The sequence below is a fragment of the Hemicordylus capensis genome, chromosome 3 (genome assembly GCF_027244095.1).
Source record: "Hemicordylus capensis ecotype Gifberg chromosome 3, rHemCap1.1.pri, whole genome shotgun sequence".
NCBI classification, from domain to species: Eukaryota; Metazoa; Chordata; class Lepidosauria; order Squamata; family Cordylidae; genus Hemicordylus; species Hemicordylus capensis.
The window spans coordinates 51,579,627-51,651,715 of NC_069659.1; the positions used below are offsets into that span (position 1 = coordinate 51,579,627).

Genomic DNA, 72,089 nt, shown 5'->3' on the forward strand with positions numbered 1-72,089 from the left:
TTTTCGACTTACGAACTTTTCGACCTACGAATGTGCATTCGGAACGGATTAAGTTCGTAAGTCGAGGGACCACTGTACATTAAATTCCTAACTGGATGAGGAACTGTGTACTGTACTATGGGGTTCCTCCAGTTGCTGATGTTGTTGTTGTTGTTATTTTACATTTACATGTTATGTACAGAGCCCTGTTTTGTTTTGTTTTTAAAGTATACCAGTAATTGCACCAATGAGCTGTTCAGGCGGGGGAGCTAGACATATGCCCCTACTCCCTATCTTGCACTGGGCAGCTGATTTTCTGAGCAGGCTACATGCATGCCATGCTGCAACTGCAGCTGCAGGTCCCCATTGTTAAATCAGGACCTGTATACTTTATCCTATCCAGGAAGATTTGTTCCCAATAAAGATAGCAAAAGAATGTTCTTTCTCTTTCAAATGTTGCAACCTGAAATTATTTCTGTGTGATTCCTGGAATTCCAGTGGCTTCACTAAATTACAGTTGCCTGCAGCGAACAGTACTTTAAAATTTAAAAAAAAAGAAAAAAGGTTTTTCTCCCTCCCCCTGCCCCAACTTTAGCTACTGTGTACACATCTGGGATGTATGTGCACCTCTTTTATATAAGAAAACTTGGGATTAGAAATAGTTTATAGTTTTAGGAAATCCCCATTCTGACAATGTGAAGAGTGACCGTGGTTGTAAAATTCCACCTTAAAACGAACTGAATGTGTCTGCAAGTAGTTCTGTAGTACAGAGGCGTTTTGCTAAACAGTGACACATCACATTTGGAGCTCGATGTTCCACATCTGGAATCCAAATGTTAGACATGATATAAAAAAGCCAGCACAACAACCCAGTGGGGCGTTTTACTGCCAGAAACACAGGCAAGATGGACCTTGTTCTTCTCTGCATGTTCCTGCCACTGCTAACAGTGGCTTGGGGCCAATATGGGGACTATTACTACTCCCACGGTGACTACAGGGGCGATGATGGATGGGTCAATGTGTATCGGCAGGGCTTCAACTTCCAGTGCCCTCATGGGCAAGTGATAGTAGCAGTGAGGAGCACCTACAGCAAAAAAGAAGGCTCTGACAGACTATGGAATTATGCCTGCATGCCTACGCCACAGACCCTGGGTGAGCCAACAGAGTGCTGGTGGGAAGAGATCAACAGAGCCGGATTGGAATGGTAGGACACTTAAACTATATTTAGGAGCTGCCATGGGAAAAACCCATGTTATGCAGTGTCAGGTTGATATAATGCTTAATAATAGCCATGCATGTAGTAATAATAGAAATGCAGGTTGATGATATCATGGTCTGCTGAAGCCCGTATAAAGCTACAAATTGTAATAACAATACAGCAATCAATTCACATTCATGGGGAAATCATAACATCATCCCATTCCTTCAGTGGGCTTCCTCCACACTGCAGGAATGCATTCATTTATTTTCGCCTCTGACCCAAGTGCTCAAACTTTTCCTAACCAGCTCCACAACACTGACTGGAGATGGATATTAACAGAGTATAAGATGGTAGGATAAAGATTTCATTTCTTGTTGTGTATTGCTTCTGCCCTTTTAATTGGTTCTGGCCAAGCAATTCTGTAGGTTTTCTAAGAACTATCAAAACCAGCAAAATCTGTTTGAACAGAGAAAAATATTAAGGCAGAAAATATTTATGTATATAAGCAAATGTAGTTCTATCGTATCACTTTCAACTTTCTGGAGAATTTATTGTTGATCTCCAGCCATTTCAACAGTTGGAGAGGTTTGCCCAGTGCAAGATAAGTTCCTGAATGAAGGGCACTTGTTTCTAATCAGATAGGAATTTTAATCATCCTAATCCACTGCCTCAAAGGCCAAAAGCAGATATTCTTTTACAGGTTCTCAATTCCCAGCTTCTCTTCATATTATGCATACAGAACACTCGGTCATATATACTTACTGTACTTCTTATGTTTTGGGGTCTTGACTCTTTTCTTTGCTTATGATTTAAAGAATGTTTATTGTATTGGATAAGGAATTCATTTGTATTTGACTCACTGTCAAAGAAATTCCTCCACCGTCTCTCCTACTTAGAGAGATCTAATTCTTATTGATCAGCTGCGGTGACAATCAGCTGTGGTGGTGCAGCGGGGAAGCAGCTTACCTAGGGAGCAAGAGACTGTTAGTTTGAATCCCCACCAGTGTGCTTCTCAGATGGTGCCTAGCAAATATATATTTGTAGTCACCTATATCGGGCAACAGCGAGATAGGGAGGTGTTGGAGGTGGATGCCCACTTGGCTGAAAAGAAAGTGACTTGCCCAGCATGGCTGCAAAATGAGTTTCATGGCAAAACAGGGGATTTGAACCCGAGGCCTCCCACTTGCCAGCCAGCCTAACATTCTCTCTTCCCCACCATACTTGCTCAGTGAATTGCTGTCTATGGGCCTACCTGTACTGTAATTATCTGGATTTTGTTTGTGGTGCTGCAGAAACCTGCAAACCCTGTTTAATCTTCAGTCCCTGCTTGTGAGCTTTCTTGGGGAGTCTGGTTGGCCTCTGTGGGAAGCAGGATGCTGAACTATGTGGTTTGTTACAGCAAGACTTTTCTCAGGGCAGTTCCAGATCTCAGGGAACCCTTGCAAACTGCCCTCCAAGGACCCCCCTCCTACTCTAGTGGGCCTCGAGAGAGTTGCTCTGCCACCAGCAGACTCTGGGCACAGAAGTGGTCTCAATAACAACTTTGTTTATTGGCCACGCCAGAACAATTGTTCTCTGGGCAGCTCACAAAGTAAAACAATAAAACAACTGAATAAAAACATACACTTAAAAGCACATTAAAAAAGAAAGAAAGCTACAATAAATAATGTAAGAACATTTCTTTCTATAGCCTGGGTGAACAGCAAGGAGGCTATTCACACACACGTGCAAAACTGGGCTAAGGAAGCCCAGCCCGATTTTGCACGTGCACATGGACTGCCAGGATCGGGCCTGATTCTGGCAGCAACACGGCGGTAAACCCACCTGGGAAGCTGCCCCTCAAAATGGGGTTAGGAGAATGAGTGGTCTCCTAACCCCGCTTTGGCAGTCGTCTGTCAGCCGCGGCTGCTTGCAGCCACGACTGGCAGACTTGGTGGGGGTCCCAATAAATATAAGGGGACAAGTACATGTGTGGATTGCTAACTGGTTGAAGGACAGGAAAAAGAGGGTAGGGATAAATGGAGAGTTTTCACAATGGAGGGAAGTAAGAAGTGGGGTCCCCCAGGGATCTGTAATGGGACCGGTGCTTTTGAATTTATTCATAAATGATCTAGAAGCAGGGGTAAGCAGTGAGGTGGCCAAATTTTCAGATGATACCAAACTCTTTCGGGTAGTGAAATCCAAAACAGAGTGTGAGGAGCTCCAAAAGGATCTCTCCATACTGGGTGAGTGGGCAACAAAATGGCAAATGTGGTCAGGACCATAGGAAGCTGCCATATACTGAGTTAGATCATTGGTCCATCTAGCTCAGTATTGTCAATATCTACCCAGACTGGCAGCAGCTTCTCCAAGGTTGCAGGCAGAGTGTCTCTCAGCCGTATCTTGGAGATACCAGGGAGGGAACTTGGAACCTTCTGCTCTTCCCAAAGCAGTTCCATCCCCTGAGGGGAAGATCTCATAGTGCTCACATGGAGTCTCCCATTCAAATGCAACCAGGATGGACCTTGCTTAGTTAAGGGGACAAGTTATGCTTGGTACCACAAGACCAGCTCTCCTCACCTACGTTTAATGTTGGCAAGTGCAAAGTGATGCACATTGGGACGAAAAACCCCAACTTAACATATATGCTGATGGGACCTGAGCTGTTGGTGACTGACCAGGAGAGGGATCTTGGGGTTGTGGTGGACAGCTCATTGAAAGTGTCAACTCAATTAGTGGCAGCTGTGAAAAGGGCCAATTCCATGCTAGGGATTATTAGGAAGGGGATTGAAAACTAAACTGCTAATATTATAATAAGCCACCTAATGGTGCAGAGGTTTTCCCCTCTCACATAACACTAGAACCAGGGGTCATCCCATGAAATTGATTGCCAAGAAATTTAGGGCCAATAAAGGGAAGTACCTTTTCACACAACACATAATCAACTTGTGGAATTCTCTGCCACAAGATGTGGTGATAGCCAACAAGGGGTTTCTGGATAACTTCATGGAGAAGAGATCTATCAATGGCTACTAGTCGGAGAGCTATAGGCCACTTCCAGCCTCAGAGGCATTATGCCTCTGAATACCAGTTGTAGGGGAGTAACAGCAGAAGAGAGGGCATGCCCACAACTCCTGCCTGTAGGCTTCCAGTGGCATCTGGTGGGCCACTGTGTGAAACAGGATGCTGGACTAGATGGGCCTTGGGCCTGATTCAGCAGGGCTGTTCTTATGTTCAATAATGTACCATGCACTCACACAGTGCATTATTTGAGCTCCAGGGGGTGGTGTGGCACAGGGCAGCGAGTCCCGGTACTCCGACCCTCAGAGCTACCGGCAGAGCCGGTGCTCATCTGGGTGGGCAATCCACCCACCTAAGGAGGCAGCACTGCTTGTCTGCAGGGAGGGTAAATGTAACCCACTCTCCTCACAGACCACCCTGGAACCCTTATGTATCATGAGAAGTGGCTCAAGGTCTTCATCTGGCATCTAAAAGAACAAAGTGATGGTGCCAAGTGAGCTTCACTGTGGGGCTATTCCAAAAAGGGGTTGCCACCACCAAAAAGGATCAGCAGCATGAGCCCTAGATGCCCAATGATATTGACCCAGATGGCTCTTATATTCTTAGAAAGTCTCCAGCTGTACAGTTGATGAGATGTGAAGACTGCCCAATACTCCATCACAAAATTAGACAATCAATTTAGTTTGGGCAATTTGGTTCAGAACATCGATCAAAATCCACACTCAAAAGACAGCAGCCACCTTTCTTCATTCCTTTTCCTTTTTGCTGACAAGATGGAAAGTGAGTGTATGATGAGAATGGCTGGTGAGCAATCAGAGGCATCTGGCATGATTTTTTGTTGGAACATAATCTGGGTTTAGCGCTACAAATCAAAACTGAAATCCTCATGCAAAAGCATCAGCCTAGTTTTACAGCATTCTCCCTGCTCCTCACCTTTGTACCGTTTTAAGATAACAACTTCCTTGATTGAGGTACTAAGTGGTAGATCAGTTAATTAATCCCAACCGTTATTTTGTGACTACTTTATCCAGCAAGCATATCATTGCTTGAGAAAGGAAAAGCAAATGAAATAATCTGTTCCAAAGCATCTGAAGACTTTCAATCTCATGGCTTTACAGCTGCATAAAGGAGCACTCGTATATCTGCTTTGTTTTGAAAGACAAAGTACAGGGGCATTCTGTTTGCTGAGTGAAATGGTTCCAAGGCTCTTGCAGCTAAATAGCGGCCACAATAGTAGCTCTTTGATAAGTACTAAAAGATTTGGTTTCCATGACAGGCTGCTAAAAACACTAGTTCCTAATCTACAGGAGCACATTAGTAATGGAAGCATTTGCACCATTGCTTGTGGCACTGGAGTACTGCTAATTTTCTTAGTGCACACACATTTGTTAAGCTGTCACAAGGGAGGGGGAAGCAACAAGGAACAAGATTTTTTTTTAAGAAGTTGGCAGTAGACTCTAAGAACAGTCACCATGGTGGTATAGCTTTAGAATAGAAGATCAAAGGGGTTGTATCCCAGGATGAAACAGAATTTGAAACTGGAAAATGTAATAGAGGGGTTGGAACACAGAAATAATTCTGAGGTTCCCCCAGCTGCTCAGGTTAAGAAAGTCATTGGACCAATAACATACTGTGACTCACAACAACAGTAGTTTGTGGGACTGTCAGACAGCCTAAATTATGATAGATGGGGTCAACCCCACTTCTCAGGTTATGGCCAAGAACAGGACAGAACAGCACAACTGGACCCAAGCCAGGGGTAATTTCTATTGGAGCAGTTGAGGTTGATAGAGGCAAAGAAAGATTAACGCAGGAGGATACATGAAGCCAGAGCCTTCATGCTGGGCATTGGCTAGCAAGGACAGGAGGAGGTGGTGGATGAAGTGGCAGCTGCTGCCACCATGGCCTCCCAGATTTTGTTATAGGTAAGAATAGGGCATCAATACCACAAAGCAGCAGAGACAGTTGCCCCACATTGGTGCAGCAATTGAGGACAAATACACTCGGGAGCCCACAGATGATCTGAGAGATTTTACCCTTTCTTTTCTCTCATGCAGCTTCTTAAAGGGCCAGAAATGGAGCCACCATTATTGCATTCTGCTGCCTTTTGGCGCTGCTGTGCTTTGATCTGGCAAAGGAGGTACACTGCAGTCTCTTTAGATAGGCGCAGTGGTCCACTTAGGATCACCAGAGACCCCCGAGTGTCAACAGAGTACCGGTACTCTTCCATGGTGGTTGGGGGGGAACCATAATCCTTGGCTGCTGAGGAGATTGTGGGTTTGGAGAAGTCCTGAAGGGGCTCTCCTTCTGGCTAATCTTGACCATAAGGCTCTCCTTGTGGAATTTGTAGGACCCCATATACTCCAGCTGTCCCTATTTACCAGGGATTGTCCCTATTTTGTGACTCTTTTTGCCTTTTGAGGAGGCCTCTTTAGTGTGAGCTGCTAGATGTTAAACCTCTGACCAGGGAATGAATATATCTTATCTGTAGTTATCTCCTCCTCCTCCTGATGTTTCCTGAAGCCCCTTTTGTTACACGCTTGAATCCATGGCTTAAGAGTTCTTCCGAGGGAGAAGGGAAGTTCCTTCACCTTAACCCCCTTCTCCCTCATCCTTGGCATCCTCGAGCTGACTCACTGGGCTCTGGCTGGTCCCATCAGCCCTCATCAGCTGCCAGCCCATCATCACAAGCTTCCAGTCTTTTATATAGCCCGGCACACTCCTCACAAGTCAGCAAGAACCAGAATCCCAGACAAGATTGCTGGTATAGTCTTGCAAGAGCCACGAGCCCTGCTGCCTTCCTGGGCAGCCCCCTTTCCCTTTCCAGGGCTGGTGAGGGATGGGGCCCTCAGCAGTGGCCAGTGCATGCCCGGCATGTCATCAGTGGGTTATGCACAAGGCTGTGGCCAAGCTCAGCCTGACTGGGAGGCGCAGCTCACTACCATATTGCTGCTCCCGCCGCCTGCTTCCTGACAGTAGCATGCTTGGAGCTGCATGCCCTTGAACACTGGCATCATGTGCACAGCCTGCTACTTCATATACTACAGCTGTTGAGGTATTTTTGAACCGTTGATCATTGGAGGGCAACTGTGTTTTCTAATATATCCTTAATCAAAAGAGCAAAGTCTCTCCTGATTTTTAAACTGTTGGAAGCCTGATGACAGCAGAGTAAATGAATATAGATTACAGGGGATGGGGGGAGCAGACCATTCAACAATGTTTGTGGCGGGTGGGGGGGCGTGCTCAGGCAGAGATGTTTGGTATGAGATGTTACAAGCATGAACCTATTTTTGTCTGGGAAATGCTGGAGGCTCAGAAAGCCTTGTCCTGATGCCCAGCCTGTGGGGCCTGGCAGAAAGGCAATATTGTCTGACAGTCGATTCATAACACCTCAACTCTGTGTAGCTAAGCTTCCCTTTTATCTTCTTCTGTTTGGGTCTTTATCTTCCTGCTTATCTGACTGAAAGCAGAAGGCAGAGGCCCAAGACTATAACCATAAAGACAAAATGTAATTATCAGAAGCTTCTTTTCTTCCCAATAATTTTGTGCTGCTCAAAGTGATATAAGTATGTTTTCCAAAACTTTAATGCTTTTGTTCCGATGTTAATTACACTTCCTTCATTTCTATTATTTGTTACTGTCATAGGTAATGAAAACAATCTTAATAAATTAGTGATGGGGTTGGGGGAGTTAAAGCAAAAGGAGACAGTTGTTCTCAGGTGAAAGGGCAAAGAAAGAAGGGAGAGAGCAGGGCTATGTGGGCATACAAAGAAAGGAGCAGCAGAAAAGGCTGCAAATCTGACCTACGGGAATTAGCAAGGTTGGAGTGGATGGACACTGGGACAAAATGTGAAGATGTGCTCCTGCCCCCTCCTCCTTCTTCAGAGAGGCAGGAGAGGGAGAGCAAGGAGCAAGTTGTCACCCAGCTGGAAGTTCCCCTCCCTAAGGGGCCCAGGAACATTTGTTCAATCACAGCTATACCCCTACTCTCTCCCTCAGAGCAGACACTCAGTGCAAGTGGTGAAACAAAAGCTTAAACATTGTACTGACTGGAAAGAGGAGGAAGGTGGTTGGCACTCTGCTTCCTAGAAAAATCAAGTCACAGTCTTAGAGAAGAGGAACAGCTGCAGAAAGGAGGTTGTTGTGCCTCCTGCACAACATCCTATGGCTGCTTCTTCCTAAGAGATCACCACATTGTCAGAACTCTCATTAGCAGATCACTTCTTGAGAGTGGGAGTGACAGAAAGCTAAGCCCCTCACTATGGATATGCAAGCACATGATAGAAGATGAGGACAGTATGGTGGCTGGTAAGTTGGCTAGCCAGTAGCTCCCATCTGAGGTCCCACAGTGGCCTGAGAGGGTTGCCAGTTTCCAACAACCTGCAAGAAGGTGCTTGCAGCAATGGTATGTTAAAACAAAATTTATGTTTTTCAGGTAGATTCTGTCTTCTCTCTCTTTTCTCAGGTATCAGACATGTTCAAATAATGGGTTGGTGGCAGGATTCCAGAGCCAATATTTTCCATCTGTGCTTGATCGAGAATGGCAATTTTATTGCTGTCGCTACAGTCAGAGATGTCCATATTCATGTTGGTGAGTTAACAAAAATGTACTGGACTTCTACACATATTAAGAATTCACTCCATAGCTTGTTTGCCATATCTGTGAAGTCTAGTGCAGAAGTACACATCAGGAAAGACAATACTATAGGAAACACAAATGAGGTGCTTGCAAGTTATATACAAATTAGGGACAGGAGAACGTCAGTATTCACAGGGGTTCTGTTCTCCGCTACTACTGTGGGTATGGAAACCACAAATATTGGATTATTGGGGCAATGAAAATCTGGGGGTTAGGTTCCCGGAGATTGGAAAAATGGGTAAAATGGCCATAAAAATGTGCAGGGGTATATGTGGCCTACTGTGCTCTGCAGATCCCCAGCGGTCCTGCACTGACCCCCGAGAGTCAAAAACTGCAGGTGTTGTGCCTTTTGGGGGGGGGGGGAGAATGAGTCATAAAATGGCTCCCGATCTCAACCCAATATTGAAATGGCAGCTGGAAATGACCTCTGAGGTCATTTCCAGCCACTCCTTACCTGCAGACACATGAGTTTAGCTCTTTTTATTATTTGTTTGTTTATTCAGTTTATATACCGCCCTTCCAAAATGGCTCGGGGCGGTTTACAACAGGATCAAAACAATTAAAACCAGTTAGTAATTAAAATCAAAACTATAAAAATAGAATAAAACCAATTTAAACACTCAAACAGCTAAAAACCCTGGAAAACCTGGGCAACCATTTAAAACAATTTAAATTTAAAACAGTTTACAGTAGTTTTTGCCAGATTTTTACTGAATATACTGAGGTCGGGTGTGCATTATTCGACCGTGGACACACGAATTTGCAGATGCAGGATCCACGAATATTGAGGTTGTCCTGTACTTTATCACTGTGTGTAACAAAGGCATATACAGAGTGCTCTCCCTTCATCACTGAACCTCTGTAGCCTACCCCAACACCTTGAGAATTAAAGAGCAGCACTTTCTCCAGTGGCTGAGCTCCTCTGTGAGCCTGGCCTCTTGAATATTTCCTTTTCAAAATTCATCACTGCACCCATCTCCTGACCCCATTTTGAGAACTCAGGCCAAAATGTGTTCTTTAAGGGGCAAAAGGTGAAACAGCCATGGCTTCTACACTAGTTCAGCCTCATGTCTTTATATTTGCCCCCTCCCTCAAATGCTGTGGCACACCTGAAATACGGCTTGATATAGCAGGCAGGGGATGGGTGACGAAAAACACCAGGAGTGGAATCAATGGAAGAACCTGAAGCTAGCTCATCTCCTATTCCAGTGTGGAACTGAAAGCTGCAGCAGCAATCTCTGGGTTACAACCTGGCACGTCTATCTTATAATTTATTTATTTATTTATTATTTTTTACATTTTATATCCCGCTCTTCCTCCAAGGAGCCCGGAGCAGTGTACTACATACTTAGGTTTCTCCTCACAACAACCCTGTGAAGTAGGTTAGGCTGAGAGAGAAGTGACTTGCCCAGAGTCACCCAGCTAGTTTCATGGCTGAATGGGGATTTGAACTCGGGTCTCCCCGGTCCTAGTCCAGCACTCTAACCACTATTAAATATTATATTAAAATAATAATAATAATAATAATAATAATAATAATAATAATGATGCTTATGCTATTTACACGCAGTCTACCAGATGTTATTGGCTGGATTTGGTACTTTAATTATGGGGCCCTTTCCAAGGTTCTAGGATAACTAAAGGAAAATTAAAGATAGCGTTGTAGTATTCGTGCTGTCCCGAGTAGTGTGGCCTTCTGTAGCTGATGTGTTGTAATTTTATCGATGACCAAGGTGTCAAGATGCTGTTCAAGTTCTTTTGGTACTGTACCAAGGGCACCAACAACTATTGCCACCACTACTGTTTCTTTTTCCAGAGCCGCTCAATTTCAATCTGAAGGTCCTTGTATTTAGTTATTTTCTCCAATTGTTTTCTGTCAACTCATTTATCCTCTGGGATTGCAATATCAATGATCAGAACCCAATTCTTCTCGATGACTGTCAGATCCAGTGTATTGTGCGCTAAATGCCTATCAGTTTGCCTATCAAATCCCAAAGGATTTTTGCCTCCTCATTTTCTGTGATCTTCTCAATCAGATTATTGCACCAATTCTTTTATTATCTCTCTTGTTTACACAGTCAGACAGCTGTTATTGATTGGTTTGTTTTATCCAGACATCCAGTCCTTCCCAAGGACCTGGGATGGCGGAATTTTATCATCAGTGTTGTTGCTGTTATCCTCTCTAATAAAACGCTTGGTGTCCGTCCGTGGACGGACACCAAGCGTGCGTTCGTGCCTCGACTGTTCTGAGCATGCGCGGAGCGCATGCTCAGAACAGTCCAAGAAAGACACGACCGCCAGCACCCGGCGGCCATGTTGGGCGGCCAGAAGCGGCCGCTCGAAGAAGCTGGGAAGCAAGGAGAGAGGCGGCGGGGTAAGCTGGCCGAGACGGCGGCGGAGCCGCCGTCTCGGCCAGAGGAAGCCGGGCGGGGGGCCAGAGGAAGCCGGGCGGGGGGCCAGAGGAAGCCGGGCGGGGGCAAGAGGAAGCCGGGCGGGGGCAAGAGGCGGCGAGGAAAGCCGCACAAGGTGGTGGCGGAGCCGCCGCCGAGGCCTGGCGGCGCCAGCAACGCCCGGTGGCGGAGACACTTTGGGGCTCTTGCCCGGCCGGGGAGACCGGCCGGGAATGTTAGGCGGGGGCGGGGGCGGCCCAGATCGGACCGGCAGCGTGGCCATGGAGGCGGTGGCAAGGGGAAGACTGGGCCCCAACTGACTAAAGTTGCCGGGTGAGTGGTGGGTGGAGCGCAAGACTTCTGGGGAGGGGGGAGGGCAAGAGGGAGTGGGGGTGGGCCCGGATCACTTACTAGCGCCCGTTATTTAACGGGCCTGAAAACACTAGTTATAGATATTGTCACAGAATGTAGGCTGTTCCCAGTAAAGTTGGTTTTTGTAATTAGCCGATGGTGATTTCTGTGGCCCCTATAGTGTTGAGGTGCTCTTCAAGTTGTTTTGGAATTGCACCTAGGGCGCCAATTACCACTGGGATTATTTTGGTCTTCTGCAACAGCCTTTCAATTTCAATTTGTAGATCTTTGTATTTTGTGGTTTTTTCTATTTCCTTTTCTTCTATTCTGCTATCTCCTGGTATTGCTATGTCGATTATTTTGACTTGTTTTTCTTTCTTCTCGACTACAGTTATATCTGGTGTATTGAGTGGCAGATGTCTGTCTGTTTGTAGTTGGAAGTCCCATAATATTTTCACATCTTCGTTTTTGACAACTTTTTCAATTGTATGGTCCCACCAATTTTTGGCCACAGATAGCTTGTATTTTTTGCAGCTGTTTCAGTGTACCATCCCTGCTACCTTGTCATGCCTTTGTCTGTAGTCAGTCTGTGCGATCTTTTTACAACAGCTGTTTAGATGGTCAACGGTTTCATATGCTTCTTTACAAAGGCGGCACTTGCTGTTTGTTGTGGATTTTTCGACTTTGGCTCTTATTGCATTTGTTCTTAGTGCCTGTTCTTGTGCAGCCAGTATTAAATACTCTGTTTTGTTCTTCAAGTTGCCATTCCTAAGCCATTGCCAGGTCTTGGTGATGTCTGATTTTCCACTTATATTGTGCAAATATTGACCATGCAGGGGCTTATTTTTCCATTTTTCTGCTCGCTTCTTGACTTGTTATTTCTTGTAGGCCTGCTTTGTTTTGTTGGGTTTTTAATAGTTTCTCGTTATTGACCATCTGAAGTGCATCTTCTTCACTGTCCTTGATATATTCTGCAAGGCCTCTTTTCTCCTCCTCTACTGTTTGATGGACTTGCAGCATTCCTCTTCCACCTGAGCTGTGAGGGAGGTATAGCCTATCTACATCACTGTGGGGGTGCAGAGCATGATTGATGGTCATTATTTTCCTGGTCTTACGATCTAGCGTCTCTAGCTCTGCCTGGGTCAAGTCTGTTATTCCTACAGTGTATTTGATAACAGGTATAACCCAGGAGTTTATGGCTTGTATGGGGTTCCCGCCATTGAGTTTGGACTTGAGGATTTTTCTAACTCTCCTGGTGTATTCACTTCCAATTTTTCTTTTAACTTCAGTGTGTGCGCCATGTTATCAGCCTGGAGAATGCCCAAGTATCTGTAATGTTCTTTCTTTTCCAGGTTCTTAATGTTGCTTCCATTGGGCAGTTCTATTCCTTCTGTTTTTGTTATTTCCCCTCTATTTATTATTAATGCAGCACACTTGTCTAGTCCAAACTCCACTGCTATATTGCTACTGAATATACGGACAGTGTTTAGCAGTTATTCAATTTCTCATTCGGACTTTCCATACAACTTCAGATCGTCCATGTACAGCAGATGGTTGATTTTACTGGATGTTTTAGATGTTTGGTATCCGAGGCCTGTTTTGTTTAGTATTTGTGAAAGTGGGGTCATGGCGATTACAAACAACAGAGGGGCTAGTGAGTCCCCTTGGAAAATACCTCTTCTAATGCTAACCTGTCCAAGTGTCTCACCATTGATTGTTAACTGTGTACTCCACATGCTCATTGCATTTTTAATAAATATCTGAATGTTTTTGCTGACACCAGTTGTTTCTAAACGTTTTAGTATCCATGTGTGAGGCAATGAGTCGAAGGCCTTATTGTAGTCAATCCATGCAACACTTAGATGATGATGATGATGAATAATTTGATTTCTATACCACCCTTCCAAAAATGATTTACACAGAGAAATAATAAACAAATTAGATGGATCCCTGTCCCCAAAGGGCTCACAATCTAAAAAGAAACATAAGATAGACACCAGCAACAGTCACTGGAGGTACTGTGCTGGGGGTGGATAGGGCCAGTTACTTTCCACCTGCTAAATAAAGAGAATCACCACATTAAAAGGTGCCTCTTTGCCAAGTTAGCAGGGGATGAGCTGTACTTAAGTTGTCTGTATTCTGTAAATAGTGGATATGATCATGCACCCATTTTCTTGAGTTGAAATGAGTTGAGTTGAGTTGTTTATAAGATCTGAAACCAACTTTAACCTAGAACAGAAGACCAGAAATTAGTCTATCTTTAATCAAACAGCTGGATTACTTGTTGAGGTAGCTGCCCTTATTACAAATTAAGATGCTACCCACCTGCTCCCCCCCCCAACAAGTCCTGCAATGCTGCATCATCGTGACGGGGGCAGGGTGTTCCTAGGAGGGATAAGTGAAGTACACCAGGAGGTATACTCCCAGTAGGGTCACCCAAAGTGTGAAGGTCATCCCAGCTGCCCAGCTAAAAAAAGCAGGCACCTATATTGGGCAGCAGTGTTATATGAAAGTGCTGGAGGCACTTCAGTGACAATGACAAAGGCATCATTTCATACTGCATGGGAGAAGGCAATAGTAAACCACATGGATAGACAAAATGGAATGATTGTCTATGTAGTGCCAGATGATGGGCCCCTCAGGTTGGATGGTCCTCAACATGCTACTGAGGAAGAGCTGAGGATCTCCCAGAGTACCAATGGTGTTTATGATGCAGTTAGACTAAAGCCTTTTTGACGTCTAGCAGCTGATGTTGCCATGCAAGAAAAGAAAATCCAAAGCTGCAAAGGCAGAATTACAATGGGAGCGTGGAACGTGAGAAGCATGAATATGAGAAAGCTCAACACATTGGACTCAGTGTGGTGTAGTGGTTAGAGTGCTGGACTAGGACCGGGGAGACCCGAGTTCAAATCCCCATTCAGTCATGCTACTTGCTGGGTGACTCTGGGCCAGTCACTTCTCTCTCAGCCTAACCTGTTTCACAGGGTTGTTGTGAGGAGAAACCTAAGTATGTAGTACACCGCTCTGGGCTCCTTGGAGGAAGAGCGGGATATAAATGTAAAATAATAATAGTAAAAATGATAATAATGATGATAATAAAAGGCACAAAAGAGCACAAAAAAGAGGCACAAAAGACCAGCTGCTGATTGACAAAATGATTTTAGAAAATTGCAAGAGAAGAAATACAAATCTAAGTGTTGCATGGATTGACTACAATAAGGCCTTCGACTCATTGCCTCACACATGGATACTAAAATGTTTAAAAACAACTGGTGTCAGCAAAAACATTCCGATATTTATTTTAAAAAGCAATGAGCATGTGGAGAACACAGTTAACAATCAATGGCGAGACACTTGGATAGGTCAGTATTAGAAGAGGTATTTTCCAAGGGGACTCACTATCCCCTCTGTTGTTTGTAATCACCATGACTCCACTTTCACCAATATTAAACAAAACGGGCCTCGGATACCAAACATCTAAAACATCCAGTAAAATCAACCATCTGCTGTACATGGACGATCTGAAGTTGTATGGAAAGTCCCAATCAGAAATTGAATAACTGCTAAACACTGTCCGTATAGTCAGTAGCGATATAGCAATGGAATTTGGACTAGACAAGTGTTCTGCATTAATAATGAACACCAACTAGACAGCACTTATTCAATCACTCAATCAATCAAACAAACACCTGCTTTTGACACCTGCATGACTAAAGTGAGAGCCAGTGTGGTGTAGTGGTTAGAGTGCTGGACTAGGACCACGGAGACCCGAGTTCAAATCCCCATTCAGCCATGAAACTAGCTGGGTGACTCTGGGCCAGTCACTTCTCTCTCAGCTTAACCTACCTTACAGGGTTGTTGTGAAAGAGAAACTCAAGTATGTAGTGCACTGCTCTGGGCTCCTTGGAGAAAGAGCGGGATATAAATGTATGTATGTATGAATGAATGAATAAATAAATAAATAATAAAGTGGACCCTAGCAAGTTTGCTCCTTATACTGATCGAACAAAATCAATTCAAAGTATCTTAGTCAAATAGAACTACGCAGGAAAGGAAGTTTTCAATTATATGCTCATGAGATGTTTACTTCCCTTTTGTCTGGCCAGCTGCTGACCTACATGCAATAATAGTGAATACATGTATATAGAGAAAATTGCCTTGCAGACAGAAGGGCAAAGAATCTTGGACTTCCTATAATACAATCTTCAAAGATCCTTTTTAAGTGTCTATAGATGCACATGCACGTAAGGCAACAGTCTTGCAAAAATATGTTTTATGAAGACAGTGCTATCTGTTTTGCTAGTGAAAGGCCATTGTTAAGGTTTTTGCTTCCACTGATAAGGGAATTTGTTTTGCATATCAGTGAAACAAGTAATAATACTGTGGGCTTTCATTTGGGCTGTCATCTTGAAGCCTCTCGTTTGCTTTGTTATGCTGATAACAAATCTGGCCTTACCCTGCAGCATCTGGCTTAGTTTGAGCCTTCAGTCAACTGGGACTATTTAGTCTTGAATGGCATACATCTCAACTAGCACTTCTGCCAATGGAACAAGTTCTGTTTGCCCAAGGGCAACTTCTTCCATTTGTGGAAATTCTAGTTAACATAAGAACATAAAAATAGCATGGCTGGATCGGGCCCAAGGTATATCTAGTCCAGCATCCTTTTCCCTACGGTGGTCCACCAGATGCCTTTGGGAAGCCCACAGTCAAGAGGTGAAGATATGCCCTTTCTCCTGCTGTTGCTCCCCTGCAACTGGTATTTAGAGGCACCTTGCCTCTGTAGCTGGAGGTGTCCTATAGCCATCAAGACTACTAGCCACTGATGGCCAACACCATAACAGAGACTTCCATAGATTAATTATGTGCTGTGTAATAGTTTTTATATATGAGTACAGTAGAATATAGGCCACCTAATGGTGCAGCGGGGAAATGACTTGATGATCAAGCTAGAGGTTTCCGGTTCGAATCCCCGCTGGTGTGTTTCCCAGACTATGGGAAACACCTATATTGTGCAGCAGTGATATAGGAAGATGCTGAAAGGCATCATCTCATACTGCATGGGAGGAGGCAATGGTAAACCCATCCTGTATTCTACCAAAGACAACCACAGGGCTCTGTGGTCATCAGGAGTCGAAACCGACTTGATGGCACACTTTACCTTTACCTTTACAGAAGGATATAACATTTAAAATATTCATTTTGGATTACTGAAGATATTACTTCTTTAATGTATGTGAGACTGTGGAATGTGTTTATTACTTAAATAGTATGGAAGTTAAGGTGAGCACCTTAACTTACAATTTCCATGCTTTTTGGTGCCCAAGTGAATATGAAAGAAGGGATTTTAAACAATCTTAATATATATAGAGAAAAATTGAAATGCTTGACTGGAAGCTTTCAAACATAAACAGATGTTCGTAGGGATTGGAAAGCCTGCACAGACTGTTTATAATTGTTTCCCCTCTCCAAACAACCAGGGCTGCTGAGTTCCAGAAGGTTTGGCTGCTTCTGCTGCAGCTGTTTTCTGTCACCATTGCCTATCCAAGCCATGACCACATTTGCCAAGGGCTTACCGCATATGAGCCCTAATGGATGTGGCTGTTTCCTATACACAGTTTGTTATTTTAAAAGTCTTCGCTTGCGGGATCCCCAATGGCAAAAGTTTTAGAAAAGACAGAATTGATTACTTCTTCACAAAGCACGTAATTAATTTATGGAATTCATTGCCACAAAGTGTGATGATGGCCACTAGCTTAGGTGGCTTCAAAAGCTGATCAGACAAATTTGTGGAGGGCAAGTCTATCACTGGCTTCTAGTTATCATAGCTATCAGGATAACCTGTCAGGAAATTTAGGACCAACAAACGGAAGTACTTTTCCCACACAATGCATAATCAACTTGTGGAATTCCCTGCTACAAGATGTGGTGACAGCCAACAACTTGGATGGCTTTAAGAGGGGTTTGGATAACTTCATGGAGTTATCGTCATGGTCTATCAACGGCTACTAGTTGGAGGGCTAAAGGCCACCTCCAGCCTCAAAGGCAGGATGCCTCTGAATTGCAGGGGAGTAGCAGCAGGAGAGAGGGCATGCCCTCAACTCCTGCCTGTGGCTTCCAGCGGCATCTGGTGGGCCCCTGTGCAAAACAGGATGCTGGACTAGATGGGCTTTGGGCCTGATCCAGCAGGGCTGTTCTTATGTTCATATGTTCTTATGTGCTACCTCCAGGTAGTATGCCACTGAATAACAGTTGCTGGGGAACAACAATTGGGGAAAGCTGTTGCTTTCAAGTCCTTGCATGTGGAAAGCATCTAGTTGACTACTATAGGAAACAGGATGCTGGACTGGATGAAACTGCTCTGATCAAGCAGAGGCAGGGTTTCTTATGCACTTAGCTCTACAAACCCAGAACTCTGACAAACAGAGTTACTGCAGTGGAATCCAGTGTTAGTAGTGATGCTGCTAAAATTCACTTACCAATACCTGGCTCTGAACATGAACTTGTCAAGCTTGTGATGTTCAGCTATAATCTCAATGAAAGAGTTTTCTATTATGGATTTTATTTTCTGAGTGGGTTTCTTTAAAGCAACAGCAGCATCTCAGTTATCTGGGAGCTCAGGTACCTAAGGAACCTGGGAAAATGTAGTTTCCAAGGCACCTGATATCTGTACTAAAGACTCAGGTGCCATGTGAAAACTACATTCCCCAAGGTCCCGGATACCTGGGGCATTGCCATTGCAGCATTAAAGGTACCAGGGAGCTAGGCTTAACAGGTCTCCAAAAACGTTTTTTTCGCCACTGCCCGGTAAGTGGAAAGGGAACAAAAGTGGTGGGACAAGACAGGGTGCTGAGACTCATAGGGGAATTAGGGGTGGCTTTGGATTCCATCATGCTCCTGATTATATCTGCATGGAATCCCAACTTTGGAAATGGGCTTGTGAACAAATGAACTCTCTACTGATTTTGTTTTTAATAGCTCAGTTTGCTGAGCACAATTGTGTTAGAGGTTGTTGATTTTTACCCACAATAGGTAAAACAGCAGAGCACTAAGGAATGAGCACACACTCCAGAGTAGGTAGCAGAGGATGGTTTGGATATTGCAGCTATTTAGAGAAAACCCATGGAGATCCTTGTATGACTAAACACTAAATATTTATTGGTTAAATACACTTCGATAGAAAAGACCTACAGGTATATCTAATCTAAAGGACTACATAGTGGATAGGTAAGGAGAGAGAGAGAGAGATGTTTCCATCTGCTCTCTAGGAGGAAAGGAAGGATTGTGACTCAGCACAGGAAGTGCTGCCGAGTCAGTTCAGGGGTCATAGAGTAGGGACAGATAGGGAGACCCTGACTCACTGTCTCTACTCCCAGTGCCCCTAGTAGTCATTAGGACAGTTGGTGTAAAAGGTTGATGCACTGGAAGTTCATCTCCAACAAATTGAACCAAGGGGTGTTTGCCATTACTAAATGTTAGGGTGTGTGAGAGAGTTGGGCTGGGCTATGGGGAGCTACTACAAGTTGCTTCGAGACTGAAGTCAGGACCAGAAGGACCAAGCAAGGAACCAGGTGGTGGGGGAGGGAAGCCAGGGGTCAAACCTGAACAGACAAGTCAGGATCTGGAGGCAAGCTGAGAGTTGAAGCCAAGCTGACTTACAAGGGTTACAGAATACTTAACACCAGAATCAGGGAGACTGAGGCAAGTCCTTAGTCCAAACAAGATGCATTGCATAGCCTTTATTTGACCAGCATAACAGCAAAATAGACAAAAACAGTTCAAACAATCAACTGCTACAAAATAATAAAGAGTCTCTATAAAATCACTTAATGTAATAAGTAGAAGAAGCTAAAAGTTAAGACTATGAACATAAAACTATATAAAAAAGTTAATCCACAGTAATATCAGAATGACACTGAGTATAAAGATAGCAAGACAGCAAAATTATGTAATTAATCCAAAAAGGTGTTAAATCTCATAACATATTGTATTCTATACTATGTATGGCAGCAACATATCCAGCAAGTGGAGGCAACATACATATAGGCGTTGGTCAAACAAGAAGTGTTGATATCCTTCCTATTCAAGAAGGATCTAATGCAGGGGTAGGCAAATGTAGCCCTCCAGCTGTTGTTGAACTACAACTCCCATCATCCCTGCCACAAAAAACTGTGGCTAGGGATGATAGGAGTTGTAGTTCAACAGCAGCTGGAGGGCCAGATTTGCACAGCCCGCTCTAATGGCTAGCCTGATCAGGTGGAGCCCGTTCAAGGCCTGAGAGATCGATGTTCAGGTAAGGCTGTTGCAGTTCAGCAGACTGTCACATGGGAGAGCTGTATAAAGAGTCTATGGCTCTCAACCTTCATCCAGGCAGTTCCTAACAGGAGATGAAAACAATTTCTAACTCCTAAGTAAGATGTCTAGTAACAGTGTCCAAAAAGGCACTTCCATGCCCAGAGATGATGTTAAAATATCCCAAAAATCCACTGTGTGTGGATTCTCAATTGTGATATAACTTCTTCATAGGGATTCCCTATGAAAAGAAGTTATTTAACAACTGAGAACCTACAATGCAAACCAAGAACCTACAATAAAAATTCCTATAATACATTAAAATTACCCGAGTGCCCTACTGCTTTGTGTGTTGAGTGCTAGTTGGCACCCATGGGGCCCTACCACACAACCTGTTTTGGAGTCCCAATGCACTACCCGAGGGAAATTATGGGGCTGCTTTGAATCCCCATTATTCCCTTTGGTGGGTGGGTGGGGACAGGAAAAACAAAATCCTCCCCCCGCCCGCCAGCCAATGGGGTCATAGTTGCCAGAACAATTACTCCGAGTGGCATGATGGGAAGTCACCCGGAGCAGAGGACACAGCTGGCCAATCAAGGCAGTGGCAAGATAGCCAATACGGAAAAGTGACACACTGTATCACAAAATGGCCGCCATCACTCACCCACCATAAAATGGCCGCTCAAGCCATTGAGCCACATTTGAGCTGGCTTGATTGGGCCAGGCTTTGGCTCGGCTAAAACGTGGACTGGCCTCATTCTTTATGGGGCCAGTTTGGTTCAAGATCAAGCCTTAGAGCCAAGCTGGCTCACATACCCCTATCAGGCATGGGAGATATACAGTCACTTAAATTGTTTTCAATAGTTTCAGAATTCTAGATTAGATTTTTCTTTTTATTTGTTAAAGAATACTATTCTGGTTATGGTAATGTTTAGACAATATAATGAATGCTCTTTTGATAAAATGAGAAAAAAGCAGAAAATTGATATATAATTAAATTACATTTGCAATGTTCATGCAACAATAAACCAGGCAAGGGAATAACAAAAGTGGAACACATGTCTAATTACATGGAAATATAGGGTGATTTCAGTGGATCTGTAATAGCTGAGGGTTGTAGACAGACAGACTCCACTGTACCAAAATAAAAGGAGGAGACCTATTCATCATTCCTGCTTCTGACAGCTTTCTTGTATTTGGGCAAGTTATCTAAATTGTCTATACTTTCCTTTAACCTAAGAGAAGAATGAAACTCACCTACCCCAGAATAGGGTTGACTAGTTATTGTCTTCTCCTTCCAATCTTTGAGTGGCAATGACTGGCAGGCTCTGAATATAATCCAGACCATCATTTCTGACAGCTTAATTGCAGATTAGAAGGGAAGTATATGAGCAGATCATGCGGTATTAATACAATGCTATTTCATAAATGGAGGGACATGTTTTACAGCCAGCTTGGCAATGTTTAAAACTTTTTTTTTTTTTTTTTTGGTAAAAAAATTAAGAAATTGACAAGAGCCAGATAAAAACTACAATGACTAGGAGGTCATTCACACGACTGAAAATTGGGTAGGACAAGTATCCTACCCAGGTTTGGGAACTTTGTGGGCTCTCCATTTTCAATTGTGTGGAAGCAAACTAGGTAGGAGGAAGGAGAAGTGATTGTGTGGAATCAAGGTAAAGGAAAAGCTGGGCAGGACAGTGCTGTCCTACACAGCTTTTATATCCAGCATTTGACCAAGGAAGGAGGACATGCTGTCCTACCCAATTTTTGCTCCTACCTGGATTCCACACAATCACTTCTCCTTCCTTCTATCTAGTTGTTGGTTTCCACACAACCAAAAATTGAGAGCACACACAGCCCCCAACCCTGGGTAGAACACTTGTCCTACCCAGTTGTCGGTTGTGTGAATGACCTCTAGGAATGGACAAAGGTGACATACTTTTCAGGTTGCTTGGGGTTTCAGTCCAAGCCCATTCCCCTCCTGCTCTCTGCAGAAGCTGGTGTTATAAAGCCAAGGCAGCTTGCTCTTCTATAGTCCAAGCCCAGGGAATGATGCAAGACTCAGCAGAGCTGGCAAAAAAACATATTTGATTTCTTAAACAAAAATGTGGGACAGGTTGAGGAGCAACTCTAAGTGAGGTAGTGGCCAGAGGTGCTTTCTATCAGCTCCAGCTGATACACCAGCTGTGTCTGTTGCCTGAGATAAATGACCTCAGAACAGTAGTAAATATGCTTGTAATCTCCAGACTTGACTACTGTGATGCACTCTATGTGGGGCTGCCTTTGTACGTAGTCCAGAAACTGCAGTTGATACAGAATGTGGCAGCCAGGTTGGTCACTGGGTGATCTCGAAGTGACCATATTACTCCTGTATTAAAAGAACTACACTGGCTACTAATATGTTTCCAGGCAAAATAAAAGGTATTAGTTATAACCTATAAAGCCCTAAATACCTTAGGCCCTGGGTAGGGTTGTGCACAAAACCGGTTCGCCTGGTTCGGTTCGAATTCGAACCGGGTTCAAACCCCACAGAGGCAGGTTTGGGGCTGCCCCCAATCCCCATTATATCCAATGGGAATATATTCAATGGGAATATATTCAAGAAAACAGCTTCTTTGCCATGAGCCCCATCGCCCATTGAAATCATCTGGAGAGGTTCATCTGCAGTTGCCACCAGCTTTTCTGGTGGCTACACTGGGACAAGCCTTCTTTGTTCTGTGGCTCTGGAATATGCTCCCTGCTGAAATAACAGCCTCCCCATCTCTGGCAACTTTTAAAAAGTCTCTAAATACATATTTTTTACCCAAGCTTTTTAACTAGACTTGTGGTTTTAAATTGTTTTAAGGTTTTCGTTTCTGTTTTAATTTGTTTTATGTTATTGTAAACTGCCCAGAGATGGAAGTTTGGGGTGGTGTACCAATAAAAATATAATAAATAAACAAACAGACTATATTTCTGAGGAGGCACCTGTCCTCACCTTTGGCCTCCCTTTGGAGCTACCCTTGTCCTTTGCCCTAAGACACCAGGTTGGTGAGCCCTTTTTCATGATCAGAGAGAAACGTCTCAAGGGAGAGTGGGTAGGAATCCTCGAAAAGCTTCTCTCCCTGCAGATGACAGTTGCCTCTGGTGTGGGCACAGAGATTGCACGCCCAGATGTGCAGCTGCCTTCTCTGGCAGCGTGGAGGGTCGGAAGTGGGATGCATCATCCCATCCTGCCCCCAGAACGCCCACAATGCACTGTGCAAGTGTGCGGTGCATTATGGGGATTACCCCAATACCAGCTGGGAGCCCCGCAGTCTCCCAGGCCCAGCTACAAGCAGCTGGGGTTGGCAAATGGTCCAAAAAATGGGTCTTAGGGAGTGCTACCTCCCTTAACCCCATTTAAGAGGGTGGCTGTCTTGGCGGGCTTGCCGCCAATGTGCCGCTGGGATTGGGCATGATTCCATCAGTTCTCATATACAGGCAAGACTGGCTTGGCTCCGCTTCATTAGCCTGGTTTTGATTGTGTGTGAGAACAGCCTCATTAAAAGCAATAATAAAACATCATTTAAAAACCATCCTCAATAAAACAAACACAGCTACAACCTAACAAGAGAGTAAGGGGCCACTCATTGGCCAAAAGCCTGGATAAAAAGGGCAGTCTTCAGTTTCCTGTGAAATGAAAGACTGCAAAAGAGGGAGCTATGCCGATCTCAACTGAGATCAAGTTCCCTCACCAAGAAGGCTCTGGCCCATGTGCTAAGTAAACAAGCTTCTGCCCATGTTGGCAGGTGGAACAGAGCCCTCGCAGCTGACCTAGTTAGGCAGGTAGGCTCTGAGGCATCCAGGGGCTTTAAGGGTAACATACAGTACCTTGAATTGCACCCAGAGAAAGCTGTAACTTTCAACCCAGTACCCAATTCTGCTTTTGTCCAAGGCAGATGGAATGACAATTTTGGCCTGTGTGTTGTAGTGTCTGATCCTGACAAATATGTACTACACTCTTGGTGCTACATGGAGGCAGGGAGTCCCAATGTGGTCACACAATACCTCCAACTTCCTGTATCAGGGCAAAGCTTTTCTACGGAACTGGAATCTGTGGGATGCTGGAAAGTTCCCAGATGCCCCCACACACCTTCCTGGTGTCCTCTTTATGCCTTCCCAGCTTTCCCATGGATTTTGATTCCATGGAAAAGTCCCCACCCCCACGCCGTGCCAAGCTGGCTGCAACCTTAACCTTCATTTACATACAGCATCAGCCAGAGGAAAGCGGGTCCACATCTGTTGGAAATGGACATTCCAATACAGAGGCCTACTTATGAAATGTGTGCATCTACACTTCAGCTCAGATAAGCATAGAGTAGCTCCTGGGTTAAACCACATCTGTCAACAAGACTTTCTATGGTCTGAGAAAAGCAAGGATAATAAAACTTAGAAAACCAAGTACTAATTGTTCCACTTATTTATTCCAGAAGGTAGTTACATTGATTTTCTCCCCCTGTTTAAAAGGTTGACAACAGAATATCCAGGACACTATGGGGAAGATATGGATATGATGATGTACGCCTATGATTATTATATTCGTGGAGCAACCACAACTTTCTCTGGTGTGGAAAGGTGAGATGCAAACATTATCTTGGAAGCCTCGAATGTCCTCTTTTACCCAGAGATGACTAGTTAGTATAGTGTGATTCATTGTTCTAAAACAATGCTTCTTAAAGCATGAGATAGACTACTCTCAGGAGCAGGAACTATGGCCAAGGAAGACAAATATTCGATGGGGGAAGGACTGTAGTTCAGTAGAACAGCATCTGCTTGGTATGAAAAAGATCCTAGGTCCAATCCCTGGCATCCCTAGGTAGGACTGGAAAATACTCCTGCCTGAAACCCTGGACAGCAGCTGCCAGTCAATGTAGACTCAGTCTATTGAGCTAGATGGCCCAATGGTCTGATTCAGAATAAGGCAGCATCCTTTGTAACCATGTTGATCCCATGTATTGATTGGGCCAGGAACTACCTTTCACCCAGTCAGAGCAGTATGAACATAGGAAGCTGCCATATACTGAGTCAGACCATTGGTCTATCAAGCTCAGTATTGTCTTCACAGACTGGCAGCGGCTTCTCCAGGGTTGTAGGCAGGAATCTCTCTCAGCCCTGTCTTGGAGCAGCCAGGGAGGGAAATTGGAACCTTCTGATGCTCTTCCCAGAGCGGATCCATCCCCTGAGGGGAATATCTTACAGTGCTCACACATCTGGTCTCCCATTCATTTGCAACCAGGGCAGACCCTGCTTAGCTAAGGGGACAAGTCATGCTTGCTACCACAAGACCAGCTCTCCTCTCCTAAAGATCAAGTGTTGTGGGTATGGATCTCTATACCCCCAACACTTGATCTTTAGATCCTCTTCCAGGAACTCCAGTTATCATGTGATGAGCCCAATTGTCCCTTATCCTTTATTTGCCCTTTGTCTGAGGGAGAGAAGAAGCACTGCTGAGAAAATTGCAATGTTTTGCTTTCAGCTGTGATTTAAGCACTCTTAACTTGAAAGTGAATACATTAAGATTAATGGAGAGCCCGTGCTGTCCATCCTTGTTGCATCTGCAGCAAGAAGTCAAATTGATACTTTCTGACCTGCTCATTTTTAATGATGGACAGGGACAAGTTGGAAGCAGGAAAATGGTCCAACTCTCCTTGCAGTTTTGCTACTCAAAGCATCAATTCCATTTTCCTTCATGATAAAGCCATCTTTCAAAGCTCCATAGTTGGGAAGCTGACATCTAAGCACACTATGACACACTTCAGAGTGCCACCAACAGCCAGAAGGCCAGCATTTCAGACTCCACTCCTGGTTTTTGGTAACATTGCTAGCCCCAAGTGTTTCAAAATTATGAGAACAATTTTAATGTTACTTTTGCAAGTCTCTCATAGCTCATACATACAGATCAGAAGAATAGACAACTGTAATTTAAACGGTGGGGGCGGGATACAAAATCCCTCTCTAGCTGTGAGGAGTCCCAGGAAGGATGCCACCATCCACTTTTTTGTATGACCAATTCCCCCTTCCAAGGGAATATTCTGGGAGAGTACAGTGGAAAATCCCTCCCTACAAGAAAGGCTTGAGCAGTCTTAGGTCTGAGTGTGTGACTAGAGCAGGACTCAATAAGGAGAGACACGTTAACATCAACAAAGATTTATTAATAATTGGTAGATCAAGAAAACTATAGAGGTATCAACAATTGCTGCTTCCATACAAATAAACCCTTCTTCAGGAACTACAAGAACCATGAAGTCAGATCCAAGCACTTTAAACAAAAATAAATTCCTTGATGCATCTAGCTAAACTGGTCCTTATCCTTCCTACCTACTTTCAGGTAAGCAACTTCCAGTTGATTCCCAGCCAAAGGCTGTTAGTCTCCCTTTTTCCTACAGTAGTTCCTGATCAGACCTCACTCTGAGGCCTCCAGGGAAAAACTGAATTTGAACACACCTTCTCCTCTATAGTTTGTTGTCCAGTAAACTCTGCCCCTCACTCTGGATTGGGCCACCAGGAATTGATTCTCTCGGGCCTTCTTCCCTTTTTTTTAGAAGCCCACCCTCCAAGCAGTTACTCTAATTGAGGCCTAGTCCTTTTTCAAGCCTGGCTATCACTACAACATACTACAAACCAGAATCCTTGCCCCATAGTGTTGTACAGTCTTGAGAGCTGTGATAATTCTGAATTCATTAAAGCTTGTTTCCTGTTTCTCTTCCCTTGCAGAGATCGTCAGTGGAAGTTTATTGTCTGCAGAATGACAGATTTTGACTGTCAGTTTGAAAATCTTTAGAAGCATTGAAATAAACCACACTCTTGGGGGAAGTGGTGGGGGGGGGGAGAGAGATTGGGGCAACAGGAAAAACAAAAGAAAAGCCATTTATCAACCATGCACCAACTGTTTGGCAGAGCTGTCACTCCTCTTTTGTTAAAAGGGCCAGATAAGTACAACACTGAGTTCAACTTCGATCTACATTCTACAGGCATATCTATTTAGGGAGTAGATGGGCTACTTCAGTTCACATAATCCCTGCAGAACCTATGTGCAGCAAAGTACTTTAGCTTCCGCTGTTTTCCAGCCACCCATGAATGAATCTGGTAGATACAAGAACAACATCAGCAGTAGACTTCCACCATAGAGATGGTCCTGTCCTGTTCTTTCCAGGTCCATTTCCCTGGATGTTACAGCACCAGTGAGTGTAGGAATACGCCTTGTGGATCAGTCCTTAGACACAACTGTGGACAACTCGCTTGTGGCTACTTTGCACTCCTTAGATGCTTTCCAATATAAACCTAGATGAAGTTATTTCCTTGGCTGACTAGCTCAGCTGTACACACGCAGCTTAATTTTGCATGATGTCTTTGTATCCACTGCACCACACCTCATTGTCAACTTAGAAAAAGGACTACAAAAACTCCCTAATTTGTGTTTTGGTGATTTTTCCACAGCAACTAATTTGCACACACTGTGTGTCTGCTTCACAGTAATCTACAGCTGTGATTACAGGGTAGCTGATAAATCTTCTTTGTCACAGCTTTGCAACCCATGCAAATGTACAGTATATCACATTTGTATTACATAACACAGCTGTCTGGCAGAAGTCCACTTCTGAGATCGCTTCTCAACAGCATAGCCTGCAGTACTTCTCCAATCATTTTTGTCTAAAATTCAGATGGATGTCATCGCCTCTGATGGCTTTAATGCCTTCAGTTTGAAACAACAGCCGATTGTTTTTCTTAATGTCAGATATCTGTGTTTTCTCTGCCATTCTTTGAAATCAGAGTCCCAAAATGTATGAGAATACAGTAACTCTCAACTCTAGCTGAACAAGGCATTGGTGGTAGTTGCATGGCTGAATCTGGGTGTGTAAAACTGTTGGCACATTGGTAACCTGTGCTATGTAGGTCAAATGTGGGATATAATTGTCCTGAGCAATATTTAAGGCATAAGCATGATCACAAAGTTAGGCATGGGTTTTTTTCCCTGTCAAAGGAGACAATTAAGAATTCAAAGGCAACAGCAGTATGGAAACAAAATGTGCAATTTGCTCCAAATGCCTGTATTAGGATATCTTTTTCTTTTTAGTATCTACACACACATTATAAATTGTTATCATAATGGAATGAAGAAATTTAAAAAAATGGTGATGCAGTAGACATTATACTTTTTAAAAATTATACTTGTGCATTCATTCATTGCCAACAAATAAGTCATATATATTGTATTCCTAAGGATTTCATGAAAACAAGAAAGATTCTGTTTTAACAGCGGCAGCAAATAGGATGGCTATAGATGGCATTTCCTTAACTTGGTTGCATTGTATGATGCCCATGATGAACTAGGAGTGGGGGGAAAGCCATCAGAGTTATTATTGTACAAAAGAAAAGAATATCAAAATCCATCTCATCGAGTCAATCAGGTATTGACAGTGAGGGGGCATCTTGTGTCCAGTCGGCTAGGAAAAAGTCATATATGTTCATGGTATATGTGTCAACATATATATACATGCTACATATGTGCGGACACCTTCATACATTCCATTTTTAGTTGCACACATAAGATTGTTCAAGTGTACACAGAAATGTGAAGTGTAAATGTACAAGAGCTGCACAGGACTTCAGTGGCAAATCTCCAAGTTTGTTGCCGCATCATGTATGAAAAAACAAGCTGTAAAAGAACAAATAAAAATTTCACCACAACACATGCATTCATGTAGTTGTGCCCACCCTACACACACTTCAAATGCTATGGCACATAAAGTTCTCCAGATCAGTGAAATTATAATTAGGGAGTCAGCGTTCCAGATCAGGGCATGGGACATCCAGTCAGGCTCAAACCCTGGCATTTCTTACTTTAGAAAATAAATAACCACTGGGTCACTGGCAGTGCTGCATGCACATTGATTAGGAATTAGGTAATTTTATGATTTTATGCCCTGCCCAGTTCATGCCTGTAATCTTTGATACAAGAATGGAAATGTAAAATCAGTCCTATATTACTGCAACCCCCCTGGTACCTAGCACAATAGGACCCTCATTATATGGAGCTTGCAAACTAGACTTACTTACTCTGCAAGCAGTGATACACTGAACAAACACATATATTTATGGAAAGGGCAGAGTCTGCATGAATTTGCGGGTGATAGGATTACAGAAGCTTCTGTGGGGAGCAAATGAGTCAGTATGATACTGCCTTAGATCTGCAGTTTGTTGACAAAAGTTTCCTTGTTTTAGAAGAGCCTCTATGGATTTGTTCTAGCCTGCTTCAGCGACTTTATCTTGCTCTAGTCCCCTGCCAGCTCCTGCTGCTCGCCTTGCATTTGGCTCCTCTCTGTCTCTCCAAACAGTTGTTCCTTGTCTCTTGTAGTGCCTGCGTGTCTGGGGCAGTCACAAAGGCACATAATATATGCATTCTGTCTTGTTCATCTTGAGTTGTTTTACTTGAACTTATGCAGAGTGTATATGCGTTCTATCTGTTCCCATAGCCATAAGAACATAAGAACAGCCCTGCTGGATCAGGCCCAAGGCCCATCTAGTCCAGCATCCTGTTTCACACAGTGGCCCACCAGATGCTGCTGGAAGCCTATAGGGAGGAGTTAAGGGCATGCCCTCTCTCCTGCTATTACTCCCTTGCAACTAGTATTCAGAGGCATCCTGCCTCTGAGGCTGGAGGTGGCCTATAGCCCTCCAACTAGTAGCCACTGATAGACCTCTCCTTCATAAAGTTATCCAAACCCCTCTTGTAGCCATCCAGGTCAGGGGCGTAACTATAATAGGGCAAGGGGAGACAGTTGTCTGGGGGCCCATTGCTTTGGGGGGCCCCCCGAGGCAAGTCACACGACTGACTCCCCCAGCCGTGCACTCACCCGGGCTTCCTTCAGTTGTATTCATCCTCCGAAATCGATGTGAGTGTTAAGACCTGGAGCTACCAGAACAGCATCTCTTTCTCTAGTACCATTAAATGACTTGCATTGTCCACAAATAATTAAGGATGATGTTCTGTTGTGGCACATAGGTGTTATATATGCTTTTTGTTACCACTATTCAGCCTCATTTAAGATTTATTTACTTCATGAGCTGAGCTTCAGTGTTGGGGGGCATTTTAAAATCTTGTCTCTGGGCCCACTACAACCTTGCTACGCCCTTGATCCAGGTTGTTGGCTTTCACCACATCTTGTGACAGAGAATTCCACAAGTTTATTATAGTTTCTGTGAAAAAGTTCTTCCCTTATTGGCCCTAAATTTCTTGGCAATCAATTTCATGGGACGACCCCTGGTTCTAGTGTTATGCAAGAGAGAGAGAAAATAATCTCTATCCACTTTCTCCACACCATGATTTTATAGACCTCTATCATGTCTCCCCGCAGTCGTCTTTTTTCTAAACTAAAAAGCCCCAGGTGTTGTAACCTTGCCTCATAAGGAAGATGAGCTAGGCCCCTGATCATCTTGGTTGCCCTCTTCTACATCTTTTCCAGTTCTATGAAGTCCTTCTTTAGATATGGTGACCAGAACTGTATGCAGTACTCCAAGTGTGGCCACACCATAGTTTTGTATAAGGGCATTATAATATTAGCAATTTTATTTTCAATCCCCTTCCTAATTATCCCTAGCATGGAATTGGCCTTTTTCACAACTGCTGCACATTGAGTCAACACTTTTCAATGAGCTGTCCACCATAACCCCAAGATCCCTCTCCTGGTCAGTCACTGACAGCTCAGATCCCATCAGCATATATGTGAAGCTGGTGCCCCACACCCCCGCCCATGTGCATCACTTTACACTTGCCAACATTGAACCACATTTGCCATTTTGTTGCCCACTCACCCAGTTTGGAGAGATCCTTTTGGACCTCACACTCTGTTTTGGATTTCACTAGCCTAAATAGTTTGGTGTCACCTGCAAATTTGGCCGCCTCTCTGCTTACCCCAACTTCTAGATCATTTATGAATAAATTTAAAAGTACCGGTCCCAGTACAGATCCCAGGGCGGGGATTTAGCCATTTAGGTGGTTTCTGAGCTAGGGTTAGGGCCCCAAAATCGGCAATTATATATATATATAGAGAGAGAGAGAGAGAGCGCATATACTCATGATCTGTTGCTGTGGTGACAAGATTAGTCTTCCATTGCATGCTGCAATTTCTTCCCATTGTGCATTGGTAATCCTTTCTCCCCACATGATTAGGTTGCGGAATAATATTGGTAATGTCAATTGCAATGGGAATTAGAGTTGTCTCATATTTTAGTACCAACTGAGTTAACAACTCATCTCCAAGTTTAGATCCAGGATATGTCAGAACTTCTACAGGTAAATTTGACAAGGCTATCTAAAAGACAATAAAGATAAAGTGTGCCATCGAGTTGATGTCGACTCCTGGCGAACACAGAGCTCTGTGGTTTTTCTTTGGTAGAATACAGGAGGGGTTTACCATTGCCTGCTCCCACGCAGTATGAGATGATGCTTTTCAGCAGCTTCCTGTAGTGCTGCTGCCTGATATAGGTACCAGCAGGGATTCAACCCGGCAACCTCTGGCTTGGTATTCAAGTCATTTCCCCACTGCACCATTAGGTACCTTTACACAAATTCCAGGCCCAACAAAGTTTGGAGGGAATCATGCAGTTTAAAGGGCAAGGTCATAATTCACAATTATTTTGACAACCGGGGATGGGGGGATGGCAGAAACAGAGGGGATAAAAGCATACAGGCAAGATCCTGAACTTAGGTTAAAATAATCCATCAGAACTACCACTTGGGAAATGTGACTAGCAAGCCCCATGCAGAAGATAATTTGTGAGTCTCCACTGACAAGACGGAATGATGTAGCAAATTAGCAATGTCATATCATTTTCTGGCAGTGCACACGATGCTGGGTTGGCTGAATGAAGATGTATAGATAAGATACAGGAGGAAACTCCTATCCTCTCTTTGGAATTGCTGGGCCCTTTGCTGCAATACTGATATCAGTTCTGGCCACTGCACTGCAAGAAAGAAATAGAGAAAGTAGAAAGGATTTGAAGATCAGCAGAAAGTATCAAGAGTTTTGGAGTATAGGACAAACTGGGAAAGATTTATGAAGAAGGAATAAGGTTTGCTTAGCTTGGGGACTGCAAATCTATCATTAAGGAGTGATGTAAAACCAGCTTTCCAGGGTTGACTGGTGAGCACTAGAATTTGTGGAATAGGTGCTGCTATTGAATTGCAAGATTAAAAGCAGTTTCAGGTAACTTGCGAGTTTTGAACTACAACTCTCATCATTCCCAGCCTTTGGCCTTTGTGACCAAGGAGGATGGGAATTGTAGTCCAAAAACAAGAAGTTCTCAAGCCTGAAAAATGATTATCCCCACCTTTTGGTTCCTAAACTTCACAATTGTTGCACCATGTACTGATCTGGAACAATTACAATTAACAGACAAGCCATTAAAAAGAAGCAGCCACTGCAATGCAGCAAACAGGCTTTTGCATTTGGGCATAGAAATCCTGGACGAAAACCAGGCCAGTCCTCAAGCCGGAGGGCTAGTTTGTAGCTTTCCAGGGCATTATGAGAATAAATGATACCACCATGAAGAGTATTCACTATCATGACATAAAAATGGATTTGTAACTCCACATACAGAAGGAATAATTTGTCTAGCGCTTTCAACTATTCAATTTCATGCTATTTGATTGTAATATTTAAAATAATTCCATAAGGTATAACTAACCCCATAATACAGATATGGATGACTGAGGCTGAAAGTTAGTGGTTTGCCTAAGGACACCTTATGAGGTCATCCACGCAGTCAAAAACTGTTCTATCCAGGTTTGGGAGCTGTGTGTTCTGCTAACTTTTGGTTGCGTAGAAGCAAGGTAGGAGGAAAACCTTGATAGCTTTTCCTACCTTGCTTCCACACAATCATTTCTACCCAGGTTTTCCTCCTCACTGGCTTCCACACCACTGTTCTCTCTAAGGCATGCATATGTGCACTTGCTCACACATTTTCTGATGTCCCGCTCAGGTTGAATCAGGAAGACCCCTGATGTGTGTGCACACTGCCTTGATACTGCCACCCAGAACAAAACTCATTCTGCACAGATGAATTTTTTTTAGAGAGAACACTGTTTTTTTCTCTATTTATTTTATTTGATTTATATACCACCCTTCCAAAAATGGCTCAGGGCGGTTCCATAGAACCAAAAATTGGGAGCATGTACAGCTCCCAAACCTAGGTGGAACATAATTTCTGATTGTGTGAATGACCTCAGTGAGTTCATAGCAGAGGCAAGGTTAAAACCAAGACGTTAGGGTCCTAGCCCGATTTTTGCAGATCATAAAAACCACTGGGCTCGGCTGCGAGCCCGGTGGTTCTAGAATGGGATGGGTAACCCGCTCAAGAACCCCTGCCCCAAAACCAGGTTTGTGGAGCGAGCACTCTGCAAACCTGGTTTTAGGAATCTTGAGTAGCCACGGCACGGCTTTGCACCACGCCTACTCATGAGGAGACCCCGGAGGGGAGGCGAAAAGCTGCCTCCGGGCTCCAGGGGTCCCACCAGCATGCCCTGCGCGCTTGTGCAGGGCATGCTGGAGCTTGCATGGGCCAATTGGCCCCTGCTCCCCCAAGCCCCCGCCGGCTCTGTCACAGAGCTGGCAATCGTGTGGGTGGCCGATCCAGCCACCCAGGGCTCCCTCCCCGCTCACCCTGCAAAACCGGGTCTCACAGATTGTGAGACCTGGCTCAGTAATGAGAATACTGATCTTGCTAAATAGAAAACACATTCTCACCTTGCTTTTCCTTACCTTCAGACATACTGGTGAAGACAAAGTGTATGAAAAGACAGACAACGCTTTGTTGACCTGTGTTTTCTTGCAATTTCCACATTCCAATCTTTATCAAGCTTTTACTTAGCTTGGAAATGCTAGGAATGTATGGAAAGCTCTCCTTCTGTCTCTGCAAGAGGTCTAGTTTCCGTTGCTGGATGAGGGAGAGCATTCGCTTTGAGAAGGATCTGCTCTAGGGTATGTTCTTGGGAAATAAGCAAACCCAGATAGAATGCTGAGCATCTGTCTTCACTGAAACAACTTCCTTCCTATAATTTCACTTGGAACTCTTTCTCACCAGCCTGTAGCAGACAAACATACAACACTGGGGCAGGGAGGGAGATAAGAAAGTCCTTCAAAACTTAAAAAAGGAGTGTGTCAGGACACACTGATCCAGGAATGGCCCTGCCATGAAGCAGGGTGAAGCTGGCTGCCTCGGCTGGCAGATCGTGGGTCAGCTCTCAGGGGGTGGCATGGCAACCCAGGCAGCACCTTCCCTCATAGATGGCTGGCAGAGGAAGGTGAAATGACATTGTGGTGCCTTTCCTCATTCTAGAAGGAAGGAAGGAAGGAAGGAAGGAAGGAAGGAAGGAAGGAAGGAAGGAAGGAAGGAAGGAAGGAATTGATTTGATTGATTGATTGATTGAGGGAGTGATTTTAAGAGAGGGGAAAAGAGAAAGAGGGGGGGAAAGAGAAGGGAAGGGACCTCATTTGGCATTCTACACCAGGCAGCAAATGTGGCACCACTAAATCAGCGGCAACACACTGACCCACCACACAGTGGCTGCATTTGCACATAACACGAAACCGCAGTTAAATGAGGCAGAGGTTGGAATCTGGGTACGTTCGAATGCATGAAACTGCAGTTTTGCGGCAAAAGCAACCTGCAGTTTCCCTCACCAAGCTCCAATTTGAACCTTCAGTTTGTTGTGAGTTTCACCATCCCATCCTGAGGTTTTGCCATGGCAACGTTACATATGAACGTGGATGCCACCATAACCATGGTTTTATGCTGTTTCTGGAACCGTAATCATAGAGAGGATGGTCCAGATCTACCCGGGCTTGTGTCCTCTCCATGCCTGCCACTTTCCTCACTGGCTGCCTCTCTGAGCACTTGCCCCACTGCCTGTCTCTGATCTTATAAAGCAGTTGCCCGGCAACAGGGATAACACTACACCCCATCCCAAGCTGGTCAGCCTGTCAAATGGGAAAGTCACATGGGGGCATGCCCTCTTCCCACTCTGTCCCTTGTACCCCCCCCTCCGGCAATCAGGAGTCAAAGGGATGGGGTGGCATGATGGGCACTATGTGGATTGCTCTCTGAAAATGAAGCAATAAAGATGTATGTTCACAAGCACATGCAGTTGCGGTGGCAACATAAACAGGGCAACCCAATTAGATTGTTGGGACAGTAAGATACGGCAGGGTGGTGATACCTGGTGTTGGGTTTAAAAGGCAGCCCTATCCAAGAATTCTTGAATGGCTCAGGTCTATTTTTTGTACTATGGTGTAGGGGAAGGGGAGCACAGCCCCTTCCCCTTGGGTTAATGCATGCAGTCCCTAGGCATACTCATGAGAAGGGCTGTGCAGCAGGATCATCATTGCCTCCAGTGAAAGGAGAGTGTCCGGCGAGGCCGGCTGTCCTTAACTCTGAAGACAGAGTGGTGAGGGGGCCCAAGGTGACAGGGACGAGTGGCGGCCGGGGAGAAGCAGAAGAAAGACTGCCAACGGGCAGGGACTCGGCTCCACTGGAGAAGGAGCAGAGCCCTGAAAGGGCCGAATGGGAGGCTTGTGAGGATAACATCAGCAGCACGCCTCCCGAAGGGAGGGGGTCTGAGCAGGAGGAGGGAGAAGGGGGAGAGGCATTGGCAACAGTTGTAAAGGGTAGACAATTACAGGGAATACAGAGAGATGTTGGCCCTGGAATTGTGGGCAGGCGATACATAGCCTGTGAGGAGGAATATAAGGAGCTGGCCGGGGATGAGAGGCTGGCTGGTGGAGAGTGTCAGGGCCCCCCAAAGAGGGGCAGACACAAGGAGCAAGTAGCCTGGGATGGAGGAGGCACAGGGTGATGCTCAACCCCTTCCCCTTCCCTGCTCTGAGGCTGGACCTGATAAGCCTAGCCAGGCTTGGTAAAGGGGACAGGGATGTATAGCCAGACAAAGAGATTCATCATATGTGATGAGGATGGATGCTACTCCTGAAGGGACCACTTTCTCAAGAGTGTGGAAGGTCATGCTGATATCCCTTCACAACTCATGAGAAGAACCATCCAAGGAGACAAAGGGATTGGGTGGAATCACTAATAATGTGTGATGAAAGCCCTTCTTCCACAGATCACCCTCTCATCTTAGGCCATAGAGACACGCATGCATGCCGGGCGGCAGATGCCACACAGCCTCATTGCTCCACACAAGCATGCCACAGGGAAGGGTACCCCGGCAACAGCTCTCCCTGTTTTGGCAACTGCTGCAAATAAGCAGTCAAAAAAGGCCCTCTGCCAGCCTGGTTTGCTGGGATGTGGACTCTGGACCAGGAAGAGAGAGGGGCTCCCCTTTCCTGAAAACGGAGGTTGCCAGGGTGTGGTTGGATGAATGTCTGTGATGTAATTCACAGTTAGAAAAATTAACTGTGGGTTTGGCAACCTCCAGTTTCACATTACATGCAAATGTGGCCAGTATATTGTACAAAGAGCAAGAAAATGTAAAATGCTCTGATGGACATGAAGTCTTATAGAACATCTGACCCATTCTGCCTTTTGGGTCTATTGATTGTTAATTCCCTCAAAGCTTCTTTTAATGTCACAGAGATATTTTCATCTGTTGGTCTCCCAAGTTTTAAAACTGAAGACTGGAGACTGAATCTGAAAGTCTTAAAACTGGGGACTGAAACAGAATTGAAATTATTCATCCAGTGCTTACAGCTGCTTACATGAAGACTCTGCACCAATGCATCAATTGATTGGATCAAGCCATTGGACATTCTTGATAGCACCTGGTTGCACAAAAATGATTATATGGTTTTCTGTTGATGGCTTTCTTTTGGTAACCGCTATGCTGAAGCAAGAATATGAATATGACGGATATTTATATACTGCTTTTCAATCAAAGTTCCCAAAGCGATTTACATACAGAAATAAATGAATGAATTAAATGGCTCCCTGTCCCACAATCTAAAAAAGAAACATAAGAAAGACAACAGCTGTGGCTGTTGCCCCACCAGCAACAGCCACTGGGGGAATGCTGTGCTGGGACTGGATATGGCCAGTTGCTCTCCCCCTGCTAAATAAAATGAATCACCACTTTTATAAGGTGCTTCTTTGCTCAGTTAGCAGGGGATGATTACAAGAGATGATTACACTGATAGAATAGCAAAGATGTAAATAAGTCCTCCATAAGCCTGCACAAAGAGAGTATGAACAAATCATCTTCTACCTACATCCCCACTTAATGTGCTACCTCCTGATGTATTTGTGTCCTTGTTCCAGAGGAAAGAGACCCCCCCCCCGCACCCGAAATATGTCTTGATCTGGATGATGGAATCCTTCATCCTGGATGCTCTGGTTGAAGGAGTTCTTCCTCTGGAGGAAGTCTCCTCCAGAGGAAGGGAATCCTGGACTGCAACCCAATATTCCCTTGACCATTGGATTGAATAGCAGAATACTCTACCCCAGGGGTTTTGAATCTGTTTAATAAACAAGTATGCCCCTTCTGTTGGAAACCTTCAATACAGATACCCCATATAAATGTTTACTGTATACACACACACACTTACTTAAAGGTTACACTTATGAGACAGACTATTACAGTCACTGGCTTGCTCCCAGACTCATGGTACTTCTACTGAAATTAATAGGACAAGCAAACTTGTCTTACTAATAGCACTGTGCTGAGTAACTTAATCTGGATGTAAGCCAGTGACTGTAACAGCAAAGTCCTCTGACCAGGCAGCAATGGAGCTGTGTCCTAATTATTTGCTATAGCATCAGAGAGGTGGGAGGGCTATGATGAGTACCCCTTATGAGTCTTAAAAGTACCCCACAAGGGTTTGTGTACCCCTGGCTGGGAACCATTGCTCTACCCAACAGAAGAAGCCTCTCAGGATGGAGGTCTGAGAAATCAGGAATGTAAAATACTACATGGGCCATTTTAGGGAGTTGGAGGTGCATTCAGTGTGCATCTGACCCAAATGGTCCATACTCTGACTTTGCAAAAAGCCACACTGGCCTCCTACCGTTGCTCACGTTTCAGTTGGATGATCATGGGATCAGCACAAAGGGTACAGTCTGTGCTCTTTGACAGAGTTATGTGAGGGCAAAGTTCTCCCATGCAGAAGGTTCATCTTGGAGAATTTACAAGTCTCTGACATGGTAGTAAGGAAAGCAGGACACAGATCAAGTGGAAAAAAGACACTGCTATGAAATCCAGACACGATGATAGAAGGTGTGCAGATAACAAGCTGGAGAAGGCTGAGACGTACCAGTCAGATAAGCAGCTGATGTTTTAAAAAAATGTTATCTGAACTTAGTTCAAGTAGCTCTTAATTCCAGTTGTGGCTGGAAATAGCTTGTGACTCCCTTTCCCTCTGGAGAGACGGCAGCAGTTCTAGCACACCCTGGCACTTGAAAGGACACAGTGACGTGCAAATTAATTTTTTTTAAAAAATAGCTGCATGATTCAAGAGTGGATCCAGATCACGTTGTAGTCTGGGAGACTACATTAACTCTCATCTCATTAGAGGATATGATTGTCCACTCTTATCAAATAAATAGAAACTGGCTGTCCTGTTAGTGGGGACATAAATGGGAACCAGGAGGGATTTCATGGAATGGGGTGACATTAATTTGAAATTAATGAAACGTAATTTCATTCAATGTAGTACTAATGAGATCTGAACCTGGTCCTCAGAAGGAACTAATGATCATGCTATGGACTAGAAGCAGAGCTGCACAACTTTGGCCCTCTAGCTGTTGTTGGACTACAGCTGCCATCATTCCTGACTATTGACCGCTGTGGCTGGGGTTGATGGGAGTTGTAGTGCAACAACAGCTGGAGGGCCAAAGTTGTGCAGCACCGGGCTAGAGGTTTTAAGCTTATTAATAACCTAAATCACATCCAGACATAAATTTTACTCAGATCATTGGGCTGGTCAGCTCTGTTCTATGGTTTATGTGGCACATAGACCTACAATGGTTTCACTACCCAGGTGAAACCTTGTTCTGTATAGAGGCACCATCACAGTTAATGCAGAACTTAATCGTTCTGATGGAGTACTGATCTTAACAAGTAAATGTGCATAGGGTTTCAGCCTCGGGGATTTCAGGCAAATTATTAATGCATTTTTATTTATTTTTATTTATTGTTAAATGTATATACCGCCTTTCATCAAAGCAATCCCAAGGCGGTTTACAGCAAAAAAAATTTTAACACAAGATGGTAAAAAAGACACAATTAAAATATCAAGGGGGGGGGAGAATATTAAACAAATCTGATTAAAAAATTTAAAACAAAATGCATAAAAGCAATAAAAATTATAAGGAGCAGCAGCAGGGAATCAAATAAATGCCTGGGCAAAAAGCCAAGGTTTTACGTTTTTTCTAAAAGCTGTGATGGAAGCCAAGGAGTGAATAGCCACCAGGAGAGCATTCCAGAGTCTAGGGGCAGCAACAGAGAAGGCCCTGTCCCACGTGCACGACAACCGAGCCTCTATCATTGTCGGCACCCGGAGCAGAGCCCCCTCAGATGACCTTGTCAAGCGGGCAGCAACCCTTGGGAGCAGGCGGTTAGTATTAAGCAGGAGCAGCATTAGTACTGGCACAGCGGGGAAATGACTTGGCTAGCAAGCTAGAGGCTGCCGGTTCGAATCCCCGCTGGTGTGTTTCCCAGACTATGGGAAACACCTATATTGGGCAGCAGTGATATAGGAAGATGCTGAAAAGCATCATCTCATACTGCATGGGAGATGGCAATGGTAAACCCATCCTGCATTCTATCAAAGACAACCACAGAGCTCTGTGGACGCCAGGAGTCGACAATGACGCAGACGGCATACTTTACCTTTACTGATTTCAATGAAATAAGTTGAGTAACTTTAGTTTAAAGCTGACCATGGCTCTATGTCAAATAATTTGTATCTAATGTACATTCTAGGGAGTATTGGAAAGCTGAGAGAGATAATTTGGAAAGGGAGCTACAGCTAATCTTTTTGATATACCATCAATTATGTCAGTTCTGAAAAGTTATTGAGGGGTCATGTTCTTTTCACAACTGCCACCTCTAGTATTGTTAGCCTTTCTTCCAGTCCCTCTATCTGCATAAAGTGCTAATGTCTTTATTGAGAAGGGTTAGAGACACAGTGAATAGCACCAATGACCATCTGGGAAGAGGATGGATTAAAATTCCTCCACCAAAAAGGAGACATATTTACATATCCCAAGAATAAGCAAACTGGCTTGGACCTCCTCCAGTTTTGCATCTGAAATGTAATATGAGATATCCCTGCCAGGGAGTCGCAGTAGGGGAGACTCCAAATTGGCTAAAAGGAAACTAGTACCTGGCACAAGAAGAACTTTGGCAGAACATCAACTGGCTCTCAGGAGAACCTTTGGATTTCAAGGGACTGGCCTTCAGCTCTCACTTGGCTCTAAATAAACACATCTATTTCTGTATTCTAATATTTATCACATCAGTGGGAGGTTCCAGCTGATCACTAAACAGACCTGTCTTTTTATGTACCACATAATTCTTTGGTGGGATTTGAAACAAGAGTTGCAGGCACATGCAATACACGGAAGCAGCTGGGTTCATTGCATCAATATTGATTTTCTCATTCTGTGTAGAATGCAGATTCCTTTCAATAGGACAATCTTGTTACATGCCATTAAATCACTTTGATCATAACCAAGAATGGAGCATGTATCACCATGTATTAGTGGACTGCAGATAGGAGGTGAGAGGTTAAAGACTCCTGGTTATGGTTCATGGGGTGTATCTATGTAGATGTGTTCTTGTACATCCAAAATAGATGTCCTTGGGTTAAACCATTCCATCAGGTGCTACTGAGCAGTCAGTGGTCTGCAAAATTTTCTCTTGGAACATTTTCCTGATAAAAGCAGACTTCTTCACATCAACTGAAGCCATTCCTTGTCAACCTTTTGACGGCTCTGTTGGAATTGTTTTTGACGCCACATATGGCATTACAGTCTGTAGGGTGAGTAACTTTCTCTGGTATTACCTTTTCCTATAATCAGCACTAAAAGGCTACACTTATTGCTGCTATGCAATGTGCTGCTGTAGACCTACTCCAATTTCCGTTGTTTGATAGCTTTTAAAAAGTAAAGGTAAGCTCTAGGGATGTGCATGGAACTATTTTTGGCGGATTGGTTCAAATTTGAACCCAATTTGAACTGAACTGCCAGTCCACAAACCAGTTTGGTTGAGCCGGCAAGCAATCCGTTCCATTCAATCAACCTGGGTCGAACCAGTTTGAATCAGTTTGAAACGGTTCGAGGGCCTCAAATTCAGATTCCTCCTTACAAGCATAGGCCCTTGAACTGTTTCAAACTGGTTCAAACTGGTTTGACCCAGGGTAAATGCCAAAATGTTTTATTAGATAAAACTGGATAATGCCCAAAGAGGATTACAGAACAAAGGATATACCATATGTTCCTTCTGCTTGGCAGAACACTGCAGTAATTTGAACCTCCATGTAGACCAGGAGTCCTGGGAGGGTGCTACGCAACCAGCCAGCTTCAGGGGGTCCATTCGCTGTCATCTGGGGTTCCTGATGAGCAGAAGGGATGCATGGTATATCCTTTGTTCTGTAATCCTCTTTGGGTATTAGCCAGAATAAAACTTCTTTGGTATTTACCCTGGTGTGAGCTTATTGCCTCTGAATCCTAGAACCGGTTGGAAACTGGCTGGCCACCAGTGCCAATACAATTGTAGGAGTCACTTTCTCATGAGAAAGACTGATAAGTGTCTTTATTATCAGACTGGGGCCAGGCCCTGATTGCAAAAATATAGTTTGAGCCAGTAATTAAATGTGTGAAGCCACCCTTGGGCCTCAACTCTGGTTAAATCCACCTCTAAGCATAGGATGGCATTTGAAACACATCTAGGCACCTGGCATATGACACAAAGGAATCTAGACTGAACAACTTCCAGGGGTTTGAAGTTGTAGGTGGAACAGATCTGGACCCCAGATAACATTTGTGCCAATGTTTTGGCCTGGTATACCTTGACAGCTGCTTGGATAAAATAGCCTCCTCCAGTATGGGGAAAAATTTAATATAGCAGATGCACTCCTCTGTGCACTTGCTCCAGCATGTTCGCATTGTGTACCCTATGTACCATTTGCATGGAAAACTATACCCAAGTACTTATGGCTCCTAACCTGCTCAATCCTACTCCCGTTAATTTCCCGTTTGTGTTCTTTCTTTCCGTCTTCTGGCAAATACTATAAGCTTAGTCTTTTGGGTATTTATGACTAAGGACTCATCTTCACAGAACTGTGTAAGTCCTTGTAGCGCTCTCCTCATACCAACCAATGTCCTCAATAGTAGAGCCGCATCATTGGCATAAAGTAGGTTTGAGACAGGTCTGCCCTTTAGTTTAGGCAGATGGAGGTTGGGATTATCCAGAAGTGGAATTAAAAAATTAATAGAGAAATTAAACAGAAAAGGAGCAAGGATACATCCTTGCATAGCCCCCTTCAATGTGGCTACAGGTTCAGACAGATGACCTTTATTATTGCACTTTACTCTCAGTGAGTTGTTGTCATATAGCATACGGATGAGTAGGAGTAATCGTGGGTCTATGGAGGTGTTGGTCAGTTTGCTCCAGAGTCGCGATCTAGGGATGGAGTCAAAAGTGGCTTTAAAATCAATAAATGCCACATATAGAGAGGAAGAGGGTTTTCCGGCATACTTTTCAGTTAGATGCCATAAAACCAGGGCCTAGTACAATGTGGACCGCCCAACTCAGAACCCAGCCTGTATGTCCCTAAGGATATTCTCTTGCTCTGCCCAATCAATAAGCTTGTTACAGAGATGTCTGGCATACATTTTACTAACTATGCTCAGCAAGCTTATTGGGCCATAGTTAGATGGATCAGGGCATTGACCATTCTTATAGATAGGGACAATAACTGCAGTACCCCATTCTTCTGGTATGTGAGCTACCCGGTCAATATCCCGGTCAAGAGAAAGATTTGCCAGTATTGGGGCCTACAACTCAATGTTTGCTTTTAATAACTCTGCAGGGATCAGATCTAGTCCAGATGCCTTGCTTGATTTTAACTGGGATACTCTGCTAACAATTTCTTGGGTAGTGACAGGAGACCAAGCAGGGAGAGCAAGCACTGTTCCCTTTAGGGAACAGTGACCACAGTGCCATCAAATTCAGCATACATGCGGGGAGAGAATCACCAAGGATGTCAAACACAGACATTTTAAATTTCAAAAGAGGAAACTTCTCCAAAATGAGGAGTATGGTGAAAAGAAAGCTGAGGGGGAAAATCAAGAGAGTCACTTTGCTCCAGAGTGCATGGCGTTTACTCAAAACCACAATACTAGAAGCCCAGTTAGATTGTATACCCAAAAGGAGGAAAGGTACCACTAAGTCCAGGACGATGCCAGCATGGCTAACGGGTACCGTCAAGGAAGCCATAAAAGGGAAGAAGACTTCCTTCCGAAATTGGAAGGCCTGTCCAAACGAGGAGAACAGAAAGGAACACAAACTCTGGCAAAAGAAATGCAAGGTGACAATAAGGGAGGCAAAAAGAGAGTTTGAGGAACTTTTAGCCAAAAGTATCAAAGGGAATAACAAAAACTTCTTTAAGTACATCAGAAGCAGGAAACCTGCCAGGGAGGCAGTTGGGCCATTAGACAATGAGGGAGTGAAAGGGATTATTAAGGAGGATATGGAGGTTGCAGAGAAACTGAATGAGTTCTTTGCGTCTGTCTTCACGGCAGAGGATACTGAGCATATGCCTGTTCCTGAACCAGGCTTTTTAGGGATGGAGGCTAGAGAGCTGAGTCAGATAGAAGTGACAAGGGATGATGTTCTAAACTGTCTGGAAAAACTGAAAGCTAACAAATCACCAGGGCCGGATGGCATCCATCCAAGAGTCCTCAAAGAACTCAAATGTGAAATTGCCGACCTCCTTGCTAAAATATTTAACTTATCCCTGAAATCGGGCTCTGTACCAGAGGACTGGAGAATAGCAAATGTAACACCGATTTTCAAAAAGGGATCCAGGGGCGATCCGGGAAATTACAGGCCGGTTAGCCTAACGTCCGTTCCAGGCAAATTGATGGAAAGCATCCTCAAGGATAAAATTGTAAAGCACCTAGAAGAACAGGCCCTGCTGGGAGTGAGCCAGCATGGCTTCCTCAAAGGTAAATCTTGCCTCACCAACCTTTTGGACTTCTTTGAGAGTGTCAACAAGTATGTGGATAAAGGTGATCCAGTTGACATAGTCTACCTGGACTTCCAAAAAGCTTTTGACAAAGTTCCTCATCAAAGACTCCTGAGGAAACTTAGCTGTCGTGGGATAAAGGGACAAGTACATGTGTGGATTGCTAACTGGTTGAAAGACAGGAAACAGAGGGTAGGTATAAATGGAGAGTTTTCACAATGGAGGGAAGTAAGAAGTGAGGTCCCCCAGGGATCTGTACTGGGACCGGTGCTTTTTAATTTATTCATAAATGATCTAGAAGCAGGGGTAAGCAGCGATGTGGCCAAATTTGCAGATGATACCAAACTCTTCCGGGTAGTGAAATCCAAAACGGATTGTGAGCGGCCCCAAAAGGATCTCTCCAAACTGGGGGAGTGGGCGACAAAATGGCAAATGAGGTTCAATGTTAGCAAGTGTAAAGTGATGCACATTGGGATGAAAAACCCCAACTTCAAGTATATGCTGATGGGATCTGAGCTGTCAGTGACGGACCAGGAGAAGGATCTTGGGGTTGTGGTGGACAGCTTGTTGAAAGTGTCAATTCAATGTGCGGCAGCTGTGAAAAAGGCAAATTCCATGCTAGGGATCATTAGGAAGGGGATTGAAAATAAAACGGCTAACATTATAATGCGCTTATACAAAACTATGGTGCGACCACACTTGGAGTACTGCGTACAATTCTGGTCACCACATCTTAAAAAGGACATTGTTGAACTGGAGAAGGTACAGAAGAGGGCAACCAAGATGATCAGGGGCCTAGAGCACCTTTCTTATGAGGCAAGACTACAACACCTGGGGCTTTTTAGTTTAGAAAAAAGATGACTGCGGGGAGACATGATAGAGGTCTATAAAATCATGCATGGCATGGAGAAAGTGGAGAGAGAGAGATTCTTTTCCCTCTCACACAACACTAGAACCAGGGGTCTCTCCATGAAATTGATTGCCAGGAGGTCTAGGACCAACAAACGGAAGTACTTTTTCACATAACACGTGATCCACTTGTGGAACTCTCTGCCACAGGATGTGGTGACGGCCAACAACCTGGATGGCTTTAAGAAGGGTTTGGATGACTTCATGGAGGAGAGGTCTATCAATGGCTACTAGTCAGAGGGCTGTGTGCCACCTCCAGCCTCAAGGGCAGGGTGCTTCTGAGTACCAGTTGCAGGGGAGTAATGGCAGGAGAGAGGGCACGCCCTCAACTCCTGCCTGTGGCTTCCAGCGGCATCTGGTGGGCCACTGTGCAAAACAGGATGCTGGACTAGATGGGCCTTGAGCCTGATCCAGCAGGGCTGTTCTTATGTTCTTATTTTCTTATGAGAGAGTATAATTTTTTAATTTATTTAAAATATTTCTATATCACCCAAAACTTGAATCTCTGGGCGGTTTACAATTAAAATCATTTAAAAGATTAAAAACATTTAAAACCCAGTATTAAAATTATTTGAAACTATAAATCTAATTAAAAGTCTGGGAGACTTCAGTGTCTTCAGTGCCTTCATGTGTCTTCAGTGCCTTTTAGAAAGTTGCAAGAGATGGGGAGGCTCTTATTTCAACACAGGGTGCATTCCAAAGCCTAGGACAGCAACAGAGAAGGCCCGTTCCTGAGTAGCTGCCAGACGAACCTCTCCAGATGATCTTAGCAGGTGGTAGGGCTCATGGTGAAGAAGACATTCTCTTAAACGTCCAGGGCCTAAGCTGTTTAGGGCTTTATAGGTAATAACCAGCACCTTGTATTTTGCTGGAAACGTATCGGTAACCAGTGCAATTCCTTCAATGCAGGAGTAGTATGATCTCTCCTAGATGACCCAGAGACCAAACTGGCTGCCACATTCTGAACCAACTGCAGTTTCCAGATTACATACAAAGGCAGCCCAACACTGAATGCATTGCAGTAATCCAGCCTAGAGGTTACCAGCAGATGTACCACTGTTTTGAGGTCGTTCATCTCAAGAAAAGGACACAGCTGGCATATCAGCCAGAGCTGATAAAAAGCACCTCTGGCCACCGCCTCAACCTGGGACACCAGGGAGAGGTGAGGATCCAGAGCACCCCCAGAGGGTGTACCTGTTCCTTCTGGGGGAGCATGACTCCACCCCAAACCGGCAGATCAAAATCATCTCCTGAGTTTTGATACCGCAAAATAAGTACTTCTATCTTATCTGGATTCAGTCTCAGTTTGTTATCCCTTATCCAGCCCATCACTGCCTCGAGGCAGGCATTTAGGGAGGTTATGCCTTCCCCTGATGATGTTGACATGGAGAAATAGATTTGGGTGTCATCAGCATGTTGACACCCTGCACCAAATCCCCTGATGATCTCTCCCAGGAGTTTCATGTAGATGTTAAATAACATCAGAGACAATACAAAGCCTTGAGGGCAGAGGCGTAACTAGGGAAAACGGCGCCCGGGGCTATACTGAAATTGCGCCCCCCCCCCCGCCGCATCCCCCCTGCCGCACCCCAACATACATCTGACTGACACACATGTTTCAGAAAACTTTTATTTTAAAAATTTAAAAAATTACAAAAATTACCAAAAATTTCAAAATGCACTACATACTTAGGTTTTTCCTCACAACAACCCTGTGAAGTTGGCTTGTATCTCAAACATCAGAATTATGATGCAATGATGATTATTATGATTATGATGCCCCTCCCTCACGCCCTGGTTCTGTTCCTGACTTTCCCTTGTGAGTGACTGTATTTTAACAAAACGAAAACCAAGGACTCCAAAGTAATTCGAGGGACTAGGGTGATAGTGCTAAAGACTCCTTATTCTCCCGCTGTTAAAGAAAGACTCCCCTTTTCCAAAACCACGCGCTATTTACACCAGAAAAGGTTTCAAATGGAGGGGGAAGCATTTATGCATTTATGCTTTGTTTTATGTTACGATTTCAAAGTTAGAAAAACTATAAAAGGGCCATTTTAGAGAAGATATGCACTGCCTTAGTTGCAAATCCTGCTTTTTTGAGATTCCCTGCAATTGAATAAAGCGATAATATGCACCTTTGCTATTTAAATTGGTTGGAGAGTATTTATGACAATAAAAAATGAAATGGCATTTCAGATGCAACATTGGTTGCCTAAGACCACTCAGATTTAACTAATCTTCATCACATTGACAAAAAGAGCAATTAAAATTAAAATCCATGACTAAAACCAAACCACTTTGGGGTTGTTTTTAATGAAAGGTGGTATATAAATTTTAACAATCAATGTTTAGAAGTACCCTGTTTCCCCGAAAGTAAGACCTAGCAGTAATTTCTGATGTACCGCTAATTGCCCTAGTGCATATTTGGGGGCTAAAATTAATATAAGACACTGTCTTATTTTCGGGGAAACACGGTATATACTTTCACCCCCTGCCCAACCTACAATTAATTCCAGCTTATTTTCAAAGGGCTTCAAGTTTTATTTACAAATTGCTTGGCAGCACCAATGTTTAAGTAATCGCTAATTGCTCCTAATCATAGTTTTACTTATTGTTAAATTTATATACCACCTTTCATTAAAACATTCTCTGTTCATCTGATTTTCAGTCTGGTTAATTAAATCGGTGGAGGTTTAGACTTTCCTGATGGGCTGAAACAGCTAATCCATTTTGATGATGACATATAATTAAATTAGCTTGCATTACATAGTGAAAAAGTCCAGGAAGGGAGAGATGGGGGGATGTGGAACCCAAGGTTCTACATCCCCCCATCTCCCCCTCCCTGAACCTTTTCAGTTAAAACGTGGTTAGATTATAGGGGAGGAAGGACTTGAATGAGCAAAAAGGGGAACTGGTTCAGGCGTTCAGGAAGTTGTTCAGAAGAGGGAGTTGTTCAGGAAGTTTGCTCTGGTGCCTGTCCTCCTCTCGACGCATGCGCGACTGGTGGCGGGGCGGCGGGGTGCACTGGGGAGTGAGAGTCAGAGACTTGGACTACGAAGACGCCGCGGCACCCAGTGCTGGATGAGCAATGCCAATGGGGGGGGGCGCCGGGACCGGGGGAGGGGGACTGCTCTGCAATAATAATAATAATAATAATAATAATAATAATAATAATAATAAAGAATTTTTCCCCGGCAAATCAGCCCCCTGCCAAGTGGCGCCCAGGGCACGTGCCCCCCCTGCCCCCCCTATAGTTACGCCCATGCTTGAGGGACAGCATATGAAAGTTCAGATTTTGAAGAACAGTCTCCAAGAGACACCATCTGGAATCTGTCCTGTGTGGTAGGAGCAGAACCACTGCAAAGCAATGCCTCCCACCTCCAGTCCCCTCAGAAGGATACTATGGTCAATAGTATCAAAAGCCTCCAAGAGATTCAAAAGGACCAACAGAGTCACACTCCCTCTATCAATTCCCAATTGGAGACCATCCATCAGGCCGATAAATGAAGCAAAAGGGGTGTATCCCTGGTATAATCAGCCAAGTGAAGGGTCTTAAACTTTATCACCCAGGTGTCCACCGAGATGTAACACCCCAGCTTGGAGGAGGAGTTCCCACTAGCACTGGCTGACATAATCATCCAGAATGCTCTCGAGTCTTTCACCCTGGAGGCTGCATATAACTGTTCCCAGGATTTCCTTATTGCAATTCCCTTTTTCTTTCTTATTAATGATTTATATTCCTTCTTCTGTTATTTCTTGGGCCATCATTGCATCTGTGTTAGCCCTGTACAATTTGAATTCTGTGGCCAGTATGTTGTCTTAATTCTTTGTAGGAGTCACTTTCTCATGAGAAAGACTGATAAATGTCTTTACTCTGTTATCAGACTGGGTTGCAGACAGCATTTTATCTATTCAATTTCCCTTCTAAGGGAAATCTTTTTTAAAAAGAATAATCCATCTTGAATGTTGGGATATTGCTGAGAGAGAGAAGGAAGTGCATGAACATTTGTGAAAATGTGGATAAGCACTAATCTTTTCACATACTAAAGAGTTTTTAAAAATAAAATAAAATAAAATAAAATAAAATAAACAGTTCCAAATCTGCTTCAGGCATGAAAGGTATGAACTGTTTCATCTAGTACTCACCAATCACAGCAACCACCTTAAAATGCACACAGATTTATTACAGCAGTGCTGTGAGAAGTAATTAACTTCTGAGAGTTAATTTTGGTTTTTCTAGGGTTGGAACAATGACAAACTCCTGCAGACCAGACACTATGGTAAGCCACAAAAAAGAGGCATGTTCCACATACATTGAGAGCTCAACATTATATACAGTCTAAGACTAGACTAATGAACGAGGCTTTGAAGAAAACAACACTCATCCCAATGCCAATTGTAATTTTCACCATCAATATTTGGGAAAGCCCTGAAATGTAAGCATTTGATTGGTAAATAGCAACGTTTCACTAGATTCTTCAAATGAAATGGTAAATGTTGTATGCATCTATACTGCTAAGTTTGTCTGAACTTTTAAATGTGTTTGTTCTTCACTGAAATGTTTCTCCTATGCAGCTCAGTGCGCAATAAGACAGGGGTTTCCAGCTTTGGGTTGCCAGATGTTGTTGGGCTTTGACCATTGTAGCTAGGGCTGATGGGAGTTGTAGTCTGACAACATCTGGGGACCCAAGGTTTGGAACCCCTGCAGTAAGACATGGTGCTGGCATTTTAACTTGCCTAGGGCAGCCCAAAAAACCTTGATATAGCACCTGCCTAGGTGCTATTGTTAGGTTTCCCGTTGACAAGAGCCCAGTAAAATTTAGGGGAAAACCCTCTTTTTGATCATTGACTTAAATTGGTTTTAAATCACTGGCATTATGGGTAGAACACAAATGCAAGAAGACTGGGGGTAAAACAAAGTAATAATGCTAGGATCAAAATCTAGAGATCTTAGCTGGACAAATCTAATCAGTGGACTTTAGAATCCATTCCTGAGTTCTGGCAGCCAGAACTCTGGTGAAACTGGAAGACTGCACTATTTCTTTATTTCTACACGCAGCTAGACTGAGAAAAGGCACATTAACTGGAAAATTATTTTGCTCAGAGAAGGCCAAGGATAGATGGGATGGAGGGGTGGGATGTAGGAATGGGAATCCTCAAGGCATGTTCTGAATGGTTCACTGTGATATTCTATAGAATGGCCATCCTGTATAATCAGAGGTGTACAAAGACAAACAGATGTAATGAATGGAGTAATTTTGAAATCAATATACAATCCAAGACATCCAAGGAAGCCTTCCAAGTGACTTTACAATTAAAATGCTAACCCCAGATATCAAATACCTAGGGATGTGCGGTTCGGTTCGGATCCGGACCGGTTCGTCCGAACCGGTCCGGATCCGGCGGCTCGATCCCGGACCGAATCGGGCCCTCCCGGGGACCGAGCCGGACCGAATTCGAGCCGGTTCGGTACCGAACCGGCTCGGGTTTCCCGAACCGGTTCGGGAATGAAATTGAGTCTCACTCAGTGTCTCTTTAAAGTGTGTCCTCCATTTTGTGTCTCCTTCCCGAAACTTTTGCTCCTCCTTGCATCCATTTTGTGATGCTATTTCCAGGCATTGTATTGGCTGCGCTATTGATCCTTGATTGGCCAGAATGAGTCCTTTGGTCTGGTAGGCTGCTTGGCTGTTGCACTGTTGAGAGCTGGCACCCTGTTGGCCGTGGGGGGAGTGCAAAGGTGGGGGCTCCCAAAGGAGGGAATTTCAAACCTATATAAACCCAAGCCTCTTCTCTGGAAACTTCTCTTGGCTGCAGTTGTGGGATCATCTCTGAGACCTGCTTGCCCTTTGCTGGCTGCTCTGGTGTCTCTGTGAGTCCTGACTGTGTCCTGTGTCTCTCTGTGTGTGCTCTGTCTAATCCTTTGTCCACCTGCCCTTTGTGACTCTCTGTGTGTCTCCTCTCTCTGTCTGTCTCTTGTCTGTATACTGTGTGTTACTTCACTTTACTTTCTTCTTAATTTCCCCCAATTTTCCCTGTTCCTTGTCTGTCTGCTTTTCTCCCCCCCCTCCCCCCCCTTTCCCTTCTCATCCTTTGGGCCTACCCTCCCCCTCCCCCACTCCCACCCACTGCATCCTCATTGCTTTAAATCTTCTTCCATTAATTATTGCTCTTTGTCCTGCCTTGTTGTTGTCCAACTTTTTGATTTTCACATTGCATTCCATTGGTTTCAGTTATATATTGCTTGCTGGTTTTGCGTAAATTGTACCATTTTGTTTGTTTCTGCTGACTGCTGCTGCCCTGCGAGTTGGTTCCCTGAATCCCTCCCCCCCACCCCCAGAGGATTCTGTTGTTGTTTCTTGTTGTCCCATATAATCAGTTTTGGTTCCCTGCTCCAAACTTGCCCCTCCAAGTCCAACCACACCCCACCCCAACCCCACCCCATCCAGCCTTCTCCCAAGTTTGCTGCTGCCAAACCGAGTCCAGTTTTCTTTGCTTGGTTCCACTTATTCATTTGCTATTATTAATTTGCAGCAATTGTGGTTTCATTGTCTCTGTTCACTTAGTGGCCCCCCTCAGAGTCTGTGTTTGGTTCCCCCTCCCCACCCCCCCACCCCCAAGTTTTTTCTGCTGGTTATAGTCTTTCTTTTAATTTTTTTTTTAAACTTCTGGCTTGTGTTCTCTTGATATATATTGCTTTATATATTTTGCTACCCTCCTCCTCCTCCTCCCCCCCCTGCCTGCCCCCCCCCCACCCTCCCTCCTCCCAGACCCTACCCTAGCCCAGGCCCAGCTCCTCCCCCAACCACCCCATCCAGCCTAATCGCTGCTGCTGCCCGAGTTGTTCCAGTTTCTCCTTTGCTGTTTGTTGTTGCCCCCTCCCCTTCCCCCCAACACCCCTCTGCCACACACTAGCCCCCAACCACACACACCCTCTCTGCTCCCCCCACCCCACCTCTTTTTCTCCTTGCCCCTGACTCTCTCCACTCACCCCAGGCCCCCTGCCACACACTAGCCCCCAACCACACACACCCTCTCTGCTCCCCCCACCCCACCTCTTTTCCTCCTTGCCCCTGACTCTCTCCACTTACCCCAGGCCCCCTGCCACACACTAGCCCCAACCACACACATCCCTCTCTGCTCCCCCCACCCCACCTCTTTTTCTCCTTGCCCCCGACTCTCTCCACTTACCCCAGGCCCCCTGCCACACACTAGCCCCCAACCACACACAGCCTCTCTGCTCCCCCCACCCCACCTCTTTTCCTCCTTGCCCCCGACTCTCTCCACTTACCCCAGGCCCCCTGCCACACACTAGCCCCAACCACACACACCCTCTCTGCTCCCCCACCCCACCTCTTTTTCTCCTTGCCCCCGACTCTCTCCACTTACCCCAGGCCCCCTGCCACACACTAGCCCCCAACCACACACACCCTCTCTGCTCCCCCCACCCCACCTCTTTTTCTCCTTGCCCCCGACTCTCTCCACTTACCCCAGGCCCCCTGCCACACACTAGCCCCCAACCACACACAGCCTCTCTGCTCCCCCCACCCCACCTCTTTTCCTACTTGCCCCCGACTCTCTCCACTTACCCCAGGCCCCCTGCCACACACTAGCCCCAACCACACACACCCTCTCTGCTCCCCCCACCCCACCTCTTTTTCTCCTTGCCCCCGACTCTCTCCACTTACCCCAGGCCCCCTGCCACACACTAGCCCCCAACCACACACACCCTCTCTGCTCCCCCCACCCCACCTCTTTTTCTCCTTGCCCCCGACTCTCTCCACTTACCCCAGGCCCCCTGCCACACACTAGCCCCCAACCACACACACCCTCTCTGCTCCCCCCACCCCACCTCTTTTCCTCCTTGCCCCCGACTCTCTCCACTTACCCCAGGCCCCCTGCCACACACTAGCCCCCAACCACACACACCCTCTCTGCTCCCCCCACCTCTTTGGACCGCTGCTACTGCTGTGTCCTCCCCCCACACCTGAATCCCCCCTCCCTGCTGCGCTGCGCTTCTCCTCTCTCCTCTTTCTCTCTATCATCTCTCTTTCTCCTCTCTCTCTCTTTCTTCTCTCTCTCTCTCCTCTCTTTCTCTTTGTCCCTGCCCCCCCTCTCTTTTCTCTCTCTCTTAGTCTTTTCTCTCTCTGCTCCCCTTCACTTTCCACCTCCTCTCCCACAGCTGCAGCCGCACACAGTAGCCTACCCACCTGGCGGCTGCCATCGGTTTTTTTTTCCTTTTTATAGTTTTTGGTTGATTTTGTCTCTGCTTGGGGGTGAGTTGAGCGACACAAATAGTGTTGTCTCCTCACTTCTGCCCCTCCATCGTTGTTGAACTACCCCGGTTGCCTGTGTGCCTCGTGCGGCCGCCCTGCTGTGTCTCAGCCCAGGGTGGCTGGCTGGCGGCGGCGAATCCGTGACCAGCAGTGAGTGGCAGGAGAAGGACCGGAAGAAGAGGGGTTAGTGCGTGTGCGATTGTGCACCTTTTGTTGCCCCTTTCTCTCCCTAGCTGGCGGTTTTAAATAGGGACACCCCTATTCTGAAATGCATTTGGGTGTGGGGAGGAGGGAGGGAACCTTGGAGAGGAGATGTACTGTTGTAAAACTTGTGTCTTCATGCCCATGCCCAGTAAAGAAATTGCTGCTGTGTGTTGCGTTGCATTGCATGCGTCTTGCAGGTGGTTTTTGAACAGGTGCCTTCCAGAGTGCTTCCTTGCCTCTGGGGCAGTCTGAGTGGGGTCCAGGGTTCTGATGCGATGCTGCCACTACATGCTGGGCCCATGCCATGCCAGAGTGCTTCCTTGCCTCTGGGGCAGTCTGAGTGGGGTCCTGGCTGGGCTCTGATGCTGCCACTACATGCTGGGCCCATGCCATGCCAGAGTGCTTCCTTGCCTCTGGGGCAGTCTGAGTGGGGTCCTGGCTGGGCTCTGATGCTGCCACTACATGCTGGGCCAATACACACGTAAGATGATGATCATGATGTTCAATCCATGAGGCTGCCATCAAGTGTTTGCTGCTGCTTGCTTGCCATGGCATTGGGCAGGCAGAGTCACAGAGTGGGTGGGTTCAACCTCTGTGTTGGTGTGACTGGGTTCTGGTTTTGGTTGTGTGCAATTTAGAGTCACTAAATAGGCTGCATTGAGTTTGATGCTCCCCCCACAGGAGCATTACTTGAGAACCACCCCCCAGAACCCACACTTTGTGTTCCAGTTCACTAAATAAGGGTTTCCTCCTTTGATCTGCAGGTTCCCAAGCGTTGACTGCATCCCTCCCCCACCCCCGGTAGGTGCTGTGCCCTCCCCCCATCCACTCTCCCCCCCAAAAAAAGCTAAAAACTTGCCACCCACACCACAACTACTCCACCCAACTGCCCGTGCCACCCTCCCACACCGGGGTTCCACCCTTTAACCCCCTATTTTTCTAAAAAAAACCCCTCCCAGACCCATCTCCCCAATTGGCTTGGTGGTTGACTCCCAAATTCAAAAAGGACACCCTCCCCCTCACTTCGATTGGCTTTCCCCCCCATATCAAAAAGTCTTCCTTTCCCCCCAATTGGCTTCCTTTTTTGAAAACAAACTTCCCCCCCGCCGCCTCCAAATCAGCTGCCTTTTTTTTGGCCCCTAAGCCCCTCCAAATTATTTTTTTGACCCTGTCTGGCCTTCCTCCTAAAGTCTCCCTCCTTCTGACCTAGCAGCATGTCTGAGCGCCGTGTGGCGGGCAGGGCTCGCTCAAGGCTGGCAGGCAGAGGTGGGAGAGGCCAGGTGCGGGGTGCGCCTGCGGCACGGGGAGGGAGAGGACGCGGGGAGCCTGAGGACACCCCAGTTCTCCCCATTGGAGAATTCTTTGCTCCGGCCCCATCTTTGGTGCGCAGGATTCAGTTCCCCACGCCTGCTGCCGCCAATCGCGGCAGAGGCAGAGGCACTGTTAGGGCTGTGGCGGGTCCCTCCTCGCCGGCGGCACCAGGTGCTGCTGAGCTACCGCCAGTTGTTGAGGTGGAGGAGACTGTGGAGTTGGAAGAGCAGGTAGAGGGCGGTGAGGACCGTGCGGCTGGCAGCGATGCAGCCAGGTTCTCCCTCCCTCTGGGGCCCCTTCCCCCTATCCTTTCGCCGCTCAGTGGGGCCCCCCCTCGTGAAGCCCGACACTCTGGTGGGGAGCGGTCTGGCGAGGTGGTGGAGGAGAGGCCTGCCTCTCCGATGCCAGTTGAGCCGGGCCCTTCCTCCGCTGTGGAGGGCGGAAGGGGCGGGTTGGGTGGCAGCAGTGGGCAGGCAGCGGCGGCCGCCCCCCCCCCTAGGACTGCAGCCACCCTGCGAGAAACGGCCTAGGACGGCGCCCAGGGCGCAGGAGGCCAAGGGCAGTGGTGCATGGGTGCATTTTGAGGTCCCTCAAGATGCCCCATTCCACGCCCGCTGTGTCCACTGCAGGATGCTTGTCAGCCGTGGAAGGGACCCTGCGCACCTGGGTACGACGCCTATGTGGAGACACCTAGAGCGTCACCACCCAGGTCTCAGGGGACAGGCTGGCAGCGCTAGTGCGCCTTGTGCATCTGCCACTAGGGCGGGCAGCGGCAGTGTGCCAGCCAGCAGGCAGGCTACACTGCCCGTCCAGCGGTGGACGCAGTCCTCGGGCAGCCAGCGTATTGTTCGCGTGGACCATCATCACCTCACCCGCCTCATAGGGGAGATGATTTCCACCGATGACCAGCCGTTTCAGGTGGTCGAGAACAACGGCTTCCGCCGTATTCTCCAATACCTGGCTCCCGAATACGTCATCCCCTCAAGGACGACGTTCAGCCGGAACGTGGTCCCCTCCCTGTACCGCCGGTGCAGGGAGCTCGTGTCGGCCGAGCTGCGTGCAGCTCCGGCCGGGACAAGCGTGCATTTCACGACTGACCTCTGGACCAGTGTCAGTGGGATGCACGCTTCTTTCCTGGCCCTCACTGCCCACTGGTGGGGACCGGAGAGTGAGGGGACCTCCGCGGGCGATGCTTCCGGGTCCGGCGCGGCTCCCGATGCACTACGGCACAGGTGGGCCGTCCTGCACGTGGAGACGATGGACACGAGGCACACCGCGGAGGAGGTGGCGGCCGTACTCGACCGCCAGATAGAGGAGTGGATTGGCGGGTGTCCACACCTCTCCCGCGGCTTCATTGTCACCGACAATGGAGCCAACGTTACCGCCGCTGTCGAGACAGTCATGGACTGTGTGAACATACGGTGTATGGCACACACGCTCCATCTGACCGTCAGGGACGCCCTTGGCCTTAAGGAGCTGAGGGCGTCCCAGGAGAAGGGGGCCCGCCCCATCGCAGGTGCTGTTGCTGCCACGGCTACGCTTGTGGATAAGTCCCGCAAGCTGGCCGCCCACTCCCACCGCAGCGAGAAGTCCAGGAGACTGCTTCGCCAGAAGCAGGATGACCTTGGCCTTCCTCGCCATCTCATCCCTACGGATGTGGAGACGCGGTGGAACTCCACCTTCCTCCTGTTCCAGCGCCTGTTGGAGCAGGAGAGAGCCCTTGTCGCCCTGGCGAGGGACGAGTCCTTGGATGTCTGCGACTTCTCGAACGCAGAGTGGAAGCAGATGTCCGAGGCGGTGTCGGCACTCGAGCCCTTCCAGCTTGCCACGAAGGGCTTGTGTGGCGACACCACTCCCTTGAGCCAGGCGCTGCCCACAGCTGTTGGTCTCGAGAAGCTGATGGGTGGACTCCATATCTCTCTGACCACGCCAGAGGGTCGTGCTCTGGCTGGGAGGCTGAGGTCTGGGGTTGACAAGTGGCTCGTTGATGTGCTGGGAGACAGGGAGGAGTATGTCCTCGCTTGTCTCTGTCACCCAGCCCTCAAGGGCAATGCCGTGAGTGCCGACGACTTGCCCAGGTGGAAGGGCATCCTGGTCGAGAAGGTTAGGGAGGAGGAGGCCGCTAGGGCCCGCAGAGACCAGGGTGTTGGTAGTGGTGCGGGGGCAGCCCTCGCGGCCCAACCCGCACCCAGCAGCAGCATGGGCGGCCAGCCGGCGTCAGCTTCCCCTTCCCCTCCCTCTTCCCAGTCCAGCAGCGCGGCATCCCAGGCGGCGCCATCGCAGCAGCCATTTGCTACCGACTCGAGATCCGCCCAGTGGTTTCAGCGGTTCTGCTATGGCGCCATGCCTGGTATGCGGGAGGCTCGACCTGCCAGGCCCCCCTCCAGTGCTGAGCAATGCGTTGCGCAGTACTTGGAGGAGCCTGTGGAGGGAGACGGCGTGGACTGCGCACAGTTCTGGGCGAGCCGCCGCCAAGTCTGGCCGGACCTGGCGGTGGTGGCTGTGCGCCTCCTCTCCTGCCCCCCAACCAGTGTCCAGAGCGAGCGGGTGTTTTCACGTGCCGGGGACGTGGTGACACCCTCTCGCTCCCGCTTGGACCCTGGTCTGGTGGAGCAGCTGGTCTTCCTTAAGGTGAACCTCCCCCTGTTGGGCTACCCCAAGCTGCAGTTTGAGACGGGCGAGTGATTACCGTGGGTTGCCCCATGGTTGGTCACCTGCCTGGCTCGAACTCTGTGCTTATCCCTACCCTCCCCCCTTCCACCTCTAGCTGAGCTGACGTGACAGATGCTGAGCCGTGCCAGCCAGTCGCAGCGTGTAGTGTGCCCACACAGAGATGCAGTTGTAGTAGTAGTTGTAGTGCTGCGACTGGCCAGATGTTTACAATGCCCACGCCCACCTAAAAAGAAACCCAATGCTGACCAGCACAGGCCCTTTATCTATCCACCTGTCAGCATTTGGGGACCTGGCGTGGGCACGGCACACCCCCCCAAAGTAGCACAGCCCACGGAGTACTAGACTTAGCGGCAGCGGCGGGTATACGTTCAAAAATGCAGTGTAGATATGTAAATACTGTATGTAAATAAACATGTAAATAATTTTTTCTTTAAAAACCCCATGTCAAAATCAAGCCTCAAAATTATGCAAAAGAAAGAAAAAAAGGTGACAAAGGGAGAACAAAATGATGAATGCCAAATGAATTGATTTTATTGAAAATGTCACCAGAAATCATGTGTGGGGGGCTTGGTTTACATGGAGAAGATGATTGGGTGATTTTTTGAAATGAAACGAATGAATTATTATCATCTTATGTTCATCTTGATTGTGGTCACTGTTGATGTTGGCTGATGGCAAAAAACCCAAAACCATCAGAATAGCAATGAACTGGCTGCCAACACAACATATTGATTGATAACTGTGCAGGGGGGGAATTGGGTCTGTGTGTGTGTGTGTGGTGCAGGCTCAGTCTGTCTCTTCCTGTTGTGTGTCTGTCTGTCTGTCTGTCTGTCTGTGTGAATGGATGCCTAGCACTGTCTCTGTGTGTGGATGCTTTCTGTGTGTAGTGTGGTGTGTGTCTGTCTACATGTTTTTTTTCCTCCCCCCCATGCCTCCCTCCATCCTTCCCCTCTCATCCTCTCCCCTTCCTCTTCACCACCTTCCATCCTCCCTCCCTTCCAGCCCACCACCGCCTAACCTGCCCCCAACCCCGGTCTGGCAGATGATGAGAGTCTGGTCTCTCCCACCGAAGCACACACGTGAGCACGTGTGTGCACAAATATGTGGCTGACCAACTCTGAGCCGGACCCTCCCCCCTTCAATCCCCTCTACATCCCTCTCCCCCTCCCCTTTCCTCCCCCCTGCCTCCCAGCCTCCCTCCCTGCCTCCCTCCCCCCTCCTAGCTAGCAGCGCACACATACACACACAAAACACCTGTGGTGGCAAACACCACCAGCACACATGCACTCACACTGGTGCCACCACCTCTGCCTTGGGCCTCTGTGTCCTTGAGCAGATATGTGGTGGTGGACCAGAGAAGCATTTCTTTCCAGCAAGGCAAAAGGCATGCACTCACTGCACACACACACACACACACACGAAGAGGTGAAGACGAGAAGAGGCAACTTCTAGAACCAGCAGCAGCAGGTGAGTGTCGTGTAATTGTGTTGCTTCCCAAGGCCACTGCCCATGCTCAATGCTCAGTCTGCTGAAACTAAAGAACTAGCTACAATCACCCTTCCTCACATGCAGCTCAGCTCAGCTCAGCTCAGCTGCACAGCACACTGACTAACTAGACACTACAGCTGGTGGTAGAAAAAACAGAAGTCTAGATTCTAGAAGATGTCCTGGTGGATTTTAAACTTTCAAATCTGTGCTAGGATTGCCTCGCCCGCCTCCTCCTCCTCCTCCTCCTCCTGCCTGTAATTGTGCCCTCTCCCCTTGCAGTTGCGCCGTCGTGATGGGTTGGTGATGTGCGTGCGCCGTCTACTTGTTAGCTCTCTCCTCCTCATGTTGGCTGGGCTTGCCAGGCACTGGCTGGCAGCAGCTGTTGGCTGTGTGCTAGGCTCAGGCTGTGGCGCGCGTGACTGGACTGGGAATGTTATTGTAGCGGCAACACTGGTTGTGGTGGTAGCAGTAGTAGCTGTTGTTGTTGCTGGGCTGGTGGCTGCTGGCCTGTGCTGACTCTGCGCACTTGGTCTGGTCTGGTCTGGTCATTGGGATGCAGATGTAGGGTGTGTGTGCATCATCCATGGGGAGCATCAGAGCAGAGCAGAGCAGGTTGGCTGGCTTCTGTCTGTCGGGCCTAGTCAGTGGCAGGCACTGAGTGAGGCGGTGGTTCCTTTGGGCATCACGTCACCCATCATGCAGAGCGGCAGGTCTGCTGCTCTGCTGCTCCGCCTCCTGCTTCTTCTCTGTGTGTGCTGCTCTTGTGCTTAGTGTGCTGCTCCGCTGCTGCTGCTGTGCTGGCAGGCAGCACAGCAGTGGCCTTTTTGTTAGATCAGAGAGTGGGTGTTGTCTCTCTGAGTGTCCTCCTCTTACTTGCTTGGATAGGAGTGGTGGTAGTAGGTAGGCATTAAGATGGACTGACTAGGTGTTACGTGTTAGGGCGCCCAGAGAGAGGGGCCAAAAAGATGGGGTGGCAATTGTTGGGTTGCTCCTAGTATTATTGGTGAATTTCTGAAGAAAATTTTTTTTTCCATTGGCTAGAATGGGGGTTCGGGGCTGCCCCAGACCCGCCTCTGTGGGGTGGCAGCACCGCCAAAGTGGGTCCGGGGCCATGGCAAAAATGCCCTCAGTCCCTCCCAGCAATCCCCGTAGAGATAGGAGTGATGGTTCTGTTGTTTTTCTGAGGTGTTCTGAGTGAGTGTGGATTCTGTGATAGCAAATGAGAGTGGATTCATGGTGTCTCATTGGAAATCTCATAAGCTATCATAGAATCTACACTCAGAATACCTCAGAAAAACAACAGAACCATCACTCCTATCTCTACGGGGATTGCTGGGGGGGACTGAGGGCATTTTTGCCATGGCCCCGGACCCACTTTGGGGGTGCTGCCACCCCACAGAGGTGGGTCTGGGGCAGCCCCAAACCCCCATTCTAGCCAATGGGAAAAAAATTTTTCTTCAGAAATTCACCAATAATACTAGGAGCCACCAATTGCCTTGGGATTTTTGGGGTGGAGGACACCCATGGGTGGCTACCACCCACCCCAGCTTTTTTGCCCCTAAGGGCTCCACATTGTGAGTTATGGGCAAAAATTTATTTTTTGAAAAAAATTTGTAAAAAATCAGAGGAAGGTCCAATCGACTTGAAATTTGGGTGGCAGGTAGAACACAATGTCCCCTTCAAAACCAGCCACTTTTTGTGATCCGAACCGGTTCGGTTCGGATCCGAACCGGTTCGAAACCGAACCGGACCGGGGGGGTGGTCTGGCAAAACCAAAACCGAACCACCCCGGTCCGGTCCGGACCCGGTTCGGACCCGAACCGAACCGGGAGAACCGGTTTTATGCACATCCCTACAAATACCTGCCCTGAAAGGAGAACTGATGTGCCAAGTGAAATGAAGCCAGTTGGTAATATTGATTTCTCTTTTGGAGTCTCTATTCAGAGACTCAGATCAGAGAAAATAGGGTAGGGATGTGAAATAAAGGACAATGAAGTAATAGAAATGCAGGCAGCCAGGATAATAAATATGAATAAGACAGGAAGAAAAGAAGGAAGGTAGCTGGCTGTGCCATATTTAAACACTAGATCTAGGCATTAGTGGATTTGAGCCCAAACTTGAATTGTAATGTGCCTCCCCAGAAAAATTGGATAATTAATGCTTACGGTTAATATAGTGCATTTCAAGTATTTTGTCCAATAAATTATTGTAGGAATCCTGAAAACAACCCTGTAAGTTGGTTTGATGATGACCCCATATTGCAGATGTGGGTCAGAGAATAACAGTTAGCTTAAGACTGCCTACTGAGATCATGGCAAACTCAAGGGTTGAACCAAAGACTTCCTGGATTAGTGCCCAGTCTTGTGTAGCACAATCCTATGCATGTCTACTTGGAGGTAAATGGAACTTGGTGCCCAGTAAAAGTGCTAGAGACCTCCAGGGGCTGTGGCAGCACCCCCTGAGGTCACAGGAGGTGTAAAGTTTTGTTTTTTTAAAAATAATTTGCCCTCCCCTTGAGCTGGACCTGAACCGGCTTGGACTCGAGCTGGACCGGGGACTGGCTCGATGTGCATGAAACCAGACTGGGCCCAGTTTGGCTCGAGTGCAGTTTGACTCAACTGAACTGGGTTTTCTTGTATTTGTGCATGTCCAAAGGTTCTTGTCCAGAAACAGTTGGAGGGCCAAAGCTGAGCAGCCCTGCTTTAAACTGCTGTCTACTTCTCTCCTGGGTTTAGCTCAGAGGTTCTCATACTTGGATCTCCAGATGTTATAGGATGGCCAAAGGATGATGGACCAAAGGTTGATGGGAGTTGTAGACCAATAACATCTGAGGACCCAAGTTTAACAATCCTTAGCCTAGCCACTATTTGAATGATTGTGCATTTAGATGATCCCCTTAAAAAGCAGAGGTTAAATACAGGTTTTTCCTGCATTTGCTCGAAAGGAACAGGACTCTGAATTTAAGACAACCTTCTGATTTCCAATATCAAAACACTTGGAAAATACTTAAAGGGTATTAACATGACTGTGAGGTGGGGAGGGTGGGTGGGCAGGGGGAAGGCTGCATAAATGAGCCAGCGTGGTGTAGTGGTTAGAGTGCTGGACTAGGACCAGGGAGACCCGAGTTCAAATCCCCATTCAGCCATGGTACTAGCTGGGTGACTCTGGGCCAGTCACTTCTCTCTCAGCCTAACCTACTTCACAGGGTTGTTGTGAGGAGAAACCTAAGTATGTAGTACACCGCTCTGGGCTCCTTGGAGGAAAAGCGGGATATAAAATGTAAAAATAAATAAAATAAAAATAAAATACACCTTACCTTTCCCCCAGAGGATCACTCAAGAGTGGGGGGAGCGCAGACCACACTCCTACATGATCTGTGCTGCTCCACGTAGCACACATCTCCATAGGCCGGGATGACATATCCCGGCCTCTGAATATTGACGAGTGCGGTGCATCGGAGGATACCCCTGTGAGATGGGCACTAGCAAGCACAGTGACATTACACAGCGATCCCCTTTGAAAATGTGATGGCAAAAATTTCCAGGATGACTTTCAGTGCTGAATTGATTGTTCATTCTAACATAGTATCAGCTTTTTTTGCGTGGTGTGTGTGTGTGTGTGTGTGTGCGCGCGCAATTTCTCTTTGGGGGCAGGGGAAGCTAATGCATTACATTCAGTGAACAGAGTTGCCCTGCTGGCTTCAGCTCTTGTAGGAGATGTAAGCCAAAGGAGAGGACCATGTTCATACTTCTTTGGAGTAATCCCTCGAATTGACTGTCAAAATGACCACTTTGACAATACATATCAGCTGGGAGAAACTTTCACACATTCTGAGATCAGGCCTAGACTGATATAGATATAGGGGGGTCCTCAGGGATGATCTGATAACATGAAAAGGCAATCAAAAACAGGTCAAATCTGTTGAGGAGGTAGCAGGTGGATGAACATCCTGCTCCTTGGGAAAAAGGCTTCTGAGTGATGTTGCATGTAAGCATTTACACAATGCATCCCAAAGGTCCAAAGCACTCTGCATACATTATCTCAGGGGCAATGAAGTCCTAGAGACCTTTTTAAAAAAACAGCAAGGGGTGAATCTCATGTGGAATCGCTGTGAAGGAGGGTTGCCTAATCCTTACCCTGACTGCTCCTTTCCTCCTCCAAATCATTCCAAGCTGATTTTCCTTTGTGGGAGGTCCAGGATGAACACACGCCTGGACTTCTACAGGGGGGAAAGCAGCCAGGAGGCTTTACAGACAGGGCTTCTACCCTGAATCTCCTTCAGAAGAGAGTGTGTGTGTTCACACACCAGCTTCACACACCCCGAAGTCCCTTCGAGATTCTTGGACCCACTCCACACACAAATCGGGCTTTGTCTTGCAAATTCTAGCTTATCTTGAGGTATTTCCGGGTTTTTAAAATGCTGGTTTTAAGCTTTTTCTAAAAAAACCCCGGAGCAAACAGGGAGAAGCACTGACTTAGCTCATTAGGATGATAACGATACTCTCTTTAGAAATGCAGATGCAGCTCTTTGGTACTCTCTCTCCCCCCTTCTATTGTCTAGAAGGAAAACACGGGGGGGACATGTGAACTTGCATCAAAACAAAACCCGAGAGCAGAGGGGAGGGGCTGCTTCCCTCAGTGCTGTAAGTGTGATTCTAAGTGGCTTCGCTCAACATTTACCCCACAGAATGAAGCCATGTGCAAATAACTCCCAGGGGATGCATATGGAGCAGAAAAACAGCTGATAGAGAATGGATTAAGCCCCACTCCTCTGCTCAAAATCATAAACTCTTGAGATGCTCTTCATCTTTAAAAAACATTATCAGGGTTACACATACACCTATAATGTTTCGTTGGCAACAAACAACTCTGTAAGGCAGGTCAATGCTGTTATCCCCCATTTACAGATGGAGCATGAGTCTGCAATAGAAAGAACAGTCATTTCCGAAGATCACTTAGAGAGTTTATGTGGCCAAGTGACACTTTGCCACAAGGGACTTCCCAGCTCACAGTCCTAGCGTCTAAACTATCCCAGCTGCATTATTAAACTTGGACAAAGCAATTGGAACCAGTCCATTTCGGAATGCTGCATGGCATTTCCTATACTTTTCCAGCTTCCACCGCCAGCAATAAGTTTCACTGTTTCCTGAGAGGCTCATAGCAACCAGTTTTTAGCTCTCCGATCTGGCACGAGCAAGGCTCAAAACCATCAGAGCCGTAGTTTCATTGCCTGGCACACAGAACACAAATTGCTTCTCAAGCACTGATGAGAGCAAGATCTTCTGACAGCAAGAATAATGTGCTCTTTCAGCACAGAAATGTGACTCACCAATGGTCTGTTAGAGCTATGAAAAAGATGCAAAAGGGACTGGGCACCAGATCTTCTTCCCAGATGGTTCTTAAGGTGGTTGTGCATATACACCTTTTTCACTGAAATGGCTTTGGAGCTATTCCTTGCCATCTATCCAAGAGCTCTTCACAACTCCCGCTCCAAACAATGAAGATTTTATTGACAGGACACCTAACCAATACTGCTTTACAAGATGAGATGTTAGCCCTGTTCAGGCATTCGGGTAGAGGAAGAATGGGCACACACTGATGAGCCACACCTATCCCACAGCAAAGCACTCTGGCCATGCCCCTTATTGTCCCATATTGTCTGCAGAGGTGAGTGCTGAATCTAGGGATCGTATCTCCCTGGTTCTAGAATCCTGGACAGCTTGGAGCTCTAGAACATGGGGAGGGGAAATTCTCCTCACCCAGGTTAGGAACACAGAAACATAGAAACTCCCTTATACTGAGTCAGACCATTGGTCTATCTAGCTCAGTATGGTCTACATTGACTGGCAGCAGCTTCTCCAAGGCTTCAGGCAGGAGTCTTGTCCAGCCATATCTGGAGTTGCCAGGAATCGAACCCGGGAGACCTTCCACATGCAAAGCAGATGCTCTACTACTGAGCTATGGCCCCAACTCCAAAGGTGGCATACATCAGTCACCTAACCAGGCACTGAGCACATCAAGACTTATGTAGCCTCAGCAAGGTGGCTGTATCATGCGCCCTTAGACCATCATCTGGAAACCAGGTTCAGAGCTTGATGAATGTAGAAAGTAAGGAGCATGGCCATAGAGCACATTGGTTTCCAGATTGGTTTCCAGATTTGTGGGGTGGTGGTGGTGGTGGCTAGCCAGCATTCTCCCATCCCCCACTCCCTGGGTTTGGCTGAATGCCTGAACAGGCTTTAGAGTGGTGCAATAGGCATATAGGGTTTGAACAGAAGAAACTTGAGTTCTACTCATAGCTTGGAGTCTTGAAGCCTTGAGCAAGACACCAGCTGTTAGTCGGTCTAATCTATCTATCTATCTATCTATCATAATTCTATATCACCTGATATATATTTAACCTACTTCACAAGTTCAATAAGATCAAGTTACCTTGTAATTCTCCTTGAACCCTTGGAATGTGATGGGAAAGAAATCTAAACAACCTGGCAAAGGACCCCTTGGATGAGTGTTATCTTCCCTCCCTCCTGAGTCTTGAGGGCAGTCTGCTCCTCTCCTGGCTTTGGCTTTCTTCTGTGTTTGCTTGCCTTTCCTGTTTTAGTTCTATTGGCAGATCTGCTCTGATGTCAAAATGGGTGTCATGACCCTTTTGACTGCCATTGGCTTGGCTGTCTGATGTCACAAAGATACTGGACACGGGAGCTAAATCCCTTCATCTGTGGTATGTGCCTTGCTTTCTTTCAGTGCTCCCAGATTTGCATATAAAAAAAGAACATGATATAGAAGTGCCACAGGAGGCATTTTCATTTTTTCACGATAGGCTAGGGCAAAACAGCCCTTTGCAATGGACTCTGCTCTTTCAAAAATCCTTACCTGGTACTTAGTGTGTGTGTAGTGCTTATTTTAGCACTCTGCTGTTAGCGGTGGGGGTGGGGCGGCTGTACAGATGAGCCCTGGAATTTGTATTATAGCAGTTGACTTCATGTCACACCAGGATTTGCACTTCCCAAGGCTGCACAACTAGGGATGTGCATGAATGGTTTGGGCAGCAGCGGGAGGGGCGGAAGTCAGTTCCTTTACAAAGCAGGTAAGTAGGACCTTAACTGCTTCTCTGCTGCCCTACTGCTTTTCTGGGAGCAGCGCTCGCTGTTGAAATGGCCACATGCAGCTGTAGCACTGCTTCTAGCAGCCTGTGTGCGGTCAGCATGCACACCTGCTTACCTGCTTTTTAAAGGAACCGTCCTCCACCCCACCGAACCGGTTCGAATTCCGGTGCCCAAGCCAGTTTGCCACTTCCCTAAAGAGGTGCTGAAACAGTTCAGGCACATCCCTACTGCACACTCCCTCCCTACTCCTTGGGTATCAAAATTTATTTTGTATTTATTAGAAACATTTAATATACTGCCCACTCCAAAGACTCCGGGCCGTGTACAAAAACATGCAAAGCAAGACAACATTAAAATTACATTCTAAATTAAAAACTAAAGTGACTAACAAAAGAGAGAAAAGAAGAAGAAGAAAAAACCAAACAGGTAAACTACAGGACAAAAGCCTGGCGAAAAAGAAAAGTCTTCAATAGAGATTTTAAAATCAGTAAGGAAGGGGCTAAATGAATCTGAAGGGGAAGAGAGTTCCAGAGAAGTGAGGCAGCAGTTCTATTGGCAGATAGAAAATGAATAGGTTTTTAAAAAAAGAATTAAAAGTTTGTGAAGTTTCCCTCAGTAGGTTAGATGTGATATGCACCTCTGAAACCTATTCTAAAACATATGTTTATTTTATAAATAACCCCAATGGCTGAGGATTGCTGACAAATGTACTCTGATCAGCCCCAAATCTGAGGCACCGTTTCTTGCTTTTAGCAAAAGGACTAGTCAGTAATATATAGTTTTAAAAGGGATGCCCCTGGTTGCTTATTAAATAGTTATTATGAAATGTTCTGCTGCTGCTGAACAGAGATGGTGCAGCTGCTGAGTCATTTTCTTTTGCTGCAAGTCTGCCAGAGCTCTTGGGGATTCTGCTGAGTCATAGATCGTGATGAAGGGATGCTTATATGAGCCAAAGCAACAGTGAAAATAAGGAGAACCAAAAACAAAACAGGCTCAGCTTTGGGATGATTTCAGCTTTCAAATGGTGAGGGGGTGGTCACATTACAGAGATCTTGACACAAGTGGAATATCTTCTTCTAGAGTGAATTACACTCAGTTCTAGAAGGAATGTGTTATCCGTCCTGTAATTATTATAGCTAGATATGTGAATTGTTACTGGCAGCTTATAACTGGTGTGACTCTTCTAAGATAGGCTCCTATCTGAAGAAGCAAGATTCATCTCTAAGGGCCTACCCACACTATAAATGTATATTTGTTTAATAGCAACTTAACTGTCATAGGTTCCCACAGGGAATCCCAGTAATTAAGAACATAAGAACAGCCCTGCTGGATCAGGCCCAAGTAGAGTTGCCATGCCCCCTGAAATTCCGGGTTTCACCTGGATTTTAAGCCTCTCACCCAGATTGCTTAGCCAACCCAGATTCACCCTGATTTCAGCTTTCATTAAGAAGAAGAAGAAGAAGAAGAAGAAGAAGAAGAAGAAGAAGAAGAAGAAGAAGAAGAAGAAGGAGCAGCAGCTAAGCTTTAGCTCTTGTAGAAGCAGAATTATAGATCAAAACATGCGGTCACTATTCTGCTCAAAAATTATTTTCAAGCCAATTTACATAATATGCAAATTAGGCACCCGGATTTGGAAAGCCAGAATATGGCAACCCTAGGCCCAAGGCCTATCTAGTCCAGCATCCTGTTTCACACAGTGGCCCACCAGATGCCTCCATGGAGCCCACAGGCAGGGGGGAGGGCATGCCCTCTCTCTTGCTGCTGCTTGCTGCAACTGGTATTTAGAGGCATCTTGCCTCTGAGGCTGAAGATGGCCTATAGCCACTAGAAATTAGCATGAACTGGCGCTCGGCTGGTTCGCTGGGGGGGGGGGGGTGTTACCTTTAAGGAGCAGAGAGGGTGATCATCGCCCTCCCATCATGTTTTCCCCACCGGCACTGTCTCCAAAACCGCTGGTGAGGCGTGGCAGCGTACCTCCTTGCCTCCCCGGTCAGCGTCGGACCAGAAATGGCTGGTGCACGTGCATGACATGCACATGTGTGCTGGCTATTTTTGACCCAACTCTGACTGGGAGGCAAGGAGGTACACTGCCGGCCCACACCAGCAGTTTTGGAGACAGCATGTCATGCATGTGCACCGGCCACTTCCGGTCCGACGCTGACCAGGGCAGCAAAGGCGGTACGCTGCCGCCCCTCACCAGTGGTTTTGGAGACAGCTCCAGTGGGGGAAACATGGCTGCGGGGTGGGGGGGAGATGAGCATCTTCCCTGCTCTTAAAGGTAACCCCCTGCTGATGAACTGGCCCGAACTCTGGACCTCTGAACCGGTTTGGCGGTTCGGTTCATGCACATCCCTAATAGCTACCGGACTGGTAGCCATTGATAGACCTGTTCTCTGCACATTTGTCCAAGTCCCTTTTAAAGCCATCCAAGCTAGTAGCCATCACCATACCCCGTAGCAGAGAATTCCATAGATTAATTATGCGCTGGGTGAAAAAGTACTTCTTTGTGTCTGCCCTAAATTTCTTGGCCTTCAGTTTCATGGGATAACCTCTGGTTCTAGTGTTGTGAGGGCAGGAGAAAGATTTCTCCCTGTCCACTCTCTCGACTCCATACATAATTTTATACACATCTATTATGTATCCCGTAGTCGCCTCTTTTTGAGGAGAACTGGTCTTGTGGTAGCAAGGGGACTAAGCAGGTTCTGTCCTGGGTGCTACATGTGTGAGCACTGTAAGATATTCCCCTTAAGGGATGAAACCACTCTGAGAAGAACCTCTACATGCTTGAATGAAGAAGGTTCCAAGTCCTCTCCCTGGCATCTCCAAGACAAGGCTGAGAGAGATTCCTGCCTGCAACCTTGGAGAAGCCACTGCCAGTCTGTGTAGACAACACTGAGCTAGATGGACCAATGGTCTGAATTGGTATATGGCAGATTCCTATGTTCCTAACTAAAAAGGCCCAGATGCTGTAGTCTTACCTAATAAGAAAGGTGCTCCACATCCCTGATCATCTTGGTTCCCCTCTTCTGCACTTTTTCCAATTCTGCAACATCCGTCTTAAGATACGGTGAACAGAACTGCATGCAGTACTCCAAATGTGGCCACACCATAGATTTGTACAAGAGCATATCATTCTTATTTTCCATCCCCTTCCTAATGATCCCTAGCATGGAATTGGCCTTTTTCACAACTGCCACACGCTGAGTTAACACTTTCAACGAGCTGTCTACAACAACCCCAAGATCTCCTTCCTGAGCACTGACAGCAAAGAATCCCATCAGTGTATATGTGAAGCTGAAGGATTTTGTCCCAATATGCATCACTTTACACTTGCTTACAATTAAACCACATTTGCCATTTTATTGTCCACTCCCCCAGTTTGGAGAGATTCTTTTGGAGCTCCTCACAATCTGTTTTGGATTTCACTACCCTAAATAGTTTAGTGTCATCTGCAAATTTGGCCATTTCACTGGTTACCCCAACTTCTACATGATTTATGAACAAATTAAAGAGCATTGGTCCCAATATAGATCCCTGGGGGACCCCACTTCTTACATCCCATCATTGTGAAAACTGTCCATTTATTCCTACCCTCTGTTTCCTGTCTTTCGACCAGTTACCAATCCACGTGTACCCTTATATCACGACTGCTAAGTTTACTCAAGAATCTTTGGTGAGCAATTTTGTCAAAAGTTTTTTGGATTTTTTGGAAATCCAGTATACTATGTCAACTGTATTGCCTTTACCCACATGCCTGTTGACACTCTGAAAGAACTCCAAAAGTTCTTTTGGAGAACTGCAAGACATGCCCTTGAGGAAGCCATGCTGGTTCTCCTTCAGCAAGGCCTATTCTTCTATATATTTAGCAATTGTCCTTAAATATGATTTCCATCAATTTACCAGGCACAGAAGTTAAGCTAACTGGACTGTAGTTTCCTGGATTCCAGACCTCTGATACAGAGTCTGATTGTAGGGACAAGTTATATACAGGTGAAGCTCGAAAAATTAGAATATCATGCAAAAGTCCATTAATTTCAGTAATGCAAATTAAAAGGTGAAACTGATATATGAGACAGACGCATTACATGCAAAGCGAGATAAGTCAAGCCTTAATTTGTTATAATTGTGATGATCATGGCGTGCAGCTCATGAGAACCCCAAATCCACAATCCCAGAAAATTAGAATATTACATGAAACCAATAAAACAAGGATTGTAGAATAGAACAATATCGGACCTCTGAAAAGTATAAGCATGCATATGTATTCAGCACTTGGTTTGGGCCCCTTTTGCAGCAATTACTGCCTCAATGCGGCGTGGCATGGATGCTATCAGCCTGTGGCACTGCTGAGGTGTTATGGAAGACCAGGATGCTTCAATAGCGGCCTTCAGCTCTTCTGCATTGTTTGGTCTCATGTCTCTCATCCTTCTCTTGGCAATGCCCCATAGATTCTCTATGGGGTTCAGGTCAGGCGAGTTTGCTGGCCAATCAAGCACAGTAATCCCATGGTCATTGAACCAGGTTTTGGTACTTTTGGCAGTGTGGGCAGGTGCCAAGTCCTGCTGGAAAATGAAGTCAGCATCCCCATACAGCTCGTCTGCGGAAGGAAGCATGAAGTGCTCCAAAATCTCCTGATAGACGGCTGCGTTGACCCTGGACTTAATGAAGCACAGTGGACCAACACCAGCCGATGACATGGCTCCCCAAATCAACACAGACTGTGGAAACTTCACACTGGACTTCAAGCATCTTGCATTGTGTGCCTCTCCATTCTTCCTCCAGACTCTGGGTCCTTGGTTTCCAAATGAGATGCAAAAGTTGCTCTCATCAGAAAAGAGGACTTTGGACCACTGAGCAACAGACCAGTTCTTTTTTTCTTGAGCCCAGGTAAGACGCTTCTGACGTTGTTTGTTGTTCAGGAGCGGCTTGACAAGAGGAATACGACATTTGAAGCCCATGTCCAGGATCCGTCTGTGTGTGGTGGCTCTTGATGCAATAACTCCAGCCTCAGTCCACTCCTTGTGAAAGTCCCCAACACTTTTGAATGGCCTTTTCCTGACAATCCTCTCCAGGCTGTGGTCATCCCTGCTGCTTGTGCACCTTTTTCTTCCACACTTTCCCCTTCCACATAACTTTCTATTAATGTGCTTTGATACAGCACTTTGGGAACATCCAACTTCTTTTGCAATTACCTTTTGAGGCTTTCCCTCCTTATGGAGGGTGTCAGTGATGGTTTTCTGCACAACTGTCAAGTCAGCAGTCTTTCCCATGATTGTGATTCCTAATGAACCAGACTGAGAGACCATTTAAAGGCTCAGGAACCCTTTGCAGGTGTTATGGATTGATTAGCTGATTGGAGTGGGACACCTGGAGCCTAGACTGTTGAACCTTTTCACAATATTCTAATTTTCTGGGATTGTGGATTTGGGGTTCTCATGAGCTGTACGCCATGATCATCACAATTATAACAAATTAAGGCTTGACTTATCTCGCTTTGCATGTAATGCGTCTATCTCATATATCAGTTTCACCTTTTAATTTGCATTACTGAAATTAATGAACTTTTGCACGATATTCTAATTTTTCGAGTTTCACCTCTATATTTTTGCTAGGAGATCAGCAGTTTCACATTTTAGTGCCTTCAGTATTCTTGGGCAGATGCCATCTGACCCTGGAGATTTGTTAATTTTTAGTTTTTCAAAATAGTTTAGAACACCCTCTCTCATCACTTCAAATTGGCCCAGTTCTTCAGGCTCCAAGCCTGAGAAACTCAGTTCTGGAGCAGTTATATAGTCAGTATCCTCTGCAGTGATGATGGATGCAAAGAACTCACACAACTTCTCTGCAATCTCCTTATCTTCCTTAATAATCCCTTAGACACCCTCATTATTGAAGGGTCCAACTGCCTCCCTAGCATATTTTCTGCTTCTGATTTGTTTCTCCAACTCCAGGTCACTTTCAGTGTTTTGATCTAATTGAACCCTCATCTAATTGTAATTAGATGAGAATAATTGATATTCTGTGTTAAAGAGCTTTATTCTTGTTCCCCAAA

At 46.0% G+C, this 72,089-nt stretch overlaps 1 protein-coding gene across 2 annotated transcripts; it reads left to right on the plus strand.

Moving 5' to 3' along the window:
- The first annotated feature begins 789 nt into the window (after positions 1-789).
- DPT (dermatopontin) lies at positions 790-28,039 on the plus strand. 2 transcript variants are annotated; one of them, XR_008320221.1, is made up of 5 exons: positions 790-1,183; positions 8,646-8,771; positions 24,341-24,448; positions 26,039-26,201; positions 26,588-28,039. XR_008320221.1 is itself a non-coding variant. In XM_053312390.1 (4 exons), exons 1-4 carry the CDS (start codon positions 885-887, stop codon positions 26,652-26,654), a joined length of 600 nt encoding a protein of 199 aa, XP_053168365.1. In that variant the 5' UTR covers positions 794-884; the 3' UTR covers positions 26,655-28,039. The 2 variants fall into 2 exon arrangements, 1 of the variants encoding a protein (XP_053168365.1); XM_053312390.1 differs by lacking the exon at positions 26,039-26,201 and having other exon boundaries at positions 794-1,183.
- The last annotated feature ends 44,050 nt before the right edge of the window (positions 28,040-72,089 follow it).

Bases quoted from the DNA above. Each gene is read 5' to 3' on its own strand.
- DPT (XM_053312390.1), top strand. From the start codon at position 885: ATGGACCTTGTTCTTCTCTGCATGTTCCTGCCACTGCTAACAGTGGCT. The intron at 8,772-24,340 runs GTGAGTTAACAA...CCTGTTTAAAAG, and splicing joins AGATGTCCATATTCATGTTG to GTTGACAACAGAATATCCAG. The intron at 24,449-26,587 runs GTGAGATGCAAA...CTTCCCTTGCAG, and splicing joins ACTTTCTCTGGTGTGGAAAG to AGATCGTCAGTGGAAGTTTA.